The 72089-nt window shown below is 44.1% G+C and overlaps 1 long non-coding RNA gene across 1 annotated transcript; it reads right to left on the bottom strand.

The window, feature by feature from the left end:
* Positions 1 to 62459: 62459 nt before the first annotated feature.
* On the bottom strand, positions 62460 to 71242 carry LOC106732982 (uncharacterized). The gene is made up of 4 exons (XR_001369215.3): positions 71198 to 71242; positions 70737 to 70822; positions 64482 to 64616; positions 62460 to 63270 (listed from the first exon to the last, which is right to left on the bottom strand). It is a non-coding gene; the product is annotated as an uncharacterized LOC106732982 (long non-coding RNA).
* Between the last annotated feature and the right edge of the window lie 847 nt (positions 71243 to 72089).

Raw genomic sequence — 72089 nt, 5'->3', positions numbered from 1 at the left:
CAGCAGGATATAAACAGAGAGTGGCCAGATGCAATCTGCGGACTGGATCAAAGTGTTAGGTGGGCTGGATCTGGCTCCCGGGCTGCATCTTCCCCAGCCCTGTGCTAGCGCCTGCTGAAGTTTGTGTGGACACATCTACACTTCTGTGGCAGGTAAAAGTAGCTACCCATGCTACAATCATAGTGTCCTTGAATGGCTAAGTAGTATCTTCACGTACTAATAAAACTTCAAAGGGAGTAAATCTGTTCCTTTCCTAATATTATATGGAAATATATTGAGGCTGTGCAAAGCTCAATGAAGTTGGAACAGAAATACATGTAACATACGAATAACCATTATCAGAGGAGTAGTCAGGTTAGTCTGTGTCCACAAATTAGGACTCCTAATTATAACACTTGTAGACTTAGGAGTAGGTGGAGTTTCAAACTGATGTTGAGTTCTTGACTTTTTCAGCACTTTGCTACAATGTTTCTGCGCTAAAGTCAACTATATATTTGCCCATTAGCTTGAATGAGATGGTCCCTATCTCAAAGGGTACATCTACATAGCAACATTATATCTAATTAATTAGTATTATTTTGAAATAATTTAGTCCACTTCTACACAACAGGCAGCTATTTCGAAATACAGGCAGTGCCCGGGTTACATGGATCCGACTTACATCGGATCCCTACTTACAAACGGGGTGAGGCAACCCCGCACTAGCTGCTTCCCCCCAGCAGACCAGGGAGACGTGAAGCTAGCGCCCTCCCTCCCCCAACAGACCAGGGAGACGCGGAGCGACTTTTCTCAGCTTGAGAATAAAGGACTGAGGGAAATGAGGTGTGGGAGAATAAAACTGAGCTCTGGAGAAATGTTTGGCTAGAGTTTCCCCTACAATATGTACCAGTTCCGACTTACATACAAATTCAACTTAAGAACAAACCTACAGTCCCTATCTTGTACGTAACCCGGGGACTGCCTGTAATGTTGAAATACTGTCAAGCTGGAGGACATCTTACTCTGACTCCTGTAGCCCACATTGTACAAGGAGTAGGGCAAGTAGGAGAAAGAGGGCTCTATTTTGAAATAAGGGCTGTGTAGATGCTCCCAATTTCGAGATAAGCTACTTTGATATAAGCTATGGAATTGACATAGCTCAATTTGTGTAGCTTATTTTGAGTTAAGCCCTGCAGTGTAGGCACACCCAAAGAGTGCACACTCTGAGTACAAGACAAGAGACAACAGATAGATAGACGGACAGACATATGGGAAATACAAGCAAGCAATGAGACAGTGTTGGTCCACATGATAGACAGTGGTCTAATTAGTGTGATGCTTGTGTTTTGCTTAATGCTATGAACTCTGGTCAACAGTGAACTGGAGTGAAGTCACCTACTACCAAACAACTATTAGCTGGCCACCATGTTTGGTCAGTATTAACCTGAGATTAATTATTCCAGCTGATGGTGCTCTAGGTGAAAAATGGTTTCCTCTAAGTCAGGGGTGGGCAAAAGCCACCCAGCGAGTCGAATCCGGCCCACCTAGGGCTTTGATCCGGCCTTGAGGCTGTTTCAGGCCCCACCCCCTAGCTTGTTGCCTGGGAGATGGAGTTTCTATTTAAAGGGCTCATACCTTCCCCATGGCTGGCAGGCAACAGCCCCAGGGAACACATGAGCCCTTTAAACAGAAGCAGCTGAACAGGCTCATGTGTCCCCGGCTCCCAGGCAACGCCCTAGCAGCGAGGCTGGGAGCCGTGAGCCCTTTAAATAGCAGGAATTGCAAGGGCCCGCAGCTCCTGTCTCTGGCTAATGTGATGTCTGGAAGCCGCAGGGGAGGCGCGAACCCTTTCAACTCCTGCTATTTGAAGGCTCCACCCCTTCTGCCTGAGGCCCTGCCCCTTTTGGGGCAGCCTGCAACCACTTCAAAAGTTTTGCCCGCTCCAAAATTATTACCCCCAAAATTCATCTAATTCGTCAGCCCCCAAATTCATCTAATTCATCAGCCTTTCGAGTGACTAAGGTCCTGAAAGTTAACTGGCTTCTGGGCTGTTTATGGCTTTTCCAGCTCTGAAAGTCAAAGACATAAGGTTAGGGAAGATGCGCTATTGAGAAGCCAGCCTACACACCTCTCCTATAAAGGCCAGGGACAGATTCCCATTGACTTCAAGTCCCAAATGCACAGGCTATCTATTTATTTAATCTTGCAAAGCTAGTCAATGTGTTTGCTCTCTAGCCCTCCCAGCCTGTGGCATTGACAGAGCACGGGTCCCTGGTGCTGTTCAAAATGGAGGGACCTTCCCTCCCTCACCACCACCTACATCTGCTCCACATTTGCATTTGAGAAATTAGAGAACTTAGTTATGTGGAATTACACAGCAACTGGGTGAGGGCTGGTGTATGGAACTGATTGGGCATTCAACCTAAATAAGAAGAGTTTAAAGATCTTTCCAGGAAATTGAGTGGAACACCCTAACTGACATTCGGTATTAAATATTATATTTGTATAGTTGTTCTCTCTCGTCCTGTGGCATTTAACATCTGGGAGCACGATTTATAAATGTAGAAACTAAATACCTGCTCAGAATTATGCTCATCAGAGCTCAGAAATTAAAATATTACGCTGTACATGGCCAAGACAGCCCATTTTTAAAAGGTAGGGCTATTAAAATATAATTTGCTGAGCCATATCTGGTCTCAGAAATGTCATACACCATTAAAATTGAAAAGCCTTTGATGCAAATACTATTGGCAAAGCTTCCTGCTTGATCAGCAGCAATAGGCTAAGGAATGCCAATTGCAAATACATCCTCAAGCACCAGGAAAATCCCCTGAGCACCGGGTTGTACCATTTTATGTTGTTGTCCAGTTTTAGGATGTACAAATATAACAACAAACACTGTTTCTTGTACTGTTGGTTTCAGTCTCCCTCCTGGTACTGTAGTTCAGTGGTTTTTAAACTAGCAGTCGCGACCCAGGGCTGGGTGGTGGAATGTCGGGCATTGGGGCTGTTGCTGCAGGGGGATCAAGTAGTTAAGGCAGCTCCCTGTCTGTCCTGACACCACAGACTGTGCTGAGACCTAGAAACAGCCAGCAGCAGGCCAGGCAACTAGGTGGGAGGGGAGGGGAGGGGACAGGCAGGGCTCCACATACTGCTCCTGCCTTGAGCACTAGCTCCATGCTCCCACTGGCTGGAACCTACTGCTGGCTGCTTCTGGGGCACAGCATGGTCTGCGGTGCCAGGAGAGGCAGGAACACTGATGGGAAGCCACTCAAGGTAAACCCCACCTGCCCCAGTCCTGACCCATCAGAGCCCCTCAAAGCTCTCATCTTCAGCCCCACCCCAGAGCCCACAGTTCAGTCAAATTATGTTGGGTCAGGGGCATCAGCAATTTTCTTCCAGTGAATCATGAGGGGAAAAAAAAGTTGGAACACCACTGCTGTAGAACAACGCGCATATCACAGCTTTTACCTTCACTGAGGCAGCGCATAAAATGCTTGATTTTCGTTTCCAGGGGTTTTGTTATTTGTTGGGGGGGGGGGTATCTTTTGCTTGCTAACCAATCAAGACAATTTTAGGCAAGCGTGCCTGAGAAAACCTTACACAGCAAGCGGTAAGCTCTTGCCTTTCCCTTCTCCAATGGCCTGCTTTGCCCATCTCTCTCTGGCATCACCTGCTGACATGCCAGCCCCATTTTCCGTACGCCCCATAGGCCGGAGCGATCTTCGGCCAACGCAAGACTTTCCGGCTGTGGAAAACGATCAATAAAAGAGAGACCCCCTGAAAGCTGTTCCCTGAAAAGCAGACGGGTCACGTTTCCAAACTCCTCGTGAACTTCATGGGTGGTCGCCGATGCATTTTTTTCCCTTCTTCTACGGGCTAAACCGGGGGGGGGGATTGGACTCAGTAGAGATTATTTAAAAAAAAAACCGTAATTAAAAAATACAAACATCTGAGGGTCTCTCCTGATGAGGCGGGATTGCGCGTGAACTAATGTCAATATTTTGGGGATGAAACCGCGGGGGTAAATGCCTCCCAAACGAGGCAGGCCTGGAGGGGGGGGGGGGTTCCTTTCCTCTGTAGCTGTGGAAGGTTGGAATTTGGACGCTCACGGGTGGCCTTCGCATTAGGATCAGCGGTCCCTGCAGGACGAGAAAGCTGCTCCCGGTCAGCCCAAGCGCGTGGGAACGAATTTAGTTCCTCCCACCCTCAGTGTGGCTTGTGGGTGACGGAAGCCCCTCGCCCCCCGCAAATCAAGGCTGAAACTCAGCGCGGGCTTTCCGGGGGCACCCCAGAAAGCTTTGGCAGCCCCCTCTGAACGCCAGAGTTCGTACAGCAACCCCACAGCCTCCCGGGGACTGACACCCCCCAAATCTGGAGTGCAAAGCGCTAGGAGGCAACTGCAGCCAGCCTGGAAAACTAAGGCACCGCGCGCGCCAGGGAGTAGAGTTTCGCCTCCTAACTCAGATCAAATCCGGAGAGAGGGGTTTTTTTTGGGGGGGGGGGCTTCTTTGGGGGAGCGAGGAAGAGGGTGCTGCTGCTCTCAATCGCCAGCCCTTTGAGAGAGACCCCTCTGCAAACTCGCCTCAAAGCCCAGCCCCTTCACTGGCTACCTCCGAGGGCGCGACGAAGCCCCAGTAGAACAATATTTTTGTCCTTTTATTGCCATATTTACGGTCCGCATTAAGTCGCCTTATCCATATACCACGATACCAACCGCGCGTAAGGGGCTGAAAAAAACGCGCGGGTTTAGCGCGGCGCTTAGCCCGGCGGGCTGGGAAGCCGGGAGAAGCTAGTTTTCCAGCTTGCCCGCCCACCCACTTGTGTCTGAGCCATCCAGAAGAGACCAGCAGAGCGAAGGGGCTGGTTTCCTAAGGGCTTTGTCAGGCGATTACTTCGTGTTTTCACTCACATCCCCCAAGGTGTTGAAATCTCCTGAAAGGTTAATTAGTAATTTATTGCCCTGTTGTCAGTTTGAGGCTACTAATGGCTTCAAATTACCCCCAGGGGTTTCCTTAGTGAGTCTAACAGTGGCTTGGACGGTTCAGTTAATCAGTTGGCTGCCTATTATTTAATTCCCCAAGAAAGCAATAAGAAAAAAAAAAATTAGCGTCTCACACGCGTAGCAAGTATGTGTCCCAGCTACCTCGCTAAATCTGGCAGAGGCTGCAAAGAACGAACATCAGCTGCATTGTGCCCATTAGAAGCTCTGAATCGGACACATCCAGCCCACTTCGTTAGCCTCATTAACACGGGTCCACACTGGACAGGTGCTTCTTCTGCTGTAATCTTGTTTTCTGTTCTTTGCACTCCACTTCATTTGATGAAGTGGGCTTTGCCCACCAACGCTCATGCTTCTATTTTGTTAGTCCTTGAGAGAGATGCCTTGTAGAATAGTGATAGAGATGCAGCCGTGTTAGTCTGGTCTAGCTAAAACAAAAAAGACAGAACTATGTAGCACTTTAAATACTAAAAAGATGGTTTATTAGGTGATGCGCTTTCGTGGGCCAGACCCACTTCCTCAGATCAATTTGTGGAAGAAAATTGGCAAGACCATACATATATACACACACACACATATGGGGTCTTGCCAATTTTCTTCCACAAATTGATCTGAGGAAGTGGGTCTGGCCCACGAAAAGCTCATCACCTAAAAAAAATCTTGTTAGTCTTTAATGTGCTACATGGTTCTGTCTTTTGTTTTACAAAGACTCCTTGATTTTCAAGTTTTTCAGGCTAACACGCTCCCCCTTTTTAGCATGTTTAAATGTGTTTTCTCTTTCCCAGTTCGGAACCCGAAACGGTCTCCCTTCAGGAAGGACATGGTGCGAGTTAGCCGCTGATCTAGCAGGAACAAAGGCGAATCCGTGGTTCAAAATCTAGCGCAGTGTTTTAATGAAAATACGTGCTGCAAAGGGAGTGGTGACTTTTAATGTTGAAGCGTCGTGACTCTCGCATTCAGAGATGGATCCTCCCGTCCGAATAACCTCTTCCAGTAACAATCGCCGCTGGCTTCAACCTTTCCAAAACAGCCGCGCATGAGTTACTTGTGTTAACAGCCATGCGATTGGCTCGTCTTTGAATGGAAATGGGGCTAAATCCGATCGAGGGAAAGGTCGGATTTCCTCGAGAGCTTGCTCGCCGGAGCTGGGCAGAAAGACGGCGGTGTGCCCTTTGCATAACGAGAGATCCATTAACATGCTTCTCTGCTGAACACCCCTCCGCCTGGTCAAGCCGGGGCAGAAGAATGGTCCGCGAAGAAAATGATTTGCGATGCGAACCCTCCAATGTGGAGCAACGTTTTGCGAAGAAAGCCCGGGACTGAGACAGCGGAAACCGGGGAGGTTTTTCCCCCTGCTGCAAACTTGCTTCGTGAGCTGACCGCTGTGCCTCAGTTTCCCCACTTGTCCAATGGAGAAGCTTAAAAAGAGCTCGGGCCCAACAGCAAACCCGTATCTTAGCAAAGCAAAACGCGATCCCTTTAATGACGGCAGCTGGGTGATCAGAAAGACCCGCGGATCTCAGAAACAGGTCGATTTACAGACTGGGAGCTTCGGGTGCATTTTATCTTTATATAGTAAGAATACAGCCTGGAGGGGCCCTAAATCCCAGTCCTTATTGGACTTCAAGGGGAGTTTGGCTTCAGTAAGGATCTAATGTGTCTACACTGCACTGTTATTTCGAGATAAGGAGCGTTATTTCAAAATAACAATGTGAGCGTCCGCACAGCCATTCTGTTATTTCAAAATCATTTTAAAATAACGGCCGGTTTATTCCAAAATCTGTAAACCTCATTCTTTGAGGAATAATGCCTATTCCGAAATAGCTATTTCGGAATAAGGGGTGTGTAGACGCTCCACGGCTGCTATCTCAAAAGAGCCCCTCAACAGGACCATTCTAACGGTGTGTCTACACTGCACCATTTTTCTGGAATAACGGTCATTATTCTGGAAAAACAATACTAGCATCCACCCAGCAATTGCATTATTTCAAAAGAAAATCGAAATAACGAAGGGCTTTTTCCGAGGGTTGGTAAAGCTCTTCGGAATAAGGTCTCTTCCAAAAAAGCTCTTTTGGAAGAGTGTGTGTGGCTGCTGCACTGGTGCTATGTCGAAATAGCTCCTCCCCAGTACCTCCTGGGGCTCTAAATCAAGATAGCATATCTACATACGGGAAGCCTGCCTCTGACTAATTTTGAGGTTTCCCTACAGTGTAGATGTGCTATTTCGAAATAAGATATATTGGAATAACTATTCCGGAATAGCTTATTTTGAAATAAGTGCGCACTGTAGATGTACCCTAGCCAATTACCCAATCCATGTGGACTTCAATGGAAGTTGGAGCTGGCCTATTAAGAGAGCCACCTTCAGGATCAACTCCACAATTTTGTATCATGAGCTCTTGTGGGCAAAACCCACTTCCTCAGATGAGCAGAGTGGAGAGAGAAGGGGGGACCCTCACAATTAAGAATTGAATGCCCCTCCCACTCTAGGGATAGTGTCCACATTACCAAGCCTGTTATTTCAAAATAAGGGGCTGGTTATTTTGAAACAATAACTCCTGCTTGCCTCCAGGAATAACACTTATTTCAAAATAGTTTTTTCAAAATAGCAGTATCCTGGATGCACCAATGCTGCTATTTCAAAATAACTACTCCCCCGAGTCATTCAAAGTAATGACTTTTCAGTGCTCCCTGTGGCTCTAAGACAAGGCATCCACATTCCGGGAGCCTGCCTCAAACTAATTTCAAGGCTTCCCTGTAGCGTGGGCGCACTTTCGAAATAGTTCTTTGGGGAGTTATTCCTTTGAAATAACTTATTTCAAAATAATTTCCTAGTGTAGACATGCCCTAAGGTGTTACAGCACTACTCACTGTTAAAGGTACAGACTAACACGATGACCCCTTTGAAACTTTTCCACAATTTTGGACTTTCCAGGACTGGTAGGATATGGATTCTCAACCTTGGGATGGTGGCCACTTTGGTTTCCTTTATTTCTAGATAGGAAGGCTTGAAATTATAGGAGGAGTTTCCAAAGAGTTTTTTTCCCTGATGTATCATAGGGCAAGCTACAGAAAATGTTGAAACTCTCTGTTTTATAGTGAGGGCTTCTGGTATTTAGTTTTAACCCTATAAAATGAAATTGGTGTGTATCCAATAAACAGGAGTGATTACTTGTATCCAAGGGCTTGTTTACATGGAACATTCATGCAGACAGCATGATGTGATTTCCAAAGTGCAATAAGACATTGAGCCTTTTGGGGTCCTATAAACCCTTGTGGTACACATTAAAGGTTCCCTAGTGTGCTTTAACATGGCACTATTTAAAGCAGTGCTATGTGAAATAGCACAATGGAACATTACACAAAGCTTGCTCAGTATATAAAAAGGAAGAGACTCTTCCCTCCCTCCCCCCGCCCGCCCCATTTTTTGGACGTCTACATAAAGCTTAGAAATTGCTAGCATAAACCTTCCGAAATGAATCCCACCCACCACTACCCAGAAAACCCAGAAGCCTTAGTTACAATGAAGAACAATTCAGTTTTGGAACACAAATATTGGCACAGCATTGTTCCCCCAACAAACTTTTAGCTCTATCATCTTTTCATTCAGCTAATAAAGCCCATTCAATATTTCTCCTCCAATGGGAACAACCAACCAACCAGTCAGGTAGCACTGACCCTGAACATGCAAATATTCTAATCTTCCAATGTATTTTCTACTATTATGTGCTTGAGAAAAAGGCCCTATGGAAACACCCTACTCAGAGAAAATTTTCAGTATCTGATAAGTAGTGAAAGATAGATATGAGATTATCAGTGACAACCTCTTTTTGCCTGCACAGAGTTTCAGGGTTTTTTTAAAAATCAGAAGTAAAATCAATTTTTCAATATCCTTTCTCTACACGTTGAAAGTGACACCATCACTGGTCCTAGGCCTCACCCTGAGTGGCTTAAGTCATGGAATTTGGTTCCTTCTCCGTTAAGCCTTGCTTTTTTCAATGGAACATAGCTTACAAAACAGTTGTACATCAATTTCTGGAAAATAACCACGTTTCCTGTGTTTATACAGTCTGTTAGGTAAACTAGGGGAGGGAGAAGGGATGAAAATGGATGACTAGGTCTGGCAGATTCAGATTTTCAAGTCTACACATTTTGTCCAGGTCAGGAAAAGGTGAGAGAAAAGAAAGAAAAATTGTTCACCACCTTTCCCTCTAAATCGACTACTGCCGTGTGAGTTTGTGTCTGAGAAATATCTCCTCCCACTTCTCCACATGTATGGGCAATTTTAGTTAATATTCTGCCCCCACTAACCTCCTAAAGCGGCAGAATGCATGGGCAAACTTTTCCACTGTAGCTTCTTTTACATGTGTAGGGAACATTGAAAATGCCAAGGGAGTTAGACAAAGATAGCCAGTCTCAGAGAGGTAGCTGTGTTAGTTTGTAACTTTAAAAACCATGAGCAGTCCTGTATCTATCATAGAAAGATAGAATCCTAGGACTGGAAGAGACCTCAGGAGGTCATCGAGTCCAGCCTCCTCCCCGAAGCAGGACCAATCCCAACTCAATCATCCCAGCCAGGGCTGTGTCAAGCTGGGACTTAAAAACCTCTAGGGATGGAGATTCCACCCCCTCCCTAGGGAACCCATTCCAGTGCTTCCCCACCTTCCTAATTAAATAATTTTTCTTAATATTCAACCTAGACCTCCCCCACTGCAACTGGAGACCATTGCTCCTTGTTCTGTCATTTGTCACCACTGAGAACAGCCTTGGACTACTGGAACCTCCCTTCAAGTAGTTGAAGGCTGCTATCGAATCCCCCCTCACTCTTCTCTTCTGCAGGCTAAATAAGCCCAAATCCCTCAGCCTCTCCTCATCGGTCATGTGCTCCATCCCCCTAATCATTTTGGTTGCTCTCCGCTGGACTCTCTCCAATGCATCCACATCCTTTCTGTAGTGGGGGTCCAGAACTGGACACAATATTCCAGATGTGACCTCACCAGAGCCAAATATAGGGGAATAATCACTTCCCTAGATCTGCTGGCAATGCTCCTACTAGTGCACCCTAATATGCCATTAGCTTTCTTGGCCACCAGTGCACACTGTTTTCTCACATCCAGCTTCTTATCCACTGTATTTGTTAATCTCTAAGGTGACACCACACTGTTTGCTGTTTTTAAAGACATTTAGGTACATTAGGGGTTTTTTTCCTCCTAAAAATAAGCTATCAGGGACCTCGTCAATTTCTCTCTCCTTTTCCCTTGTACTGATGGGTGAGGGAGGAAGCCCCCCACCACTCCAGTTTAAATTCACAAACAGCTTGTCATCATCCTCCCCCCTCCCCCCTCCAAGCCTTCCTTGCCCCAGTCTGGGAACAGCTGCAGTGGAGAGGTGTGTATGAGACAGCACTTGCTCCTGGGTGGCAAAATAAACTGTTGGAAAGGCTGAGAAATCAGGGGGCGGTCCATGGTGGTGGAGGGAAATGAGGATGTCGTGCGTTAGGAATGGTGGCCTTTCAGAGAGCTGATAGGTGTATGAGCATGCAACCAGATGGGGTGCAAATACCTAACGTCCTCAACAAGCGAGCCAGGGCTGATCCTCCAGTTGTCCCCAATGGATGCAGGTTGTCTGTCCCTTTGTTCATGCAGGCGTGGTGCACCTCCCACAATTTTCTGAAACACTCCCGACAAAGGTCCTCCCCTGGAGATACTGTTTCAGCTACGCTGAGCATCAAACTCTTGCAAATGAATCTCCCTCTGCAGCCTTAATAAGCAACCCTAAAGGAATTGTTGATACTGTTCAAGAAATTGGAGCATTTGACTTCCTTCACCTTTAATTTTTTAAACAATTTCCACTCCAGGATTATTATTAGTAAGATACATTTGGCAAAGTCCAATCCAAGTGTGACATTTACCCATCCTGCATCTAGGAGCTGGTAGTGAAAAAACCCTCATAAAACTCTAAGGCTACATCTACACTGCAGGCTTCTTGCACAAGAACTGTTTTGCGCAAGAGTTCTTGTGCAAAAGGTGTTCCACAAGAGTGTGTCCACACTGCCATGTGCTTTTGAGCAAGAGATGTGCTTTTGTGCAAGAGAGTCCATGGCAGTGTAGACGCTCTCTTGCGCAAGAAAGCTCTGATGGCCATTTTAGCCATAGGGCTTTCTTGCACAAGAAATTCATGTTACCTGTCTACACTGCCTTCTTATGGAAGAGGTCTTGCACAAGCAGGCTTATTCCTGGTGGGGAGAGGAATAATTCTTTCAGAAGAAGCCCTGTTTTCCGACTCTGTACTGTAAATTTACTTGTGCAAGAACGCACGTGCAGTGTAGACACTCGGCAAGTTTTTGCACAAGAACAGCTGATCTCGCACAAAAAGCCTCCAGTGTAGATGTAGCCTAAGAGTTTTTTAAGGAAACGCACAAACAATTAGAGAAAACCAGTTTTCTGGGTCCTCACTATGTTGGGAGGAATTATTTATTGGAGAAGATTGAGTAATGGCCAGTAACATATACGCAGAATACTCCCTTTCACACCATCCTTGGCAAATCAGGCTAAGCAGCAAAAACTTACACACAGGCCTGGCTGCAATCGGAGCCTGCAGAGCAGATAAGACCTAAATTGACAAGATTCATGAGTGACCCCACAGCTGTCAGCTTTAATTTGCTTGGGCAGAGGAGAGCAATTAATAATTCTTTAATGAAGGATGGAAAGTGCCTGTCTTGGAACTGAAAACAACAAGGGAGGAAGGGATAAGATTGTGATCCATAAGGGACGAAGTCTTTTTGTTTTGTTTTGTTTTATAAATCTAGATTGAGCTTAATTTTTCAGACACAGCCCGTGGATTCCTGAAGTAACATCTGCTGTTCCCTTCCCCTGCTCAATTTATTGCCGTTAACTTTCGTGCGAAGGACAGTTTATGGAAAAAAACACCTGCTTTCCCTACTCCCCGAGCAATGATGGCATTTGCTCTGACTCTGGATTCTTCTGAGCGCAGTTTAAACCAGGAGATGATTCATAACGTGGCTCTTGCACACATGCATTATGTTAGGGGTCTTGTCAGTTGCTAGGACGGAGGCACACACTTTGAAGGAAGCCCATTTATACACTTCACTTGGTTTACACTATGCCAGCTTGAAATGCTAGGAGTGGGGCTTAGGCAAGGTTGAGTTAAGGGGCAGGCTGGGGGAAGGCATGACTGGTGCAAGCCATGTGAGCGAGAGATTAATGGAGAAGGGGATTAGTAACGTGCTCTGGGGGTAGTATCGTTTTATATATATCTTGCTATCCAATTAATAACAGCTCGTCAGTTACACACATGTTGCCCACCCTTGCTGTACCTAGGCCAAACCTTGCTACAGTCCCTTCCCTTACCCCCCCACACCTCAGCCCTCTTTGCTCTCTCTTTTTTTGGGGGGGGGGGAGAAGGGGTTTCTTTTTTAAGGCAATGCAGCACCTTGGCCCTCTCACATGGATTCCTGGCTCTGTTTCTGTCATTATAAAAGATTGTCTTTCCATGAGCAAGCTTCCACTCATGGCGGTTTGTCAAGAAAGTTAAAAAAAAAATCAAAATGGAAATTGTTGGCAATGCGCTGTAGATAAAACCTGGACGGTATTCTGAACTCATATTTGAAAACTGATAGCCGGCATGCAAGGACCTCACACGCTGCAAACAGGCCTTTGTAGATATCACCGAGTGTACCACTCCAGTTCAAATGCAGGTTTTCTCCCCTCTTTTAGCAGCCTTAAGATCACCTCTCTGACACGCACACACAAAATTACATCAGAGGGAAGAATATTTGTTAGCCCCTATGATTTTTTTTTTAAATGGGACTGGGAGAGAGGATGACTAATCCTGTAACCTTTCCTTTTAGTGTTTAATAGAACCTAAGTCTGTTTACAATAAAATGGAGTGATATTTTTCATCCTTCCAAATGGAACAAGGGTTATATAAACAAAGTAACCTCAGACACAGCAAACACCTGTTGAAGGAAACTGGCTTTCAAAGAAAAAAAAAATCGAGACCATTTGTTGACTCATGGTCAAGTTTGAGTTGATGTAGGTGGCATAGCTTGATCAAGGAAGGTGCTGATGGGTGTAAACCCTCACCCTAATCCTATCTTGGCATTGAAAAAAGTTCAAAAAAGGGCAGCTAAAAGGGTTAGGGGTTTGGAACTGCTGTCATATGAGAAATTAAAAAGACTGAGACTTTTCAACTTAGAAAAGAGGAGACTAAGGGGGGGGATATGACAGAGGACTATAAATTCATGATTAGGTATGGAGAAAGTGAATAAGGAAAAGTTATTTACTTGTTCCCATAACACAAGAACAAGGGGTCACCAAATGAAATTAATAGGTAGGAGGTTTAAACAAATAAAAAGAAGGACTTCCTCAAACAATGCGCAGTCAACCTGTGGAACTCCTTGCCAGAGGATGTTGTGAAGATGAGGACTTTAACAGGGTTCAAAAAGGAGCTAGAACAAAACATAGGGGATAGGTCCTTAAATGGCTATTAGCCAGGATGGGTAGGAATGGTATTGCTAGGCCCTGTTTGTCAGAAGCTGGGAATGAGTGACAGGGGGTGGAACACTTGATGGTTACCTGTTCTGTTCATTCCCTCTGGGACACCTGGCATTGGCTACCATCAGAGCACAGAATACTGAGCTAAGAGGACCTTTGGTCTGACTCAGTATGGTCATTCTTATGTTCTTAAAGTATTAGCAAAATGCCTATGTTTGCCTGGTGGTGAAGACAAACTGCCTATCCTGATTAATAGCGCAGGAATTCTATTCTCTATAGATTCTCATACCAATTTGCCACCAGTTACTTTTCTACTCCAATATTCTGGCTCCAAGAGTGACCAATGCCAGATGCCTCAAAGGAAGAGACTCTAGAAACCCTGAAGTGGGCAATTATGTAATAACTTAGCATAGAGGCATTTCTTCCTGACTCCTCAGCTAGAGTTTGGATTATGCCCTGAAACATGAAAGTTTATATTCTTTCCAAACTTTTGTGGTTTGGATTTGTTTTTGTAAAATAATCCCATGTTCTCATTATCCATAGAATAGTACAATCCACGCTTGAATCCCCTAAGATGTTTGGTCTCTATGATCTCTCATTCCACAGACTAATTTGCTTTTAAAATTAAAAAGATACATTTGATTAATTATTGATGTCTTGGCTTTCAGAAGTGCAGGGAACTCACAGATCCCTTTACATTTTAATAGGAGTTTTTTGCACAATTGCATCTTTAAGAATTGGAGCTTTAACAAAATCAAAGATGCTTTCTGGTGTAAACAACAATAGAAAGAGGGTCCAATATACAAAGCCAAGAGTGGGATGCAAAGGACCAGAGGGAATTTAAATTAAGGCTTGCAGTAGGGCAGGTCGAAAATTCTTTGTTGAAATCAATCTTCTTGTTTGCTTTCTGCAAAAACTCCAACTTGTCGTAGGAAACCAAAAATCCAAGAACCCACATTTTTGAGGCAAGGAAACCCCAAGTTTAACTTTTTAAAATACCCCCCCCCCCCAAAAAAACCTTTCTTCAGAATATTCTGATGCAAGTTATTTCCCCATTAAAACACCCCCACCTCCTTTCCCCCGTTTTCTAACCCACTCTCATTTACAGCAGGGGTTCTAGAACTGTCCGGTAATGGGAAAAAAATTACTGACATTTTTCCATCAACACTGGAAAATACTGTCAAATAAATTTCCCATGCAGCTCTAATGTGCATCATCATTTATTAATTAATTTATTTCCATTTCCATAGTGGAGCTCAAGTCCTGTGCCAGGACCCCATTGTGCTACATTCTGCACAAACAGAGAACAAAAAGATTGCCCTTCCCAAATTGCTTTGAACCTGGACCCAACGATTCTTATCCAGGCATGTCCAAAGGGACCCTTGGAACACACATTTGCCTGAATTCCCCCTTTCACGCAGGCAACAACCATCTCTGCCTCACTATCCCCTTTTTTGGAAGCCCCGTGGAGACCAGATCCATGTGTAGAATGAGCATTATCCCTCTTTCATGTCTGCTGGGGAATACCTAAGAGAGACCATGCAGCTTGCAGTTCTACTACCTTCCTCAAAGAGCCCTGGTCATGGTGCACAAGCATCCTTTGATACTCTATGGGAAATCCAGGGATAGTCACAGACCAGGGAGCCAGAAGACAATTTAAGGAGGCTCCCACAGTCAGTGCCAGGACAATGGGTTTCGACACAGCAGGTTTTTGGCAGGTCCTCCACATCCTCTTGGATCTTGAGAATCGGCTGGGTGCTGCCCAACTATCTAAGAACTGACATGTATTACATATATCTCGGCATGAAAACACACAAGGCACCTGGCAGTAGACGACCGATTCTTGCCAGCATTATTAGTCTTTAGCATGGTAGTGCCAAAGTCACTCAAGAAGAGGGTGAGGTGATTGGGGCTGAAAGATTGTTGTGTCAGGGTTTTCCAGGAATAATCATTAACTGGCAAAGATGCTGCTTTTCCACAGACCTCTCAATTTGCTAGTTCTGATCAAAAAGTGTTTAACAAAACCAAAACAATACAATGAAATACTGCCAGTAACAATAAAGGGCCTCTGGATACCGTTCTTACAGATCCTTGTGTGGAAGGTCCCAGGGTTTTGATCCCAGACCAACCCTCTGGGACTGACACATCTGAGAAGCCAAGCCCGTGATACAGCTGTGCTTCACTAGATGCATGAGCCACCTTCGCAGTTTTCTTGATCTTGGGGTCAACAGACAGTTGGTGCAGCCTAAGGGCTGTGCCAAGTTATACCTGGTCAAAACAGGTGGCACACAGGCAGTTCTGGCAGCTAGCGATTGCCTAAGCTGCAAAGCAGAACAGTGGAAGGCCAGCTATGCTAGCATTTGTCTAGTGGGAGATATTCCCCCTACATAAGGGGAATCCTCAGCTGGACACTTAGGGGATGTGTAGCCTACAGGAGAAGGTCAAATTAAGATACTCAAGTTCACCTATGTTAATTGCATAGCTGAAGTCGGAAGTACCTTACCTTGAATTTGGCGCTGTCTACACTGCAGGAAGTTGAAGGGAGAAAACTCTTCCTTCGACTTCCCTTACTCCTCGTGGAAGCAAGACTACCTGCATCGCCTGGAGTGCCCCTCTCAGTTCGAATTAGCTGTTTTCACTAGACCCGCTAATTTGAACCCTGGAAAATCAACAGCTGCAGCTTTGATTGTTCTCTGTAGTGTAGACGTACCCGTAGGGTCAAGCCAGAGCTGGTGCAAGCTACGGGCTGACCAGGCTACTGCCCGGGGTGCCCCATTGTAGGGGGCGCCGCATGAGGCTGCTGGACCAGGGCCGCGCATGCGCCGGGCACCCGAGGCCACACATGCGCCGCACTCCCAGGGGTGGTGCCATGCTCTCGGGGTCTGGGGTGCACGAATGGCTCGGGCCGGCCCTGGGTCCAGCATTTGTTCCCTCATGAGCTCATGCCCGAATATCTGCACCACCATTAAACAGGCCCATTGCCCAAATGCAGTCTGAGTCACCTGACATAGCTGTTTAATTACAGAAATGGGCAGGTTAGCTTGGCTGCTATATTCAGAATGCAAATAAGCATTTCTTCCTAGTTTTCCAGAAACATGTTTTTCCAGGAGCTTTAATGTCATTTTCATAGCTTGAATTGACTATAGAGAAATATTTGTGGGTATTTTAATTCTTCCAATGTCATTATCCCTGGGAAAAAATGGTTGTAGCAAAAATATGTTTCATATTCACAGCTCAAGTAAATCAGGATAGCTTCACTGAAATCCACTAACATCTCCAATTCACCTCAGCTGAGGATTTTGCCCTATATTTTTACAGCTCATGTTTTTGTTTACTGTGGGCCTCTTTTATGGAGAACTAGAGAGACTCTGGTATGGCATAAAATAGTAATTTATCGGATGACTGAGAAGAAAAAGACTTTATCCCAGCTGACACACTGACATCACAGAGGCTGTGCAAACTGGAAGCACTCTTGATAGCGCACAAAGGAAAACCTTGTCTTCTGATGCACGTGCAATTTTAATTCTTCTTAAAGGTTTGTTACAGATATTTTTTTCACCTGTAATTATAGAAGCCAGTTTGCTTTGGCGAACTCTCCTGGGTTCTGTAAGGCTGCTCTGACAGGCTGTGTCTAATGTCATGTTCCATATTTTAATCCAGGTTCCAAGTCTGGAAATCCAAAGAGGTGTGGGGGATGGAAATCTGTCTGGAGAAGTTCTTTTTTAGCTGTAATTGAATTGCTCTCCCATCTTTGCAGCTTGTCTCTCGAGCAGATATATGGGCTGACTTTCATTGTCCTTTGGCCTTTGTGGGAACAGCTGTTGCTCAAAACACTCTGATAATCAGTCCTCTGAAGCCCTTATTCAGAAGGGGCTCGCCATATAGAAACACACACGTAACATTAGTGTTAACATCAAGTACTACGGAATCACACATTGTACCTCAGGCTAGCAAAAGCCTATGATAAATTCCACATCATGCTACCCTAGCTGCTGCAGACATTATCGACTTATCGTCATATGACAAGTACCTGGGGTTTTGCTCTATAAATATAATAATTTACAAGGCTAGAATCGGTAATGTGCTCAACCTATGTAAGCCATACAAATGAGAGATGGAAGAGAGTTATTTGGCAAGAATCGGACCTACGTAAGAATGCCCCCTCTCTGCAAATGGAGACAGACTTTGACAGGAATTCGGACTGCCTGCTGAACTTCCTTCTTGCAAAGGAATGGGACGTGTTAACCCCTTGGGACCTAGGATCTGCAAAGCAAGGCGAACTCTTCTCAAGCCTCATCCATAACATGCTTGCTTTTTCATGGTGTTACCGGCCTGAAAGCCTCGCCGGGGATGAACACAGGACATTCCCAGTTGCAGCTGGGAATACCATGGGTAGCAAATTTTCCATGTCACCAGTGAATTCATAGGTCTTCAGAAATCCCTGAGGTGGAAGGTACAGCATCTATCTGAGTTTGTCTGTTCTCCAAGCAACAGCAGTTATTTGCATGTTGCTCTCCGGCTGGTGTCTAGTATCCCTGCGTGGGACATTGAACCCCATAGCCCTCCATTTCTGTACCTTTCTCTTTCCCAGTGTCTGTCTTCCTGAAGAGATTTTCTTGAAATCAAACTTTGGGCCTTTAAATCAGTGGTTCTCAAAGTGAGGTCCGTGACTGTCGTGCAGATGGGCCGTGGGCTCAGGGCTGCCCCCTCATATACAGCAGGGAGCCTATACTGGCGCTCCAGCCCCACAGCCCTCCCACTGAGGGGGGGGGGCTTCCCTCTGTAGGGGAGGGGATCCCCAAGCCTCGTGGGCTGAATCCAGCTTGTGGGGGGAGGAAAAGGCTCCATGCACCGCCACACCCTTTCCCCTCCCTGGCTGGGGAAACGGCAGCGCAGGAACCTACTCACCTAGAGGCTTTTTCCTGCTGCTCCCATTGGCCAGAATCCCAGCCAGACCCTCCTATCCCCAGCCCAGTCCTGCACCCAACCTCCCAGCCAGACCCACCCCTAGCCCACTGCTGCACCCAACCTCTCAGCCAGACTCACCCCAGCCCACTCCTGCACCCAACCTCCCAGCCAGACCCACCCCAGCCCGCTCCTGCACCCAACCTCCCAGCCAGACCCACCCCAGCCCGCTCCTGCACCCAACCTCCCAGCCAGACCCACCCCAGCCCGCTCCTGCACCCAACCCCCAGCCAGACCCCCCCACTCCTGCACCCAACCCCCCATACAGAACCCCCACCCCCAGCACATTCCTGCACCCAACTCCCGGCAAGATTCCCCCAACCTTCAGCCCATTCCTGCATCCATTTTGTCATCATGGGTGGTTGGCTGGTGGAAATGTTTGCATTGAGCAGGGTGGGTCGTGGGCCAAAAATCTGAGAACCACAGCTTTAAATCCTTAAGCCTTTGGCTGCTCATTCTTCAGAAACATTTTCAACTACTTCATAGAGTTCCAGTAATTGCTAAGCGGCACCTCTCCATAGTGACTCATCATCTTATCCAGAGCCACTCACATCCAGCACAACTACACCCGCCCAGGTCAGTACTCAATCAGTTGTCTCGTACCAAAAGTAGAGAGAGCCCTGAGATAAAAATCATCCGATTCGGAGCCCAGATGCACATCCAGGTTTGGATGTCAGTTTTCAGCCTGCACCTCTCTGGAATAGGCCAAAGCTAAACACCAGGTGCCTGATTCTTGGCTGTGTTCAGCCAGCTTTGTGCTATTCTTGCACGTGAAAAGCATCTGGAAAGCCAGTTTACCCACCCGCCTCAAGGATTCTTCTATTTCAGTGACAGGGTGCCAGCAGAGCAGGTTTTTGCCTTATGCTACAGGAAGTTCTCAAGAGAAATGTGGCATGACAAAACCTCCCTAAACCCCAGGAAGATCCTTGGGGTTATGTAGAGTACTATAGTTTGGATCTGGCTCTCAAAACACCAAGTTCAGTGATTTTTGGATCAATCAGTTATGGAGATACATGGCCAGATTCTGATCTAGCCGACTCTGTTCTTACAAATTGCAAATTCTACAGACATTAAGGGACATTTTAACCTACTTGGTCACTCAATCTTGGATTTAAAAGGAGCCATTCTTCCACATTCTTTCACAACCCATTTACAGAGAAAGCGCCACTACAGAACTTTAGAAATCAACTACAAATTTGATACTGTTACCCTGAGCTTGAATAAAGACATTAACTGGTTAATGCACTACAAAGCCAATTTCCCCTGCCTTTAACATCCACATCTTCATATCAAAAGCTATGAATGGGACACATCCAGCCCACTAAATGAGTTTCATTAACACAGGTTCTACAATTGACAGGAATTTCTTTTGCTGTTATACATATATATCTTGGATTCTGTTATTTCCACTCCAGCTCATCTGATGAAGTGGGTCTTACCCACGAAAGCTCATGATCCTATATATTTTTGTTTGTCTCTAAGGTGCCACAGGACTACTCATTCTTTTTAGACATCAAGGGAGTTGTTCCCAATTGATACTGGTACAAGAAAGATCAGAATCAAGCCCATGAATCTGGATTTGGATAAGGGAGGTCAGATCCAAGTTGCTGGATTGACCCTCCCTTTAATGAAGACCTAACACTGTCAGTATTAACATTTGGCTGCAATATCCATGCACTTTCTTCCCTTTCCCTGGTTTGGCTCAAAAGCATTCCACACCTGACACCTCTCCATTCTGCATGCACACACAATAAAGCTTGTCTCTAGAGTTCTTTGGCTGCTTCTTGTCTACATGTTGGCACAGAAGTCTAATCTCCAGCAGCTGTTTCCAGTTCTAACACATCCTCAGATTTCTAGACTCTCCAGATAACATGGGAGCTTTTTCACTATGTTGCAGCCTTATGTTTTAATACTTGCATTGTATTAGTGCAAATATCCTTAAGTGCCCCTTTATTAAGTCAGCAGGAACTAAGCGTGCCCTGGACCTCCCAGGCCTAGCTCTTGAGCATGTAAGCATTTACGTGCAATATTCCAGAGCTTTGAAAAGAATGCAAAGTTGGCTAAATGTACAATAGGCTCTAATTAGTAGCAAATGAGTAAGTATTTAAATCAACTTTTTCAAGCTGATGCACATCAGTCCAAGATTTGTATGAACCCCAGAGGGAAGTACTAAATTTTAATTGTTCAGAACCATACCAGATCATTCATTTTTAGTCTAGTGAATAAGGTAACACTCTTCCATGCTGCCTGTTGAAAATAAGCAGTGTACAGTTTGTTCACTGCTCTTTGGTTGAGTTTGATACCGTTAGCTGGGTTTCATTGACTTCAGTGGAGCTACCCATTATAGTAAGCTCCAAAGCTTTGTCATCCTTCTGTGGAAAATTGACTCTGCCACGATTGATCTTCCGAAGTTTGATTTAGTGAGTCTAGTTAAGACTCGCTAAATCAAATTCAGAAGGCGTTCCTCCTCCCCCCTGCCAGAATCCGATACTGCTGCTTTTGTGAGGAGTAAGGGAAGCCAACGGGAGCCATTTGCTCCCGTCAGCCTCCCGCTGTGGGAGCAAAGCTCATCTTAAGGTTAGCCAATTTCAGCTACGTATTTTACATAGCTAGGGTTGCGTACTGTAAACTGAGCTTCCAGGTCTAGTGTAGACCTGACCTAGGTTTTTCCACAATTATGTCCCCCAAATTAAGGACCGATGGTCCAATTCTGTAAATCATTACACAAGTGGCCCTGATGAGTAGTTTACTTCCTGGCTCCATGGTCAAATCCTCAGATGCCGCATACTGTCATAGCGCCATTGAATCATAGTGCCATAGAATACTATAACTCCTGTCAAGAGTAGAAGTGGAGCAAGTTAATAGTGTTCCATTGATGCATACCAGCTTGAAGGTCCAGCCAAGGAGTTCTTTGTCATAGAGATCAGTGGGAACAATGACTTTAGGTTGACCTCAAATTACTAAGGAACAAGCTGTTTTCATGTCATTTGTAACTTCAAACCGAGTGTTCATGGCAGTGAGGTCTACTCCCAGCAGTATTTGCAGGCGCAGGTCCTAGATGCTTTGAGTGTCTGACGATAATGCTATTGTAATTGTTAATTGTTTTTTTTTCCACAGTAATTTTTAACTTTTCATAATTCCACAGCTTGTCTGAGCAGCTGGATTCCTCTCTAATTAGAAACCAGCTGTAATGGAAAAATCAGGCATTTCCTGGAATTTAAATAAGCAGTTTTCTACCAATCAGAATCAAGAACCCATTCCCACAGCTTCAAAAAATAATACACTGGAGAAAATTGCAGAAATGTGCTGGACAACTATAAGAAGAAAGGTTTTCTGACAACTTGGCCCTGAAGCACTCAAATGCAAAGTTTCCTAGGCATTCACATGCATAGTTAGCAGTCAGTTTCTAGTTTTTTAATATGAATTATTACCCTCCATCGTTCACTGACTTATTTCAACTCAACATTTATAAAGGTAGCATCTTTTACGTGCATTGAGTATGGCATAAATGGCAGTTAGCGAATAGCATCTTGTTCTTGAATAGTGCTTTTCATCAATAGTCTCACAGGGCTCTAAAAGGAAAGTCAATATCATTATCTCCAAAGGGAGAAACCGAGGCAGAGGCAGGGCAGGTGACATTGAGCAAAATGAACCAGCAGCCCAATGGTACAGAACCCAGGTCTTCTGAGCTCCATCCAGTAGGCCACACAGCCTTAATGCCAAATTTCTCTTTCTACCTTTGGAAACCACCCATTTTGTTTTCAGTCTACTATATATTTGAGCAGGTTTGTTTGTCTGTGAATGAGCGAGTCTCTCTCTCCATCTATTTACTCAAGAATTCCTCCTAAATGGTAAGAGCTAGGACCAACAAATGTGGTAGGCAGCTTTCTCTCTTCATAACTTAAAGCAAGGTCAGGATTGGATTGTGTGGGGGAGGGGGCCTGAAACTCCCCCACTTCCTCTCATATATGGGGATGCATAAAACTATACAGAAGAGACACAACCACCAGGCAGGTGAAAGCGGCTGGTCAGGAGCACATCCTCCTATCCGGAACTTCCCCAGCCTCCCCTCAATCTCTCCCCCACACCCATTTCTGGCTGTGCCCCTTTGTCAAGGAGTGAGGGGAAAGTGCACAGTTTGCTCCATTCCTCACTCTGGCTGGGAAGTGCATGGAGCAGAAGAACATGGACCTGCCCCAGCCAGGGGACATGAGCTCTCCCCCAACTGTGCCTGCTGGAGCTACAGTAGCCATGGAAAGGTGCTTCTCACCTGGCCCCAAGCTGCTGCAGTGAGAGAGTGTTGGGGTTGTCCTCTCTCCCCAGGGTAGCCTGTATCCAGAACCCTTCCTTCCCAGCCCCACCCTAGAGCAAAGATTTTAAAAAAGAAAAACAAAAATTAATTGAGTTAAGGACCCAAGCAATGCTAAGTAAATATTCTAATTAATATATAATTAACACACATTAATAATTTCCTAATCGATTACTACAAGATGCATTATATTGGCCATGTATTTAAAAAGTGGCTATCATATTTTCGGGAATGAAGAACTCCAGTGCTGAGCTCGCATGGGCAAAGAATGTTTACATTCTCCTCCAATGCCCTCCACACAAAGGCAAATTAATAAATAGGCTTTGGGCCAGACCAAAATACTTTGGAAGGTGATTGAGTGCCCAGGAAACTATGAGGAGAATCCACACTGAGTTTTCTGCTAATTATCATTCTGGGACTCAAATTGGTGGTCTCTTCTGAGACACTATTGTTTACCCCAGAATCCAAACTTATTTTAAAAAAAATAAAATAAAAAAGAAGTCAGTCTCTAGCCCTTATGGTTGTGGGGGAAAGAACCCTTCAGAATGTGAACCGACTGTAGGTCATGCCATGGAGTCTGCAGAGAGACTCACACACTGACTCCAAGAAGTTTGCACTACTGATGTAAAGGGTTAATTCAGATGATAATTTAAATTCCACATTGTTAACTACTTCACTGATGGTCAAAACATCTAGAATAGAAAAGGGAGGATTGTATTCTGATGTTTAGGACAATCTATTATAATTAACACCTGGGCTGTGTCTAGACTGGCAAGTTTTTCTGGAAAATCAGCAGCTTTTCCGGAAAAACTTGCCAGCTGTCTACACTGGCCACTTGAATTTCCGGAAAAGCACTGACAATCTCATGTAAAATCATCAGTGCTTTTCCGGAAAAACTATGCTGCTCCCATTCGGGCAAAAGTCTTTTTCTGAAAGACTTTTGCCCGAAAGGGCCAGTGTAGAGAGTACAGTACTGTTTTCTGCAAAAAAGCCCCGATCGCGAAAATGGCGATTGGGGCTTTTTTGCGGAAAACCGCGTCTAGATTGGCCACGGATGCTTTTCCGCAAAAAGTGCTTTTGCGGAAAAGCATCCTGCCAATCTAGACGCGCTTTTCCGAAAATGCTTTTAACAGAAAACTTTTCCATTAAAAGCATTTTCGGAAATTCATGCCAGTGTAAACGTAGCCCTCATGTTGGATACAGCTACATTGCAAATCTCCCCCCCTCCCCACAAAACCCAGAGCACTGAGTCTCATGGACCAGTCTATTGACTTACTCTTCCCTGTCCTCCCCCGGTCCCCACCCCCTAAGTTATAAACTGTAGCGTAGGTGTTTGATCTCAGGGTGGAGCTGGACTCAGCAACCCTGCAGATCCAGCCCAAGCTGGAATGTCCACACTGCAATATTTGGCCCTGCAGCTCAACCTAACTGACGTAGGCCAGCCTCAGCCATGCTGTGGGTCTTTTACTGCAGTGTAGATGCAATGTGTAGTACCAGGAGTTGTTTGCACTTTAGAGAGAGAATCCACCACTGCTTATTTCTTATCCCCAGGCAAGCAGGTGTTCTACGTGTAACCCTTCTGCCAGGTAGTGTCAGCAGCAGCCAGGGCCGGGTTCAATATCTAGGGGTCCCTTTTCATCCATCTCACATAGAACCGGCTCGAGCCCCCACCCAGTAGCCTGGGAAATTCATACACCCCTGGGTGCTCTGAGAGGCGATGCTTCCCCACTTGCAAGCACAGAGTCTGAGTGTTGAAAAGAAACCTTTAATGAAAAAGGAGAGACGTTACATGGCATTAGCTCGGAAAAATACCACAAACATAGTTCCTAACCTCCCACGAGTAACCGTCCCAGCTCAAATGGATTCAGCAATGTCCATTGCCCTCAGGCTCAGTAGTCCAACAATGTAAGGGTGCCATTCACTTACCCAAACTTTCTCCGTACCCCACTTTAAACTCCCCACTTACAGCTCTAGTCCAGTCAGTGCAGACCCTGACACATCACCCTGATGTCTCCACTCATTGAACCTGAGACCATGCCACCTTTGTGCTGTACCTGTGGTCTGCTTGCACTGCCTGCCACCGCTCCTACCAGCCACCCACCAGTCGTTCCCACCAGCCATTCCGCTGACCGCCTATCGCTGCTCCTACCAGCCACCTGCCGGTTGCTCCCACCAGCAATCTTGCTGGCTGCAGTGGGTCTGGCTTCAGGCCAAGCCAGTGACTTTCACTCGGGGGCTACGTCTACATTGACAAGATTTTGCGCAAAAGCAGTTGCTTTTGTGCAAAATCTTGCCACTTGTCTACACTGGCCGCGAGTTCTTGCACAAGAACATGGACGTTCTAATGTATAAAATCAGTGCTTCTTGCGCAAATACTCTGATGCCCCTGCTCAGCGATAAGCCCTCTTGCGCAACTATTCTTGCGCAAGAGGCCAGTGTAGGCAGGCAACATCAATTTCTTGCGCAAGAAAGCCCAATGTTTAAAATGGTCAACGGAGCTTTCTTGCGCAAGAGAGCATCTACACTGGCACGGATGCTTTTGCGCAAAAGCACATCTCTTGCGCAAAAGCACATGCCAGTGTAGACTCTCTCTTGCGCAAATACTTTAACGCAAAAACTCTTGCGTTAAAAGTATTTGCACAAAATCTTGCCAATGTAGATGTAGCCTTAGTGATTTCAACTCTTTAGTCACCACCTAGGCTGGCAAAAGATTCCAGCTTCCACTGGACTAGCAAAAAGACTCCTGTTGGAGTCTGCTTTAGGTCTATCCTTAAAACAAGGGGGAAAGAGGCAGGTTGAACCAGTCTTACAGCTCACTCCTGGCAGGCATGAGCAGGCTGGCTCAAGCCCTTTCCCCCCCAACTCAGTTCACTCAACTCTGGAAGGGGGAGGCTTGTTCATCTGAGACCTCTTACAATGATGGTCTCTCTCCTGCAATCACTGGTGTCATGTTTAGGGGTAGCATGGTTTGTGACCCCACAACAGCCCAAATTAGTTACAGTACATCACATTCCATTCTAACAACCAATCCTTCATCAGCCCTGGCTGAATTGGATTTACATAACTACACCCTGGATTCCTTCCCCACCCCAGCATGAGCTGTATTTACATATCAACAGTTATTTATCTTGCAAGGCTAAACAATTTGAGTGAGCATACCCACCTCCAAGGCTGCTGGCTGATTGCAAGCAGTAGTTCAGCCCCTGCTTACATCTGCAAGAAGTCTAGCAAAGTCCAGAAGATCATCTAAGCTCCACTGACAAGAAGCCAAGCCTAAGGACCTAAGTCAATTATTATTTTTAATATTTACATGTATTGCAGTAGCAGGGAGGGATACCAATCAGGGATCAGTTTTGCTAGGCCCTATACCAGAACATATTAAAGAGCCCTAAAGAACTTTTCGTATTAAAAAGTTTTTAACCACATTGATTTTAAAGAAGAAAAAGAAAAATAATATATAGTGAATTCTGGTGAGCCTGTGCAGAAACTTTCCATGTGATTTAAAAAAGACTTTTCAAGTCATTTAAATAGAAACATTATTCCTAATATTTATTTCAAGATGTGTAAATTTGGACACATCTCACCCATAAAACCATAGCAAATGAAGACTGAGTAAAAGCCCCTAGAGTAAACAAACAAAAATGAGCAAGACACAAATTCATTTTAAAATCACAAGTAGCACATTTTAACCCAGGATAGAGGAAAACACTTTTCAGAGGTGGCTTTGAATAGCGCAGAATCTTTTTTCATTCAGGGTATGTCTACGCTACACAGTTTTTTTCGGAAAAACCTCAGTTTTTCTGAAAAAACTTCAATTATGTCCACTGTAGTTGTGTTCTTCCAAAAGAAAATAGAAAGAACAGAGGGGGTTTTCCGACATTAGTAATCCTCATTCTACGAAGGAGCCTTTTTGCAAAAGACCTCTTTCAGAAGAAGGCATGTGTGGACAGGGAAGAGGGAGTTCTTTTGAAAGAAGAGGAAAGAGGAAAAAGCACAGGTGCCCTGGTGGCCACTCCGTCCATAGTAATCACAGCTAAAATGCGAGATAGCGTTCACACTGAATGGACGCTATCTTTCGAAAAAGCAGATCGCTTTTTCGATGCATTTTTGCAGTGTAGACGCTCTCTTTCAGAAGAAGTTTTTCCGGAAGATTTCTTCTGGAAAAGCTTCTTCCGAAAGAAGCCTGCAATCTAGACATAACCTCTGTCTGCTAGCTAGCAGTTTTATATGGTGCACAGGAGAACATATTTCAGCTGGTTCCATTTTATGTAGCAGAACATATTGAAATGTATTTATGAAAATCTGCCATTCTGAGCTAAGTCAAAACTAAGTTATTAGCTCTTAAAGGGCACAAAGATTTTTAATAAAAAAGGAAGGTTAACCAGAGATGTCTGTTTTTCATAATTGCACAGTGCTCCCAAGACAGCCGTTCAGCCATCTTGAAAATCAATGTTTTTATGACCTTTGAACCCTCTTTTCCTGTTGAGTGTCTCTCCTACAGGTTGCTCCCCAGGATGAAAACAATAAAAGCAAATATATAACAGTAAAGGCCTGAGGTTAATGTCTGTAACAAGATAATGTTACTTAAGGGAACTGTAAACCAAATCATTCCTAAATTCCATTTGTTCGGGGTATATTATGAAACCATATGTGTGTATGGGTAGCCTGAATTTTTTATGGTGATATGACTGAGTTTACATGTGGAGCATTCTGATATTTGCGTATTGGAGTGTTAATCTGCTATTGCCATTATTTAAGGCTGTTAATAGTTATATTGAATAGTTATATTGTTATGGCCATTGCCAGTAGCATATAATCACTTAAAAGTTCCCCCACTGAATTATTAACAGAATTATCACTGCATGAATTATAACAAAATTAAGTAATTGAAATTATTTCTGTCAAGTTGAATTTTTTTACAGTTATCAAAAAAGCAATTAATTTGAACCAAAACCTGGGCTATAACTCCATGATATTTCCTAAATTTTAACTTCATAAAATTATTGTAAGCTATTATTTCTTAAACACACAGGAATTTTAGAAAAAAAAAATCTGAGGAAACAAATATCTTCTTTTCATGTAAATGCGTCCATTTACACTTGCAAAGAATTTGACCCAACAATTTATAGATAATTAACATTTCTGCACATATGTTACTTTTACTCTACAACAGGTATTCCACTGAAATTCCATTACACTCAGATTTGCTTTGGTGTGAGAGCAGAATTTGACCTCAAGTATGTACTTTGCTTGATCTTTCTGTAATTGCTAGGCATAAATGGCTACAGACTGAAGAGAAAATTAGTTTATATGAACTACAATTCCTAGCAAAATGCATAGCTGGATTTGGCTTACCTTAAGATGCACTGCCACAGCGTCTATATTGCAGGAGGTCAACAGAAGCGCATGCTCCCATCGGCTTCCCTTACTCCTCATAGAATGAGGACTACAGCACGCCCACAGGGGCTGCACTCAGAGTTCAATTTGGGCGTCTACACTAGACCTGCTAAGTGGAATGCTAGAAGATCGATCTCTGTAGTGTAGACATACCCTCAGATGCACAGAACCCTGGCATGTTTGATGAAGAAGAATATCAGACCTGAAGCCTATCACGATTATTGAGTAGGAGGTTGTTAATCAGCAACCTGAGCTAAATTATAAATACGGGAAATAGAAGGTTCTCAGACAATTCCTTATTAAAATAAATGTTAGAATAGGATTTCGATATCTACTGTAATGAGAGACCAGGTCTAGTCACCCTTGTGTGAGCCAGGATGACTCTTTAAAAGTCATCCCTCATACTAGTATTACAGTAGCACCTAAGGTCTTTAGTTTACAGACACATTGTGAGAGACAATCTCTTCCTCAAACTATTTACACTCTGAATAGACTAGGGGTAGGAGTGGAAACAGAGGCCAAAACAGCCTGCCCAGGGTCACACAGCACATGAGTGACCAAGAAACATATAGGACCCAGAAGACATCTTGTGGACTAGCCTGGGGCACTAACTACTGAGCCACACTACCACTCCTGTAGTTCAAAAGAGTTCCACAGTTGTTCTCCACATCTACTCTTGATGGGAGCTCAGCTGTTTTAGACCTTTTATATTCCATAAACTTTATAGGGCATAAATATCTCCTCCAACTTTATCCCCATCCTGGGAGTTTCCACAGCTAATCTCGTTTTCCTGTTGCTATCTCATTGTGCCTTATAAGGTATGCCAGTAGAGTCAAGCTGCCTGGAAGAAGCTTCGTCCTGAAATGGCAGGAAATCCTACACGTTCAAGAATGTTTTTGACGTGAACCACCTGTAGAATGCCATTGAGCACGGTATCCTCTTTGCCACGGGGCGATATACATCCTTTCCTACACAATAAAACACTGGGTCTCTGACAGTGCAGATTTTAGTGTTGCTCCATGAAATAGTTTTAAGAAATGGAAACACTCCTCCTTTCTTCATGCGTTGTTAAACATTGTCACACCAAGATATATTTTCAGATAAATAACCAACATTTGACATTCTCTCTTGGTATTAACTGGAAGCTTACCCGAAGGGGCCCAGTAATGGCTGATGCAAGTATGTGTTTTGTAGATGTGAATATTTAATAATTACTCACTGTCAAGATAGCTCTTTCATTTTCTTCCCTTAATAAATATCCACCACAAGATCCTTTGTGGAAAAGCTAAATTAGGTCCAATCAACAAGTTTCAGCCATCAATTAAAATGACCAGAACTGCACTTTCTAGCTCAGAGAGAAGACCATTACTGTCTCTTATTAGTTGAATACCTTTTCAGGGGTCCCAGGTATCGTCTGGGGGCAGGTCTACACTACAGGGAAGATCGATGCTGCCGCGATTGATCTTCCGGGTTCCAATTTAGCAGGTCTAGTGATGATGCGCTTAAATTGAACTCAGAGGGAGCTGTTGTCAGTGCCAGTATTCCTACTCCTGGGCTACGTCTACATTGGCCCCTTTTCCGGAAGGGGCATGTTAATTTCAGCGATCGTAATAGGGAAATCCGCGGGGGATTTAAATATCCCCCGCGGCATTTAAATAAAAATGTCCGCTGCTTTTTTCCGGCTTTTAGAAAAGCCGGAAAAGAGCGTCTACACTGGCCCCGATCCTCCGGAAAAAGCGCCCTTTTCCGGAGGATCTTATTCCTACTTCTTGGCCTCCTACTACGTGGACAGCAATTTAAGAGACGTCAACTCCAGCTACTCAATTAATGTAGCTGGAGTTGAGTATCTTAGGTCCACCTTCCGCTCCAGCATATACCAGGCCTAAGAGTTCAAGATACTCCCATATGTTCAGAACAGGTGACACTTGAAACAATCCCTTTTGGATGGAGTTATATGACCCTCCAGTTCCCCCCCCCCCACTATTCTGTATAGATGATGAGAGGAAATCCAGTCATTTAATTCCATCCTAGGCCCAAAAGGGGAAGACTGTCCACTTTAGCTAACTGCCAACTTTCTTCTTTACATTTTTTCTAAGACCCAGGAAGTAATCATAATTACCTACAATTCCAATCCATTTGCACGAGTAGAAATAGGACAGTCAATAGGACCAATGTGACACAGATGTTTTCTGTGGTTCTCTCCTGCCACTTGAATTTGGAGAAGTAGTAAGGTCAACCTCTTGAGTATTAAGATGTTCTAATCTAAGGTAAATGTTATATGGAATGCTGCTGGAGAGAGCTGCTGGAGACAATTGGAAGGAAAACGCCTCTCTCCATTCTCTCACTTCATCTTCCAATATTACTGGCATCTAACAGTACACCTCTCACCCAATACCAGTATTCCCGTAAGCTGAGCACTTGGGCAGCCACCCTGGAGAGATTCAACTGCCGCCAAGCTGATTAGCAGAGCACCCACAACCTCAGCAAGCAGTAGCATGGTTTCTACTGGTGGTGCACATTTGCACTTGCCTTGGTGCAAGTAACAACATTTATTCTGCGCATGAATGGGGAGAAATTATGTATTTTTTAGAATATAACATTTTTGAGTACTTTACATGTTTGAAGTATTCTACAAAAGCATCAGTGATTCATCTTTACTTCCTTCTTTAATTAGGGTGTGGCAGCTATTAGTACCTTCATTTTACAGATGGGAAAATGGGGGAGAGGCCTCTTGCCCAAAGCCAGCAAATCAAACCAAGGTATCTGAACCCTGAATTCTTGTGTGTAAGTTACTCAAATGTGCTTTCTGATTGGACAGAAATTGTGAAAAAAAACTGATGCATATCTCGTGGGACAAACTACTAACCTACTATGAAATTCACATGTGCATAAGCCAATGTAACAGCACATATTAGTGTTCTCTACAATATCTCTCAAAGAAGAACACACTGTCATAAAACAGAACTACTCAGGTAAAATACCATTCAGGATATAAAAGTGCCACGTTCAATTAAATTAATTCTCTCTCACACACGTGGAAAAACCTGTTATCCTTTATTGATTCATGCTATGTATGTAGTTCCTTAAACTACTAAGAATTGTTTGGTAGGTGATTTTTTAAAGTAATATATATAGCTTCATTTTTCAGTACATCTTGATCAGTCTCAATTTTTCATTCCATCCTTAGCAATCGCAGGATCTCCATTGGTTGAAGAACATATATTTTGAAAGATAAAAAATATTCTGTAGGAATAAGGACATTCTGAAGCAACGTGATCTGCAATTAACACCTTATAACATTACCTCCCACAGACAGATTATTTTTAGGTTTCTGTATATAAAAAAAAGCCTTTTTAATCTCATCTTGGCTATATTTTCCCCTCCTGTGCCTGAGGGATATAAGATAATTTATAACAGGAAACCTTTGATTTCTGAGCTTTTATGTTTTCATGGTGTCCCAATTTGAACTTACAAAAATAAGCGCACAAATCTTTGACCAAAAAAAAAAAAAAAAAGTAGTCTGAAATCCCAGTTCTGCAAATATTTACTCAGTACGGAACTACTCATGGCAGTAAAGCTACATGTTTGAGCGGATACATGCAGGATCAAGGCCCTGGTGCAGGGTCTAAAGAAACACTCAGAATTGGCTTCACCCTTCTCGTCTGTAGATTAAATAAGCATCTGTGCATGTTTCTCACTCCTGGCTGGTGAAAGGAGGGGGCAGGGGAATCATTCATAAAATCCGTGTACTTTCTCCTTGCTCCCTGAGAACAGGAAGAAAAGCAACCCGCGTCGTGGAACGTACGGCTGCTGGCCTCTCGAAATGGGACCGTTGGATCAGGCCCATGGCAACGAGGGCTGCAGGATCAGATTTTGAGCCCTGGTGCACCTCAGTCCCTCTCTACCTGTCTCGGCATGTGGCAATTGTTCGGTCTCCGGCAGGCTGTCATACTTGGACCCATTTTGGTGGTAGGGTTATGCATGTGGTGCTGCATGCGGGCGGTGGATATCGACAGCTAGAGGAGGTGAAGCCATCCTGAACCAAGGCTGTGGCCCCACCCTGGATCCCCTCTCTTCTCTGAAGCTGGCAGGGGCTCTGCCGCAGCTGGCAGACGGAAGCTGGAAGGTCAGGCAAGTGGTCCAAGGCTGGGGTGACCCGGAACAGCTTGGGCTGACTTGGAAGTCAGGCAGTAGCCCCAGGGCACCTTTCGGGAAGGGCACCCACAGAGGGAAGAGTGGCCTTCAGGACTTTGGTGGAGTGGGGCCTCAGGCAAAAGGAGTGGGCCGGAGTGGACTAGCCTCCTTCAGGGAGAGATTCACTCACTGCCCATGGGTGAGGGTGGATGTTGGTGCCCTGTGACCAAAGCTGTCCTAGTACGAATAACGGTGCCCCCCCCCTTAGGCCTTGTGGGCCCCGTGGCAGCTGCCCCAACAGTCCTGTGGATGACAAGGACTGGGGGATTATGGGTGGGTCACTTCCCCACCCCTGTATGTGTGCATGTGCGCACGTGCGCACGTGCGCACACACACACACACACACACACACACACACACACACACACACACACATCCACCCCAGCAGGAGCTGGAGCAGCCTGGCAGCCTTCTCCTCTCTGCCCTCCCGGTCTGCTGCGCTTGGCTTCTCCGTGGTGGTGGGAAGCAGAGTACCCTGGCTCCTGGGGACTCTGGTTCCCACCGCCGCAGAGAAGCGGGGCACAGTGGGCTGGGAGAGGTCTGCACAGTGGGGCAGAGCAGGCTGCCAGGCTCCTGTGGGTCCTGCTGCCCGCATGGTGAGTGAGGGTGGTGGGTGATCCCTGCCACTGCCACACCAGCCCAGACCCCCACCCTGTAGTCCCTTCGGTGGCTTTGCTTGAGGGAGTGGGCAAGTGGGCAGAATGGGGATGCAGCAGGGGCAGAGTTTGGAGAAGGGGTGGAGTGGGGGTGGGTGCTGGGTGTGCAATGGGGGGTTGCCCTGGGCCCCACATCTGGGGCACTGGGGTGGGTTGCCCCAGGGCCTGCACCCCCCTTGGGATGGCTCTGGCCGTGACACAGAAGATTTCAGAGTAGAAGAACCTTCTGACCCTCAACTCTGTAACTTCTGTCTTCTTTCAGTGTGTAATGTAAAACGCCACTGACTCTTTCCCTAGAGTTTAGGATATTAGTGCTTTTACTGTAAGAGCTTAATTATTTTTCTTGGAAATTTCTGCCCCAATCCCTTTAAGGACCGCAAGCTCAGTGAGCTTTTTACAAAAACTAAAGCAAGCCAAGAAGTTGCTCCGGTGGCTGAGTTATTGACAGCTCCCATCATCCCGCCCCTTCCAACTTGCAATTCCTTCCTGATGGTATCAAAGCACATTGCGTGACGTTTCCTAGTGCAGGTTGGTGCAAAGGAGCGAGGAGAGGCACTGGCACTGGCAGACGGGGAAGTGAAAGAAAAAAAAAGTCTTATGTAGTGATACATTTCCTGAAAGCTTCAATGCCCAGAAAAACAGGAAAGATTTTTCATAGGTATTTTCATTTAAAAAAAAAATTGATTTTTGCAGATGGTGAATTGAACACAGGAGAATATGAGATAAGAAAAATATAATTTTAGATGCAAAAGAAAGAGCCTTTTGTATCCAAATTAAAAGTGTATTCCATAAATAGGTTTAATTAGCCCAGTGGGAAGGAAGGAATCGCCCCATGCTGGTTCCACTACCAACACTTTCAGATTTACTCCATTTTTAGCCTGACTTAATGAGTAGCATGTAACATTAACATCCTGCATCCAGAGGGATGGAATTCTACCCTCAGCTCTACCAGGGACATTCTGGGGCTGATTCACTGAGAGTTGTGTCAAAAGGTGCAAAGCCTTTTACACCAGTGCAAGGAGTCTGGGTAACAAGTTAAGGAAGCTAGAACTGCTAGGGCAGAAAGTGAAATCAGGTATGATAGGGAAAACGGAAACATGGGGGAACACTAGTCATGATTGCAGTATGGGCACAGGTTGAGCCGTTCTGATCCAGTCCAGATGTTGCTGGACCAGACAGCCCCGGTAGCTGGGTGCCGGGGCCAGACGGGAGTCAGAAAGCGTAGGGATAAAGTGAAAGCTGTCGAAAGACCAGCAGAATTGGACTTTACAAAGGAAGTTAAACCCAATAGTAAAAGATGCTGCGGTCATACAAATAAAAAGAAAACAGGCATGGCCCAATACCTAAAGTAACGACCTGCCTCAGCTTTTAATAAGGGTAATGATGAGCTTAGGAGCAGTGGCAGGGTGACTAAGGAAAGAGAGGCTGTGGAAGCAGAAATTTCCACATTCAAGCTGTACGCCAAACTCAAACAGCTCCCTGGGATCAAATCTGAGGAGCCAAGATAATCTCCACCCAAGAATGTCAAAGGAACTGGCACATGAACGTGCAAGCCCAATAGCAAAGAATTTTAACGAATCCCCCAAAATCAGGGGTGAGGCCTGGAGGATTGTTAATATGGTACAGGTTGAACCTCTAAAATCCAGGAGTCTCTGATCCAGCAACAACCATGCTCCAGCATGACCACAGATGTTCCAGGATCAGAAAGTCCCAGTAAGCTGCAGGGGAGCAGGAGCCCAGGAGCTGGTGCGCAGCTCAGTTGGGCTGTGAGGGGGGAGCCAGGAGCTGGTGCAGCTCAGTTGGGCTGCAGGGGGAGGGGGAGACAAGGAGCTGAGTGCAGCTCAACTGAGCAGTGGGAGAAGGGGAGACAGGAGACTGTACATGGCTCATCTGGGCTGCAGGGGGGCGGGGAGAAGGGAGCTAGTGCACAGCTCAGCTGGGCTGGGGAGGAGCTGGAGCCAGCACACAGCTCAGCTGGGTTGCAGAGGGAGCCAAAGAGCTCGGCAGGGGAAGGGCGTGGCAGCAGCGGGCCTAAGATGACTTACCTGAGACTGGAAAAAAATCCCTCATTTGGGACCAGTCAGGTACTAAGGATGCTGGACCAGGGAGGTCCAACCTGTACTTCTTTTTAAGACAGGGAAAAAAGTGATCCAGGAAAATACAGGCTGTTAGTTTGACCTTCACTGTAGGCAAGGTCTTGGAAAGAATTTTAAAAGAGAAAGTAGTTAAGGAGATACGGCTAAATGGTAATTGGCATAAAATGCAACGCAATTTTATAAAAGGTCAGATCATGCCAAACCAACCTGATCTCTTTCTTTGACAAGGGAACTGATTTTTAAGACAAAGGAAATGCGGGCGTTTTATTCTACCCAGATTTCAGTGAGGTATTTGATAGACTCCACAGAAGGAATTATTAGTTATATTGGAGAACGGGGGGAGGGAGGTAGCAGATACGAGAACAGAAAGGTGGAAAGATGGCTAAAGAAGAAACCATAATAGGTCATAATGGAAGGTGGAGGTAGGTTACTAGTGGAGCTCCTCAAGGATTTGGGAAGTACAGTAAATACAAGGAGGACAGGAATATCATACAAAAAGGTCTGGATGACCTTAAAAGTTGTAGTAATAGAAATAGTGTAAAATCTTCCAGTTAGAGAGCAACAAGAATTTTTCTGTAAGTTGAGGAGGACATATCAGTTGGAAGAGAAGGAGACACACCTGGGTGCATTGTTTGGTCACTGGAAGACTATGAGCCACTGATGTGCTGTGGCCATGAAAAAGGTTAATGCAATCCTAGAATGCATCAGGCAACATATTTCCAATAGAGATAGGGAAGTGTTATTTCCATTATACAAAGCAGTGGAGAGATCTCATCTGGAGTATCATGTGCATTTCTAGTCTCCCATGTGTAAGATAGATGAATTCAAACTGGAATAGGTGCAGAGAAGGGATTCTAGGAAGGTTAAAGGAATGGAAAAGCTACCTTACAAGAGGAAGCTTTCGGAGAGTGACTTGTTTAGCCTAACCAAATGAAGGCTGAGCAGAGACATGATTGCTCTCCATAAAGGGATAAATACCAGGGAAGAAGAAAACCCATTTAACTTAAGCACCAATCTTGCCACAAGAACAATTGGATATAACCTGGACCTCAACAAGTGTCAGACTGAAACTAGATGGAGGATTCTAACCATCGGAGGAGTAAGGTTCTGGGGCAGCCTTCTAAGGAGAGCAACGGGGGACAAAAAAACCGGACTTATTTTAAGACTGAGATTGAGTTTATGGAGGAGATAGTACGATGAGATTGCCTATGGCACGTAGCTGATCTGCCACTGCTAGTAGCAAATATCCCTCCTACATATCCCCCCTGAGTTACAATAGAGAATTCTTTCCCAGCTGTCTGGCTGGTGGGTCTGGCTCACATGTTCAGGTTGCAACCAATTGCCACATTTGTTGTCAGGAAGGAATTTTCTCCCAGGTCAGATTGGCAGACTGTTGCTCAGAAGGTCATAATGGTCTCTTCTAGCCTTAGAGTCTGAGTCCCTTGCATTCCTGGTCTTCTCAGGAAGATAAACAGGGACCGCTGCCATCCATCTCACTTCTCCTAAAAGGGAAAACACCTTGCCAGAAGAGGGAATTGAGATGATGTAGCATATCAGTGTCTGCCGGATTCTCCTAGCCAGGATCCCTCCCAGTTTAGTACCACACCTTGTTTTGAGTAACACTGGCCCCTTTCTTCCTCTCTCTAACCAAGAGAAGCTGATGGCTTCTTTCACCCCTCCCCCACCACACACACACACACACACACGTATTTTCTGTTGTAAGGCTCTTCATGGGGGGTTATACCAGGAAAACTCTGTTTCTTCTTTCCCTGCAGTAAGCTGGTGAAAATCCCATTGATAACAATGAAAGTTACATAGGGTACGTCTAGACTACAGGGTTTTGTCAACGGAAGTTTTGTCGACAGATACTGTCGACAAAACTTCTGTCGACATAGAGCGTCTAGACACATTCAGTTTTGTCGACAAAGCAAGCTGCTTTGTCGACAAAACTCTGTAGTCTAGACGCAACCCTACAGGCAATAACACCTTCTGTCGACAGAACTCTGTCGACAGAAGGTGTTATGCCTCATAAAATGAGGTTTACCAGCGTCGACAAAACTGCTGAGTTCTGTCGATGTTATGTCGACAGAACTCAGCAGTAGTGTAGACGCAGGTATAGTTTTGTCTACAAAAGACCACTTTTGACGACAAAACTCAGTAGTCTAGACACACCCATAGTGTCATTCCACGCAAAGCCAGCTGACCTAACATATGTCTGATTTAGTGCTGACCATGCAACTAATACTGCATGCACAGATAAGCAGCATAACAGCAGCAGGCAATGAACTGTACAAAAGATTAAGTCAGTATCAGTGGGGACTTCCTTCATGTTGGTAGTTCCATTGATGGAAAGCAGCTCACCAAGGGAATGGGTCTCTCAGGATCTCCTCCCTCCTTCCCCAGAGGCCTGGCTAAAGCAAGAGTCCCTACCCTATCCCCCCCCCCCCCCTCCCCCAAGTCATTTTCTAGCAAGCAGCTGAGGCACTGAGTGTTGTCAGTATGGTAGGAAACATTACCGAAGCCACCACTGGCTTCTACAGCCTTTTAGCCTCTGAGTTCTGGGATGGCAGTATCTGCCTTAGCAATACTTTCCTCTCTCTTGTCTAAATAAGCGTCCTTTCTTCCACATCCTTGTTTACACAAAAGACAATTTTTGGCTGTTCCTCTTTTCATTTGGGAATATGGGCCTAACTCCAAAACAGGTCACTTCTCCCAAATAGAATCCCAGAACTGGAAGGAATCTCAAGAAGTCATCAAGTTTAGTCCCCTGCCCTCATGGCAGGACCAAGCATCCTATAGACTCACCTTGCTCTTAAAAATTTTCCATGATGGAGATTCTACAGCCTCCCTAGGCAATTTATTCCACTGCTTAACTACTCTGACAATTAGGAATTGTTCTGATGTTCAACCTAAACCTCCCTTGCTGCAATTTAAGCTCATTGTTTCTTGTCCTATTATCAGAGGTTAAGAAGAAGAATTTTCTCCCTCCTCCTTGTATCAACCTTTTAGGTACTTGAAAGATGCTATCATGTCCTTTCTCAATCTTCTCTTTTCTAACCTAAACAAACCCAATTCTTTCTGTCTTCCCTCATAGCTCATGTTTTCTAGACCTTTAATCAATTTTGTTGCTCTTCTCTGGTATTTCTCCAATTTATTGATATCTTTCCTGAAATGTGGTGCCCAGAATTGAATACAATACTCCAGTTGAGGCTTAATCAGTGCAAAGTAGAGCAGACGAATTACTTCTCAGGTCTTGCTTACAACTCTTCTGTTAATACAATCTAGAATGTTTTATTTTTCAACAAGGTCTTCCTGCAGTTGTATGTAACATTGCTCCTTTTTCTCCTGATCAATGTTGTCGGGACCCAGTATACCCAGGCCTTTGTATTCCTAAAGAATAGTAGTTTTCTAGAAATTAAAATCTGAACTCCAATGATTACAAATTTCAAAGGGCACAAACTGGCACCACAGTTTTGTTTTCACTAGGGCTACGTCTAGACTGGCATGATTTTCCGGAAATGCTTTTCACAGAAAAGTTTTCCGTGAAAAGCATTTTCGGAAAACCACGTCTAGATTGGCATGGATACTTTTCCGCAAAAGCACTTTTTGCGGAAAAGCATCCGTGGCCAATCTAGATGCGCTTTTGCGCAAAAAAAGCCCCGATCGCCATTTTTGTGATCAGAGCTTTTTTGCGGAAAACAAATCTCAGCTGTCTACACTCGCCCTTTTGTGCAAAAGTTTTGCGCAAAAGGGACTTTTGCCCAAACGGGAGCAGCATAGTATTTCCGCAAAAAGCACTGATTTCTTACAGTAGGAAGTCAATGCTTTTGCGGAAATGCAAGCGGCCAGTGTAGACACAGCCTAGATGTAAATATCTTCATGGAAACATTTTTCAACAGAGCAGCTACCTAAAGTTACATCATTATGTACTATTTATATTATGGGAGCCGTGTCTTTTCACATAAGACACTGACCATCAGTAAGATGACAGAGCCATTATGACTGATTTTCAAACTGGTTTCGCCAATGCAGTTTGGTGCCCCCGAAAATTACATCCACCATTTTGTAATGAAGTGAATTTGGAAGGTACATACTTGCAGTTAGGTATCTAGTGACCTGTTTGTACCTTCAAATTAGAAATCTACTGCAGGAAAAAAAACCAACACAAGGGCACTTAGTATTTATGTGCACTGATCAGGACCAGGGCTCTGTTGCGCTAGATGCTGGACAAGCACAGAAGTAGACATAACCCATGCCCTGAAGATCTTAGTGGTGTGTACCAAACATAGTGGACCTGATTGTGACACTGAAATATGGCCCCTTTGCTTTACTCAGGTGGCATAAAGGATCTGTAATACAACTGAAAATCCTATCAGAGAATTCTCACAGCCAAGGGGGACTCCTGGTTAGTATATCTTCACTACAACCAGGGTCTGTACCCTTCATCCCATACACCAGCACAGAGGACTTGTTGGGGAGGGGAAGTGGCAGAGAACAACTTCACCATGACAACCTCTATTGGCATAGGCTCCTGCATTAGCAATACAAGTTAGGGCTTGTTTACACTGGAACATTTTGTTGCCAAAAACTGCCTTTTGGCAACAAAATAGTGAGACTGTTTACACTGCATTGCGACTTTTGTCAGGAAAAATGCCCAGCTTTGGTGACAAAAAACTTTCAACCCCCGTGAGAGACATTTGTCTTTTCCCCTCCATTTATTGTCAACAAAGAGCCAGTGTGGACTCTGCTGTTTGTTTTGTTGAGAGAACTGGCTTCCACCAACATCCCACAGGGCCTTCCCTGATGGCTGCTCTCAGTGTTTTGTGATCTCTGCTGCCCTGCACCTCTCTCCTTTCAGTGCTCTGGGAAATATCTGCTGTCTGCCTGTTGCTGTGTTCCTAGTACAGGGCAGAACAGGATCATTCCAATGATTTGTTCTTTGTTTGTTCCCCAAATGGAGTAGAGAGGAAGAATGACTTCTTGTGTCTTGCTCACAGTACACCTGTTAATGCATCCCAGAATCATGTTTGCTTTTTTTGCAACAGCATCACACTGTTGACTCATATTTAGCTTGTGGTCCACTATAACCCCTAGATTCCTTTCACAGTACTCCTTCCTAGACAGTCGTTTCCCATTCTGTGTGTATAAAACTGATTGTTCCTTCCTAAGTTGAATACTTTGCATTTGCTTTTATTAAACTTCATCCTATTTACCTCAGACCATTTCTCCAGTTTGTCCAGATCATTTTGAATTATGACCCTATCCTCCAAACCACTTGCAACCCCTCCCAGCTTTGTATCATCTGCAAAGTTAATAAGCGTACTCTCTATGCCAATATCTAAATCGTTGACAAAGATATTGAACAGAACCAGTCCCAAAACAGACCCCTACAGAACCCAACTTTTTATGCCTTTCCAGCAGGATTGTGAACCATTAATAATTACTCTCTGAGAACAGTTATCTGGCCAGTTATGCACCCACCTTATAGTAGCCCCATCTAAGTTGTATTTGCCTAATTTATTGATGAGAATATCATGTGAGCCCATATCAAATGCCTTACTAAAGTCTAGGTAAAGGAGGCAAAAAAATTGGTTTGACTGTTTTTCACTTTTGCATGTCAATAGCACTTCTGTTGCCAAACTTTCCAAGTGTAGACACAGCCTTAGAGTTGCTTAGAATCCCCTCTACCTTGGATTCTGTAAGATTCTTTCATGCAAAGCAGAATTCCAGCTCAGAGAATCACACCCATAGTATTTTTAATTGATTCTTCCTCATTAAATATGATTGTTTTGCCTTTCCCTTTTCATTTAAACCTGGAAATGTTGCAATTCTTTAGCTAGGTACTTCCTATCTCTTCTCATTCACAATCATACTGCAGTGTCAATGAATGGGAACATTTTTCTTGCTTCCAGAGGCATCGCAAATGGTTTCAAAGTAAATTCTCTGGAAGTCCAACTAGACCCTGAGCTTCCCCCCCATAGCGTAATGACGGTGAGGAACATAGCAGGGAGCAAGCACCATGACCCCATCCCAGGATTGAAAAATAAATACATTTTCTTCCCCACAAGGTGTACTTCTGTGTGGAGCGATATGAACATTTCCCATTGCCTACAGGGACTGAGGTACGTAATTGAAATCTCAAGGCAAAAGTAAACAAACAAAAATGGGAGCTGGGGATTTTCACAGGTAGAAAGAACTAAAACAATTTTGGCTGCACACCGACTTTGTTTTGAATATGGTTTTTACTGGCTCATTAACTACCTAGCTAAGCATTGGGGGAGGGCCTTAGAAGAGACGGGACTGGGGAATGATGAATTCTATTTATCCATACAACGGATACATGTCTGGAAAAGCTTCTGTCCACCATCGACATACCTCAGCCCTGACCATGCAAGGAACACTTCTAGGAATGAGAAAAAACTTTGTCTTCTATGGATCATTCAGTGCTTTGCCCTGCTGTTCAGACCAACAGAGAAAAGGTTGTTGGTGCCAATTTTACCAGGTTTTTTGATGTGCATTCATGTCCATTAGGACCTGGACTGATATTCCCAAAGTGTTTTAAGTAAGACACTGAAGATCAGTATGACGACAGAAAGCCATTATGCCTGATTTTCAAACCAGTTTCCACAGTGCAGTTTGATGTCCTCAATAATTACATCCACATTTTTGTGATGACAGTGAATTTGGGAGGCAAATATTTGAATTGGGTATCTAGTGACTTGTTTGTACCTTCAAATTAGAAATCTACTGCAGCAAATTATTTTCAACTCTAGGGGAACAGGTATGTATGCTCAAGTGCATAAAATGACCCTGGAACTAGCCCCAACCAGAGAACAGAGACATGAGAAGATGACTGGCTAGACAAAGACCAGGCTTGACAAAGCCCTGGCTGGGATGATTTAGTTGGGATTGGTCCTGCTTTGGGCAGGGGGCTGGACTCGATAAGTCCTGAGGTCTCTTTCAGCCCTAGGATTCTATGATTGTGTGACTGGCTTCCTCTGAGAAACCAGGTAGGAGGAGTTAGGAGGCAACTAAGCCTCACTCCCATATGATGACTGAAATGACACAGGGGACCGAGCATGTTGAGGAAGTTGGACTGGGCTTCCCAAAATTATTATTGGTTTTGCAACAAAACAAACAAAACCCCCCTCACTGAGGTTTCCTTTCCCATTTGTGTGCAGTCTTTCTGGCCCAATGGGTTAAAGTCCCATTAAAGTCTCTGACTTAGACCTATCTTGCTCAACACATTGGTCAAGGTGACCTTTAGTTTAGGAGTGGGAAACATTCCAATAATAAGTACCAGAAAGAAAAGATCACAGTGCAGTTATAAAACACAGTATCACTGGAAACTTGGAAAAAAAGGCATAGTATTATGAATAACGGAGGGATGATTTTGAAACCCCACCAATCTAGTCCAGCTCTAATGAAACGTGATTCTATTTAATTTTAATTTTTTTTTTTTTTGGTTCTTGCACTGTATCTGACCTTGAAAGTACTTGATGCTATCTTCTAAAAGACGGCAGTCCTGCAGCACTGTCATATTTTACCATGATGAGCACTTAAACAAATGTAAATAAAAACAGCTTTCCTCTCCAGACTCATCCTAACAAGGTTTAGCTGGGCCTCCACATAATCCAAGGGATTTCTGAAGCTTTTAGTTTTAACTAAGTAATTTGTAAGGCTGCCTGAGATGCTGCCAAATATGTGGTAACTCCATTTTGGTAAATTCCCAACCATCTAATTAAAAACATGGACTGGAATCATTCAATTTAGGTGTATTTTTTTTTAAACACAAAAATCAAAAGAAATCTTTTTAATCACATAGCTCAAAAATTGCTTTAAATGGCTCTTTGGAAAGGCCATACACCAGAGCTTAAAAAAAAAAAAAAAAAAAAAAAAAAAGAATGTGATGGTGTATAGTTGTCATGCATGCTTACAGAAAGCATGAATTCTGAGCAAAAACCATGCAAAACACAAAAAAGTCAAATCATTTTAAGATCTAATATCTCTGGAAGGAAGAGCAAACATGTCATGTCCTGGAGATTTCTGGTCCAGAATTTTGGATCAATGGATAAAGATACTGCCCTAAAAGAATCCAGTCCAGATTTTCAGGAGCAGAATTTTGGTAATTTAATGAGTGTCCCATAGGTGGTCATACAGGATGAAACCTACCCATGGGAAACAAGCCTGTACAAGGCCTTGTGTGGATTTTGTGAACAGGAATAAACTTCACCCTTATAGCAGAGAAGAACATGCAAGCTCATCCTTCTATACCACATTATTGAGTTTTCATGTCTTGATTTAAGGAGCTGCCAGAAATGGAAATGACACCATTAAGCGAAGATGTAGGGATAAGCTTGCATTCATTATTCAGAGTGAGTAACTGGAGGAAAGCAACTTTCTCTTCACAGACAGAATCTGTAAACAGCAGCATGAAGACTAAATGGCTTTTCTTTCTCCCTTTTCAAGATAGCCTCAAATCAAAATGTTGTGCCTTCATTGTGATTGTTCAGCACAACCACACACACACACACAGAGTGGAGTTTTGTTTCAGTGGCATCTGGCAAGGCATGTGAAACGAATGTGGATCAAAGACAATATGGTAGAATTAAACAAATATAATCAAAGTAATATGATTCATTCTTGTCCTGCTGCACAGATGTTTAAACAGATGTCAGGTAAAAAAAATGTGATGGGAGTTAACACATTACTTTAAATAATTGCATTTAAGAGAAGGGAGTATCTTTGTTAAAACGTTGAAAGTGAAAGAAGCATTTACGACTTCAATTGCCGGGAATCTTATCTTCCATGTGCCTTTTAGTAGAGAGCAATCACTAGCTCTCATATCAGGAATGCTTCAGTTTCTAGTCTACTTATAATCCTTGTCCATCTTTCCACTCTGTCTGAATCTTCTACTTCTAAAGAAGCATGAGTATGCTACTTAATGTTTAATATGGTAATTAAATTAGCAGAGCAGGTTAAAGACTCTGGCTTACCTATTGGCCTGCCATTTGGGGAAAACCTAATGAGGTATGTGCATTACATTATAAAAGTGACTTTATTGGTATTCCCATTGGCAGCCTGGTGCCATTGTGGATCATAGGCAAATAATTATGTTCTGTGCATGCTTTCCTCTCTAGGGGCACGTCTATACTTACTGGAAAATTGACACTCCGGAGGCCAATCTTCTGGTGTTCAATTTAGCAGGTCTAGTATAGACCTGCAAAGTGAACGCTGAGGGCAGCTCTCACCGGCATCTAGTACGCCTACTTTTGCAAGGAGTAAGAGAAGCCGAAAGGAGCATTTGCTCCCATTGGCCTCCTGCAGTGTGGATGCCGCCAAGTCTCAACTTAAGGTATGTCAACTCCAGCTATGCATTTTATGTAGCTGGAGTTGCATACCTTAAGCTGACCTTCCTTGTCTAGTATAGTCCAGGCCTAGATGTTGTAACATTTCATGAGCCAGACTACACTTTGAGAGCACACTTACATGTCTAGTTTGTGCACACAACAATAGCAACTGGATGCAAGTTGGGTAATTAGATGAATGACTGTAATTAGATATTGGTACCCACATTCACCTGAAGTATGTTTGCAGTTATCATAACTGCATATCAATTAGGGGCCTGATCCAAATCCCAGTCAAGTCAATGGGAGTCTTTCCATTAATGTCAGTGGGCTTCATTGGATCAGCCCCTTACCGTGTACATTTTGCATAGGCAACTCTGTATAATGGTTGAAAAGTTGGCTCTGCTTGGTTAGCCAAAAGCTACATTAGTCACAGAAGTAATGGTTAGCCATGAAAGATGATGAGTTACTGTATAATTAACACCATCTAAGATTACATGTATTTAGGAGGCGGCCTCTTAGCTCTCAGTTTGGAAAGGGACACTGGAGAGAAAGGGTAGGTATAATATTTATCGTTTCTCTGTAATACTTGTGCATTTACCCCAAATAATAATCAGTCATAATAGGATTCTGTTCTGTCTTTCTCCTGCTAATAGTGTGAGCTTTAGGATCAATGTACTTCAATGGCTTCCTTACAAAAAAAAAAGTGTAAGGGGTTTCTCCTCTTCCATATGTTTGTTTACCAGAGAGGAACACAGAGCCCGGAATGTCTTGGAGGATAATTATTTTATAATTAGAGATCTTGGGTGGCTTCCCCATAAATCTCTATGGAAATTATTCTGTTTTATAACCATATCATACATGTCATTGGGGAAGGCTTTTGTATGCAGTGCATTTACTTACCCACCAATGCTGTTTGACATCGGCCCTGTGATGTGGCTTTGTTAACTTTGTCTGGCTATGCTACGGCAACCGCATCAGTTCATTCTTTGCAATAACAAGCACTTCCCAAGTGGGGCCCACAAATTCAAGCCATATTATCCCAGAGCATCCATACTTTGAAACAGTTCCCTGCAGCAAAGCAATTGCTTTATTTGGAAATCCGTTCACATTTCTTTAATTTGCAGAACTATTTTTCACTGGTTTTGGTTGTTACATTGGAGTTCCCACTAGACCACATTGCACACCCTTTTCCACCCTACCCAAAATGAGAATAAGCCCCGATTTGATAGAACCCTTTTAACTGGTAAATAGGCTAGAGATGGGCCTGAAACAGAATCCAGAACCTGTTATCACAGGTGTATGATTCTAGCTTTCGGTGTGAGAGGTGCAGGTGCCGGTCTCTGGACAAGCGCGTATACAAAGGCAATTGTAGTCCGATGGATAGCGCATCAGACTAAAACCCAAACGAGTAGCTGAGAAAGAAGTGCCCCTCCTTCAGCCAAGCAGCTCCGAGAGTGACAGCCCTGAGCCCCTGACTGGGTGGGGCTCATTAAGCAGCTGCAGGGTCGTGCTACCGTGCAGATTAGAGGGAAGCTTGGTATTCTGCATTGCCATTCTTCTGCTGTGTGACCGGAGACAAATCCCTTTACCTCTGTTTTCCCTCCCACCCTTGGCCTCAGGAATTCCTGTGAAGTTCTGTGCTCTATATGAAGTCAGGCTGCCTAATCCCAGTAGCCCCTTCTGCCCTTAAAAACTATGAAATGCCGGGACGTTGGCTCCAAATCCAGACTTTGCCTTTCCAGCTCAGTTCCACGGTTTTCTGTTGATCTGAGCAGGCTTGGCTAAAGATTTTACTGTAGATAGATTTCAACGAAGGCCTCGCGGGTGAGATGTCATTTACTCACTGTATTTCAGGGCGGACTTAAGCTATTGCGTTAGGTTGCTCTTGGAGCTCTGTACAACACCGCTTGCGATCAATTTCTGTTTTGATTTTGCACAGCAAGTACACCGCAACTTTACGGGTGGATGTAGACCACACTGATTATTAAAAAAAAAAAAAAAAAAAAAAAAGCTCAAGGCAAAATTCTTGCATATGAAGTACTCTAGCCCTAAAGGTGCGATGAAAGCATAATCCTGCACATAACCCTTAGTTCTGCTGCCTAAAATAATACTCCAGGATGCTGGCAGGGGAATAGTGCACTTCCTGTGAGTGTTTCAATTCACATTCTCCCAAAAATAACACAGAGACTGTTAACACCTGCACTTTTCAGCGTTTCCTTGCTAACAAGGAGATTAATGGGTTCCATTCAGAATGGACCTTTTTGACCTCATTTATGATGTTGGGAAACTCAGGAAATTGCTTGCTAATCCAAATCTTGATAATCCCAGGATCTTTAAAAAAAAAAAAAAACCCAAACAAAAAAATCCCCCAAACAACATGTAACAAAACATACAGGCAGAAGTTCCATTTTCCAAAGATCCAGGACAAATAATTATTCACAAAAGAATATTTTAAAAAAAACAGTGAATCTTGCATTAACATTTAAGCAGAACAGTGAAGTAGTAATTCAGTAAATTATAGAGCTAACTGGTTATTCCCTGTAGATGGTATCATTTAATACAGGACACCAGTAGCAATTTCTAGCCTATCCTCTGTATTCTTAATAAACAGTCTGGTTTTCCATTCATTTATTTTGAATTGGGTAAGGAGATGTATTTGGTTATGAAAGTAGAAGGACTGAATCCCAATAATGAAATTAAAGGGTTTGATTTTCAGAATATAGCATGTTTGGGTGTGAGAGAGAAAAATTGCACATGCATATACCTGTACAAATAATTGCAGCTAATGAAACATATTACCCAGCCACCAAATGGCATTTACACATAAAATGTCTATCAAGTGCACCGAGGTGTGTGGGTCCATGGAAAAAAAAAAAAAAAAAAAAACACAGGCAGGTGTGTGCTTGTGTAACAAACTTCATGAGCACAACAAGAACCTGGGATGAGGAAACACCACTTCCTCCACAATAAGGGATAGAAAACATCACAAAAATGAAGAATGCTTCTGAGCTGGAAGGGAGAGAGATGCAACAAGAAGCAATGACTTACACAATGGCAATTTTAGGACTGACCTTGCCTGCCTCTGCCAAATTTAAAGAGCCAGCCTCCAGAAAGACATACGGGGGGTAGCTCCCTTTAAAGGAGCAACCCTGTACCAGGAAGTTTGTACAGACAACATGGTCACAAAAGGAAGATACTGCTTCTATATTTTGTATGCTGCCACCAGTGTTCCCTGTAAGATGAGCACTTGGGCAGCCACCTTCTAGGAGAGGTTCAAATGCCACCTGCCTAGCCAGCAGCATGTGTTTCTATTGGTGGTGCACATCCACACATGTCCTGATGCACATAACAAAATTTATTCCACACACAAATGGAAAAAAACTTAGAGGGATCATTAACTTCCATTGTCCTGTAAGTCCTCTTGTTGAGCAATATAAGTAACTAATCAAATCAATAGGAGTTACAGATATTCATCCCGTTAAAAAAAAAAACAATAGTTCTTACATAGTTTATGGCTGGCAACATTCCCTAGTGGACAGATCAGTAGATCAGGAGTTAGGAAACCTGTTTTTTTTTTTTTTTAAATTTCCAGCTCAGTCACTGCACCACCTGATGATGGTGGGAAAACTCCTCCTCCTCGAGCCTCAGTTTTCTCATCCATACAATGGGAATAATGATACTGACCTGCTTTGTAAAGCTCTTTAAGATCTAACGATGACGAGTGCTCTGTGAAAGCTAGACACTACAGCTGCTCCCCGATTTACGGCCACCTCCACTTATGACCATCCACACTTATGACCAAAGCGGTCGTAAATGCGGATCCGAGTTACGAATGGCGATCCGCACTTATGAACAGCGTAGTCACAATGTAACTCTATGGGATCCGAGTTACGAACAGTTCGAGTTATGGACCAAGTGTTGGTCTAACTGGTTCGTAACTCGGAGAGCGGCTGTATATGGATTTAGAAGTCTGTCTTTAGGCACTTTAGAATTTCACTCAATACATTTATTATAGTTTTTAATGTTTTCCCCCTATAGCATCACCTTTTCCTGCCTCGTCTCACTCAGCAGCCCTTTTACGGGATACATTCTTTACCCAAATCACTTCTCAGAATTCAATGTGGGACTCAGTAGGGGTTGGAGTCCTATTTGACTGAACATAACATACAGACATAGTGCCAGACCCAAAGAATTTACAATCTAATCTAGACAAGACAAAAGAAATAGTAAAAAACTAAAGGTCAGCAAAATGACAAAGGAATATCCTTGCAGACTACATTTTGGGGGTGTTTTTATTTTGCTGCCCCAAAGTATTCCTCTGCCACCCTGCTCAAAACCATCCATATATTTATTTTATATTTCACACGTCTTATGAACACTTCAGCATTACCCGGTCTTAGTTTTACTCCTACTGTCTCCCTCCATATTCCTGTAAGGTTGATGGATCCAATCTTTAATTGCTATCCAGAAGCTCCCTTCCTCTTCCTCCCTCCAGCCTTTCCTTACTTCAGCCCCGCCAACAGTCTAGGGAAATACTACTTGTTTTTAAAACACATATAAAATATTTCAGACAAGCTGCTAATCGGACACAGAAGTTTAAGAGTCCTGCCACTATATTTATCTCTCCACAGTGATTTGTCCTTTTCATATGTGTTCACTTTTTTTTAATTGTACCCTTTGGTATATATGGTTGTGACTATTTTCTTCCACTATTTGATCTGAGGAAGTGGGTCTGGCCCACGAAAGCTCATCATTTAATAAACCATCTTGTTAGTCTTTAAAGTGCTACATAGTCCTGTATTTTGTATCTCTCCACACACACAAAAAAATTCAGTGTTCCTTGTAACACAGGCTGCTTCCAGAGAATCAGAGAACACTTGTCAAGGGGCATCATGGATCCTGAGGACAGGAGAAACTTTAATTCAAAACTAAACGCCTCCAAGGCCATTGAATTATTATCTTTTTTGTATAATGGCAGGGCCCAGAATAGGTTAGACTTCGAACATCTGAAGATAAACTCCCTGACACTAACTGCCCAGGGAGCTGGAACATTTATAATGTGTGTGTGTAGGGGGGTGATGCTGATGAAGACAACTATTTATTTGGAGATAGTTACACTATTTCAAGACAGCAGACGTGGAAGTGCCACCAACACCCCCCGTTTCAGCATCACTGCTAAGAGCAGACCTTACTACCTAGGGGCACATCTAGACTTGCTTTCACTTTTAAAGGAAGCTATGCAAACTCAGTGCAAATTTGCATATCTTTTCCGATCGCCTTTTTGAAAGAAAGTTGTGTAGACACGCACGGTTCTTTTGAGAAAAAAAAACCCTTTTTTGAAAGAACCATGTAAACCTCTTTTTTTTTTTTTAGAAAGAACGGTTCTTTCGAAAAAGGGTTTTTTTTCCCTTGAAAGAACAGCGTCTAGACGACTTTCTTTTTAGAAAGAACCTCTTCAAAAAAGCATCAGAAGAAGGTATGAAAATTCGTGCCGAATTTGCATAGCTTCTTTCGAAAGTGAAAGCAAGTCTAGACATGCCGTAAGAATTTCAGGATGGTATTATGGCCAAGTGGGGTGTTTGTGAGGGCTTCAAAGGAGTTGCATGCAGAGGGGGTGGAATTCAGTGTATCTGGGTGATACTGGGTTAACAAGTTGAGCGGAAGGGACTATTGGAGGCTCGGCTGGAAGGACGGGGTTCCTGGACTGGGCAGAGAGAGATCAGGCAGAGATCTCTGAGCGGCTTATCGTGAGGGACCAGCATCTAGAGGCTCAGAGAAGTGTAGTCCCAGGAGGCGGAGAAGCTTAACCTCCAAGAGAGAGCAGACTCCCAAGAAGGGGCTGTCAAACTGAAGGAGGCTCCCCCCCAGCACTGTAGAGGCCAAGTGTGGGAGTCTGTGACAGGTGTCTCTCAAATACTCCACTAAACATGAAGATATTATGTGTTATACCTGCTATCAGTGCTCACGAAAGCGGTGCAGGTGACCAAGCAATTATGTGCCAGGATTTGAGCAATTTTGCTTCCGTTCATAACTGATGTGGGAAGCCAGAGATGCCGTGGCTATCAACCGCAAACAGAAGATTAGGAATCATTTTAAAAAGGGAGAGAGAATAAAGGTACAGAAAAGGTACAGAAAAGAGCAACAAAAATGATTAGGGGTTTGGAACAGCTGCCATATGAAAAGAGATTAAAAAGACTGGGACTTTTGAGCTTAGAAAAGAGGAGACTTAGGGGGGATTTGATATAAGGTCTATAAAATCATGATTGGTGTAGAGAATGTGAATGAGGAAATTATTTACTTGTTCCCATAACATAAGAACAAGGTGTCATCAAATGAAATTAATAGGTAGCAGGTTTAAAACAAACAAAGGAAAATATTTCTCCACACAATGCACAACCTGTGGAACTCCTTGCCAAAGGATGTTGTGAAGCCCAGGCCTTTAACAGGGTTCAAAAAAGAACTAGATACATTCATGGAGGATAGGTCCATCAACAGCTATTAACCAGGATGGGTAGGAATGGTGTCCCTCGTCTCTGTCAGAGGCTGGGAATGGGTGACAGGAGAGGGATCACTTGATGATTCCCTGTTCTATTGCCCTGTTGGGCATCTGATATTGGCCACTGTCAGAAGACAGGATACTGGGCTAGATGGAGCTTTGGTCTGACCCAGAATGGCCATTCTTATGCAAAGACTAGAAGTGCTGGCAGGCACAAATTAAGCACTGTCTGCTATATTTACTGTAAGGGAAGAAGCCCATATTCAGCAGTTCTCACTAGGACCCCAAAACAGTAAATCTCTTCAGCACATGAAAACACTAACTATGTTGGTTGCTGCCCAGATATTACAGTACTGTGGGTGGCATAAGAACATGAATAGAATAGAACATACTTAAAGTGTGATCAACTACTTAAGTCAAAACCCTGCACAACAACCTTTCACTGAGTTACCTCTGTACACAGCAAGGCATTTTGTCACAGCGATATGCTAACAGACTCCTAGTAACACCACAGGAAACAACAATAATTACGTGGTCTTGCTCATTTTTGGTGCTGTGTTATTTCCTGATAACGTGGTAAATAACACAGGCCACCATTGTAGCCATTTTCGCTAGCTGTAATAATTGCACCAGCTCAAGTTGTTTTGCTGCTGTGGAGCAAGGGAGGGGGAGAAAAGCAATTATCATTTTAACCCATTTGCTTAATAGGAAGTTTTCCACAATTGGGCTGGGAAAGCACAGTCCGTCTTGTGGGTACACACAGCAAGCTGAAGCAGAAACTGGAAAGGTCATGCCACTGAGGGCTAATAGATGGAGTCTATTGTTTAGAAAGCCCAGGTTCTACAGTTAGACTTGCAGGAAGTACATTGCAAGGTGAAGGTTGCTCTTGCCAAAAAGTCAGCAAACAGCTTCCCATGCCAAACTGGGTGTGCGACTCGCAAAATGGCAGAGGAAACAAAAGCCCACCTGGGCAGAACTCCTCTTAAGGAGTGAGAGGAGATACGGACTTGCAGATTTGCAGTGGCCTGGAGTCTGACTCCCTTATAAGGGTATCTACATTGCACGTTTATTTCAGAATAAGCTATTCCGGAAGATATATTCCGAAACAAAGTGTCCACACTACAGAGAAGCCTCAAAATGAGTCCGAGGCAGGCTCCCCCTAATGTGGACGTGCTGTCTCGATTTAGAGCCCCAGGAAGCACTGGGGAGAAATTACTTAGAATGGCCCTGGGGAGGAGCTATTTCAAAACAGCAGCAGTGGAGCGTCCACATTGCAGCTATTTTGAAATATCTATTTCAGAAGAGGAGCTATTCCTTGTGGAATGAGGTGTACAGAAGTTGGAATAAGCTGCCCGCTATTTCAATATTCTTTCAAAATAACGGAATTGCTGTGTAGATGCTCTCATTGTTATTCCGAAATAATGGTGCAGTGTAGACGCACCCGTACTTTGGCAACAAATTCCTTTGACTTCATGGAAATTTTCGCTTAGAAAGGCTGCAGTCTTGATCCTGGTGTCCAGAAAGGGGGACTCCAGTACCCAGGACCACCAATGGAAGGGGGCATGAGGGGGGAAAAAAGGAGGCAGTAGCCCTGGAGTTCTACATGGGAGCAGGGGTTTGCCTGTGCAGATCAGCATATACTGAAGTCATCAAACCAAAAAGCTCTGCCCTACACCGGTTAATGGAATTAATGCCTGTTGCAAAGTGAGGGGAGTTTCCTTACAATATGCTACTACAATTATAACACTGCCCTTCCTTCTCCTATGACTCACACTGTTCAGGATTTCTTGGAGAACCAGCTGCTGAGATTTCAGTGGTGATAAACTTTAATTCCACACAGCCCATTTTGGTCCCCTGAATGCTACCAAATTGTGCTCCAGAAGCTGGTATTTAGTAGAGCTAATCCACCCTGTATATGCAGGCCCTGCAACATTAGAGACAGCGACATCCTGAAGCTCACCAGGTAGGCAAGATACTCACCCCATACAGCTGCAGATGTAGTCATGCTTTTATTATTATTGGAAATAAGACTTTGAGGGGAAGGGCCCCTTGGGGAACGGCTTGGCACGATTCAATGGCAGTGGAATGTGATAAATACAGTTCCCAAGCTAGGAATGTGATAAATACAATCTTTTGGAAACAATATATCTGGAATTTCAATGATTGGGCAACCCTTTGTAGGACAAGTATTCAAAGGTATCCACCACGAAGGGAATTAAGATTTGCCAATCAGTTTGTCACCTGTATTTAAAGAGCCGATTTAAAGCTAGCTTCTGCAGCCTGAAATGAATTCTGCACACACATGTGCACCCAGCAATCATATTTTCTCCCTCTCTATCTGTGGGTGCAAAATGTTGGGCACAATCCACTTTTCTAAAAAGGTTCCAAAAAGGGCAACAAAAATGATGAGGGGTTTGGAACGGGTCCCATATGAAGAGAGATTAAAAAGACTTGGACTTTTCAGCTTAGAAAAGAGGAGACCAAGGGGGGGATAGGATAGAGGTCTATAAAATCAGGACTGGTATGGGAAAAGTGCATAAGGAAAAATTATTTACTCATTCCCACAATATAAGAGCTAGGAGTCACCAAATGAAATTAATAGGCAGCAGGTTTAAAACAAACAAAAGGAAGTGTTTCTTCACTCAGCCAGGATGGATAGGAATGGTGTCTCTAGCCTCTGTTTGTCTGGAAATGAGTGACAGGAGGGGGATCACGTGAGGATTACTTGTTATGTTCCCTCAGGGGCATCTGGTATTGGCCACTGTCAGCAGACAGGACAGTAGGCTAGATGGACCTTTGGTCTGACCCAGTATGGCCGTTCTTATGTTCCTAACAATAGCAACCATTTGGGCCAGGGTCGCCATGTATCTTCTATTATGTTGCATGATTATTTCACCTAATCTTCCCAAGTATGCATAAACGATCCTGTCAAGACTGGGAAACCATTGAACTCCAAAACGTTTTTTTATGTGAGTCGAGAAACGGGCTTTGTTTTGGCTAAACTGGTATGCAATCTGTAGCTAGTTCACAGATTGTGAAAAATAGAAGGACTCTTCATCCAAGCAAAAATGTGAAGCACCCTGCACAAGCGTGAACTATAGTGCCACCACCACCATCAGTATCCTCCAACATTTGTTTGGCCTGCCTCTCAAAAGGAAAGTTGAAGAAACATCCCTCTAATGCTTGCCCTCAAGTTGCAGACTTCTGGTGCCTTTTCTTATTCTCCATTGTCATTCCATTTCTTTTCCAGTGGCTCAGTTCACTTTTGTCTAGTCCAGTGGTTCTCAACTCGTTTCAGTCCACGGACCACCAGCCCAATCAAAAAATTTTCGTGGACCACCTCCTTTTTGAAACATGATCAAAAAGAGCAGACAACGAATATTTTGGTTTGAAATTCATTTCTTACTAACAGATTTTTGGATTGTCTTCTCACTAACAAGCTTTTCAATGTTTGGCGTGGTACTTGTTAATGCACAACGAATATCACCTTCCACTGCAAGCCAATTCCTCTGTTTGGACTTAACGTGCAACAAACATGAAAATCCAGTCTCTCACATATAAGTTGATGCAAATGGCAAAAGAAATCTGACTGTGTGTGCTGACAGATTTGGGTAACTCCTGGTCACGCTGGCCCAAAATTTCTCTATGGTAGACTGCTGGTACACATCTTGAGCTGCAAAATCATTTTTCAGATCTAAGAATTCCTCCTGCAGATCCTTTGGAACACTATTAACATCTGTTGTAAATGGATTCCTGATGAAAGATAACCCATCCCTTGTCCTGTCCACCTCCAGAAAGTATCGCTGGAATTCGTCTCATAGCTTCCGTAAATGATCGAGAATTTGCGTCCGAATGGCTTCCTTTTCCCCAAGCATGGCATCCACCTATGGAAATTGAACCAAATTATTGCCTTCGACTCTCATGATCCAGAGTTCCAATTTGTCAAGAAAAGCCTTGATGATGCTTTGGTGAAAAAACAGATTTGCACCTTTCCCTTGCAGCTGAAGATTCAGTTTATTCAAGATTTCAAAAATATCGACAAGAAACGCAAGTTCTAAATTTGACTGCGTCAGCACATTTCAGAATTCCTCTTTCCCTTGAGCCTGGGGAAATAAATCCAATTCCTCTCTCAGTTGAAAAACTCTGTTGGGTACGTTCCCTGCTGACAACCACCACACAGAAGTCTAGAACAGCAACACATCAAAGTCGGAACCCACGTCCAGGCAAAATCTTTTGAGCATCCTGGTGGTAAGAGGTGATGATTTGATGTGATTCAACACTTTCACCAACCTTTGAAAACGGCATTCAGTTGATCAGGCAATGTTTTTGATGCCAAAGCTTCCCTATGAATGAAGCAATGAACTCTGGTTACCATTGGAGCGCACTGTTTCACCAGCATTTGGAAGCCCGATCTTGAGCCCAGCATGGCAGGTGCATCATCAGTGATGACACCCATAAGATTTACCCAATCCAGACTATGTACTTCAAAGGAATTGTTAACAATTTCCATCACACCCTGAGCCTTTGTGATGGTATCAAGAGTCTTACAAAAAAGAAACTCGTCTTTGAAGTCTCCCTCAACCATGTATCATGTGAACACCAAGGGTGTGTCTAAACTACATGCCTCCGTCGACGGAGGCATGTAGATTAGACAGATCGGCAGAGGGAAATGAAGCCGCGATTAAAATAATCGCGGCTTCATTTAAATTTAAATGGCTGCCCCGCTCTGCCGATCAGCTGTTTGTCGGCAGATCGGGGCAGTCTCGACGTGCCGCGTCGACAAAGAAGCCTTCCTTGATCGGCACAGGTAAACCTGGTTTCACGAGGCATACCTGTGCCGATCAAGAAAGGCTTCTTTGTCGACGTGGCACGTCCAGACTGCCCCGATCTGCAGACAAACAGCTGATCGGCAGAGCGGGGCAGCCATTTAAATTTAAATGAAGCCGCGATTATTTTAATCGCGGCTTCATTTCCCTCTGCCGATCTGTCTAATCTACATGCCTCCGTCGACGGAGGCATGTAGTTTAGATGTACCCCAATAGCTGAGAGCACAATGCGACGTTGGTTGATTCATCCAATTGTATGGCAAACAATGGAGACGTCTTTATTTCATCCACAACTTGTTCACTGATATTCTGTGATATCTTATTTATCCGTCTCAATACTGTGTCGTTAGAGACAGAGATATCATTCAGCTTCCTTGCTGCTTCCTAGCCAAGAACAAGCCGCACCATCTCTTTTGCACAGGGGAGCACAAGTTGCTCTACAATAGTATGAGGCTTCTTGGCCTGTGCAACTTTGTATGCAACAGTGTAGGAAGCATGCACTGCATTGCTTGTCTTATTGTAGAATGCACTTGTTGAGTCGAGAGACTGCAGTTTCAGACCTGATAACCGCCACTCAAAATAATCTTCATCCTTTTGCAACAAGTTGGGGTGACACTTTGAGATGGAGTTTCAGCTGAGCCGGCTTCATTGAGTCATTCTCCAAGACGTTCAAACAAATAACACGTTGTGGCAAAACCACACCTTCTTTTTCTTGACAAGTAAAGCCGAATTTAATGTAGTCCTCCGAATACTTGTGCTTGACATTTCTTCCTGTCGTTGCCATTATAAACAAACTACACCATACCTGTAAAACAGCACATGTAGCACAGGACGAATGACACAGCAACTGCTCAGCATGACGGCGACAGCTACACTGATGCTCAGAGCCTCAGATGGAAGATACTGGCAACACAACACGGTTGCGTCCTAGGTGACGCGATGGATGATGCTCCGCGTGCTTGTGAACACAGCGTAAACCAGCCTAACAGTGGCGCCTGCTCATGCCGTGTGACTTTGGACAATGTTCCTGTGGACCACCAAAAAAGTCACCATGGACCACCAGTTGAGAACCACAGGTCTAGTCTGTTTACTTTTGCACAAACACAAATTTGAGAGGCGGTGAGCAACATTTTTTTTACAAGCCTACAGTTGTAAATTTGTGATTGACTGCCATGCCAGTGCTCTAAAGGTTTAATTAAAACCAAAACAAAGCACAAGCTACACAGCTGTGTCTCTGAGCCACACCTAAGATGCGCCGAAAGCCTGAGATGATCCCAAACGGCAAAGCGTTCTTGAAGATCTTCTAATGCCCTAATGGGAGAACACCATAAGCCATTTTTACTGCGGATTAGCCTAAGCAGTAACAGCTCCCATTTAATCACAAGTGGCCTTTAAGCAGGTTAGTATTTGTGACTGAGTTCATTCTCACAGCTAGAAGCAAATCATGCATGCATGAAACATCGGGAAAACACGGGGACCATGAGCACGGGAAATTCAGGAGTTAATGCAGGAGAGATGGAAACTCAGTTATTTTGAGCAGAAGAGAGGAGCAGAAGAGAGGAGCAGAAGAGAGGAGAGAAGGTTTTGCTGCCTTAAAGGAATATCCAGGTCTAGCGATGGGGTGGGAGGAGGCAAAAGGGACAGTTGCCCCGAAGACTGATGATTCAAAGGGGCCTGGGATTGCTGCCCACAGTGGCGGCAGCAGTGGCGAGTTAAATAGCCTGGGTCTCTGGCCATGGGGGCACCGCGTCATGCACTCTGGGCAGTTCTGAGAGCCGGCTCCCACCACCACCTTACCCAGAGGCCCGCAGAGGCTGTCAATGCCCCTGTGAATATTAAAGTAAACCGCAATAGAAAACGTTCCTCAGTTCTATGAGATCCTAAGGATGGCAAATTGCTGGAAGTCAGGAGGAGACAGTTATCAGATAGCATCAAGAAACCCTGGAACATAACTCCTTCCCTCACAGAAGCAGCAACGGGCTTGGTGAAAGGCAGGGAGCTGCAATGAGGGCAGAGCCGGCCCAAGTCATGGGCTGACTGGGTTACTGCCTGGGGCACCCCATTGTAGGGAGTGCCACGCGGGGCTGCTGGACCGGGCAGGGCCGAGCATGCGCCACACTCCTGGGGGTAGCGCTACGCTCTCGAGGCCTGGGGAGCACGAATGGCTCAGGCCGGCCATGAATGAGGGGTTGTATATTTGGCAAAGTAAAGAGTGGAGTATAGTCATAATGACCTCAGGTCTCACACCAAGGCCTCCATTCAGCAAAGCAGGTAAGTACTTCGCTGAATAGGGAACTATCATGAATAACGTTCCCTTCCAAGTAGGCAGACAGGCCCCTGACACAAGCGGGTGGTTTTTAGAGAACCAGGTAGAAGAAGGAGTGAGTGAATGGAAGATGTTTCCTGCCTTCAAAGACCATGAGAAATAGAACTGAAACAAGAATTATGGGCAAGAATGATTCACCCATGTTCTAATTCCATTTTGATTTCAATGGTGTTAGCCCAACATAAACCTGGAGTAACACAATGGTGAATTAGGACTCAGGGGTTAACCAAACAATAGTCAGAGAACAACATTCAAAGTCAACAAAAATTTTCATGATTATACTGCTGCAGCTCTAATTTTACCTACCCAGGTGAAATCCCATTGATTTAAATGGACTTATAGTGGCCTTTTTTCAAAAAAAAGTCACCTGTGTCTAGACTACTGCAGTGTTCGTTTGAAATTAAATCAAAAGAACGCAGCAGTTTTTTCGACCGTGGAAAACCTCATTTTATGAGGAATAATGCCTTTTTTTGAAAGTGCTTTTTCGAAAAAAGGCGTTATTGAATGTAAACTGTGCTTTTTCAAAAGAGAGCATCCAGACTGCCTGGGTGCTGTCTTTCAAAAAAGCGGCTCTCTTTTTCGAAAATACTGGCTGCTGTCTAGACGCTCTCTTTCGAAAGAGGCTTGTAGTCTAGACATAGCCATAGTGGCGTTGCAAAGGTGTAAGAGCAGAATCAGACGGAGCTGAAGAACAGCTCAGTAATTCACATCAGAAGCGTCTGAAAAAGTTTCAGGCATTGTTGGAAAGTGGGAAGAGTTGGACTGAAATGGATGTTCAACTGGGATCAAGTTCCTGATCCTAATATAAGTAATTAGATATTTCTTAATTATTATGAGAATGTGATGGCTGATTCAGACATTATGTTAGACTCGAAGGGCCTATTCTGCAAAGGGAAAGCCAACTACCGCTGAGTTATTCCAATCATGTTCACTGGCTTCCTAGTTTCTTTACTTGCCAGCATGCCAAGCTAAACATATAGGTATTTAAAAACAAAAAGCCAACCAATCAGAAGTTGCAAAACCTACTTTGCTTTCAGGCTGAATAACTGTTTCTAGACACGCAAGGCTAAAGTTGTGCTAATCAGGGAGAGCCGACTCCAGCGTGAAACAAAAGTCATTGGTCTAAGTGTCAGCCAATTGCAGCAATATTTTCTTAACTTTCAGATAAACAGTCACACAGTATCTGCATAAGATAGGCTCTCCACTTCCCCAGCATTAATGTAATTTCACACTTTACCAAATAAAAGGCCCAGAGGTTCCAACACAAGATGCAGCTGTTGTGCTGTTACCACTGAAAAAGAGCAGCAAATTAAAACGTGTAGTGAGGCAGTTTCAGCTGAACTGCTCTGGTCTTTGTTTCAATTCTTTTGGCCAATTTGATCTGAGCTACTGAAATTAGAAACAGTGGGCTTGGAAGGGGGGATAGTCGTACAGTTTTAGTGGCTTGCTAGGGAAGTGGGAAAGAAAGAGGCCCAACAAGGTCAAAGGAAGGAGAAGGAAAGCTTGTGTGCCTACATGAAAATGAATTTGAATGGGTGTAAATTATACTCAGCACCAAATTAAGTTAAGCAATTACACACTTGCATCACACATTAATCAACAGGATTACTCACATGCTTAAAGTTAGGCATAGAATCATAGAATACTAGGACTGGAAGGGACCTCGAGAGGTCATCGACTCCAGTCCCCTGCCCTCATCGCAGGACCAAATACTGTCTAGACCATCCCTGATAGACATTTATCTAACCTACTCTTAAATATCTCCAGAGATGGGGATTCCACAACGTCCCTGGGCAATTTATTCCAGTGTTTGACTACCCTGACAGTTAGGAACTTTTTCCTAATGTCCAACCTAAACCTCCCTTGCTGCAGTTTAAGCCCATTGCTTCTTGTTCTATCCTCAGAGGCCAAGATGAACAAGTTTTCTCCCTCCTCCTTATGACACCCTTTTAGATACCTGAAAATGGCTATCATGTCCCCCCTCAGTCTTCTCTTTTCTAAACTAAACAAACCCAAAAATAAACATGCCCAATTTAGGCATGTGCTTAAATACTTCGCTGAATGAAGGCCCATGCATGCGAACAGAAGGCAGGAAAATATGTCCAATGATTGTGGTGAACAAAGGAAAAATGACCAAGGAAAGGCCATTCGGGTTGAAAAAATAAGCTGGAAGGATGAAGCAAGATCCCAGGGAAGGGGTGGGGAGGAGGAAGAAAGGAAAGAATTGGAGGTGCCAGAGAAGAGAGGAGAAAAGTCCTGATGGGCCAAGAGAAAAATATAGACATGCAGGAGCAAAGGAAGAACTGAGTATGCAGGAGGTGGAAGACAGTGGAGTTTGATTATAGACTTGCCTTGGGAGTTGCGATGCACACAGCACAGGGGACAGACACATGGGACTGTCTGTCCAGACTCATTCTGGGGCTATTCCAGCCACTGACATGCTGGCTGACCCTGCACTAACTTCTCTGAGCCCCCATTTTTCCAGCTCTAAAACTGGGCTGAAGTCACTCATCAACCTGATGCAATATACAAATGCCACAGTTGAGCTAGGCAGTCCAAGAGTTGCCCAACTGTGTAACCAGGCTATTTTTCTGATGCTAGGATTGCCTTTATGGATATGCTATATCAGTGCTAAGATGTATTTATGACATTCACCACCATACCATTGGAGTATCTCAGAATAGTCAACATGTTCTATGCTCACTACACTCCTGTGAGGTAGGGAAAAGCCTAAATTAAGTGATTTTCCCAAGGTCACACAGGAAGTCTGTGGCAGGGACTGGTCCCTGTCTTCTGAATCCCAGTCCCTTGCATTATGCACTTAACCAACCTAGGAGGAGTTACGTCAGGGCCAATCAAATAACCCTTTTTTTGCAGTGGTGGTGAGCAAGGCTCATGGACCACCACTTAAGTCTCATGTGGTTCTCAAAACAGGCTGTATTAGAGCTGACGTACTGCATAGGCATCGAGCTGGTCTTCTATAGAGGGATGAATGTCTCCCTCCATGCATAGGAGTGCTTGGTATGATTTCTAGTACTGTGCAATAGTAATGCAATCAAGGTGACTTCAGCTTACAGCAATTTTCTTTTTTTGTGAAAGAAAGAGCGTGATCTGGTAGCTAGCCAGCTGTCTAGAAGAGAGAAAAGGCTATACTGTGGCAGCAGGAACTGTACCAGGGATGGAGCTGAGATTTCACTTAAAAAAATAAATAAAAAAAAAAAGCAAGACTCTTCCTTTTAATTAGCTCCTTCCCCGCCACACACTCAGGATGACACACAAAGCGGGATGGAAAAGTTGACATTGGTGCCCATGAGACTTGCAGTAACAAATCTGCTAGGGCATTAGAAGACTCTGCCACAGAGTTTATTCTGAGCAGCTTGCATGGAGATGACAGGTGCCCCCAAAGTCCATATACAATCTGAACTCCCCCAAAGTTTGTTCCCAGATCAGAACTCTCCAAATTTCAGGACTGCTTCAGTCAGAGCTTTTAGTTCTGACTCATCTTTACCTGAAATAGAAAATTTTCCAAGACACACATTCCATGTTCTGATTGAACATCAACCCTTAGCCTATTTGTCTTCCTTGAACGCTGAATCATATATAGCAGATATCAGCATCTTATTTGATCACCATACCATTTGGCTTCACCAGTGGGGCTCAGACAAGGTCTGAAGTAAGGAGACATGTCTAAAGGCATTTATTCACTAAGGGCTGGATGGATGGGCAGTGATCGATCCAGCAGAGGCTGATTTATCAAATCTAGTATAGAGGTGATAAATCAACCGCTGAGTGATCTCCACCAGAATGAGAAGAGTAAATGGAGTCGATGGGAGAGTGTCAGCTGTCGATGTATCACCGTGAAGATAAAGCAGTGAGCAGACCTAAGTACGTCAACTTCAGGTACATTATTCATGTAGCTGAAGTTGCTTAACTTAGTATAGACAAGGCCTAAGTTACTCTGCTGTTCTAAAAAGTCCATAGTCTGGTGTTCAAAATAAAACTGGAATTGGCTGGAGGAAGGTGCCATTTTTCTCTGAGACAGCTGAAGGAAGCGTGCTAACTGCTGTCCAGGATATCCGGATCTTGGCAGATTCCTTTCTCCTCCCTGAGTTTGCTCACTGAAGGTTTTCTGTTTATCTTACAAAAGTCTGTTCCTCTTTGACAGGTGTCCTGAGTGTAGCAAATATGTTCTGGCTAAGGACACTCTATAGGGAGTAAGTTTCTGGGTTTCTTCTGAGGAGGAATGGGAGTTTCTCTGCAAAAGGTAAAGCACTGCAAGGATTATGTATATTGGTAACAATGTTCCTTTCTATATTTAGCCATCTTACAATGTGTATTTCATTTTAGAAGCAGATTTGAGAGGCCGCATGAAAAAAAGAGAGAGATCTAATAGAGCTACATTGCCTGAGAGCTTTTGGATTTTAAATCAATGTAGGCAAAGAAAACTCAGTTTGGGTCTCCAATAGTTTGTCAGCCATGGGCTTGGGTTTGCAAAATCAAAACTACGGTGCTAGTTTAGTGCAGTTTTGATCTGGGTTTCACTGAATCTGAATCACTAAGTGCAAGGGAGTTGAATCAAAAGGCTCCTGTTTTCACTGGGGTTAACACAGGATTTTGGTTTGTTGGGCGATTGTAAAAATTCCTTTAAAACCTTTATTTTAGCTCCTGTGCACTTCACCAGTAGCAAAATGAGGCAGGAAGAAAGATCTAGTGGTTAAAGCAGGGCACAGTGAGCCTGGGTACTCTCTATGTACCCTTACAAGTGGTCCTTATATGTAAATGACTTCCCAGCAAGGTGGTGAATTTCAGCATTTGATGCATTTAGCTGAAAAGGGCTAGAAAAAAAAACCTGCTCTAGAGCCCAAACAGGTCATCTTGAGCTCCATTCAGCAAAATGATTAGTGAGCTGAGGAATACCTGCAATCCACAAGAAAGGAGATTGAATAACCATATCAGTACTGAAAGCGTTCTTGCATCTGTCACATCTGGTAGGATAACTCCATCCAAGATGTGCTATAATTATCCAGAAATCCAATGTCTCACTGCTGACTTGATGGATGATCCATTGGGATGGGACTGTGCATATTTGTTGCTATGTTGCTTATGGACAGGAAAAGGCAATGAACTTGAGATGGGGGCTTTTTTTTCAGCGTGAACACTACAAGACAAAGACAAGGGAATAAGTCAACAAGTGCAGGGCAGAAAGGAATTTCACTAATAATGTAAGCCAGAGGAGGACAAAAAGCAGCTATTTACACAGTATGCCTGTCCACAATGCACTGCCCACACTAGCTTTTGAGGCCCAAATTCACAGCATATTGGTCCAGGTTGAACTTGAGCACGTGCTCCAGTTCCATGAACACAATAGGATTCAAGCACAAGCTTAATTACTTTGATGAGCAGGATCAGTTTTGAATCCATGTTTAAGCGCTTTGCTGAACTGGGACACACCATCACAGCTCACCCCACCGCCGGAGCCAGAAACCAATATCCCTAGCCCAACAGACCTCTTTATACCACCGCAGCTCAGGTTCAACCAGCATTGTGCAAGGAGGCCGGTCTCTTGGACATAAATACATAGTTCCAGAGATTCCTTTCCCACATGTCTGGCTGGTGGCTCTTGCCCGTATGCACAGGGTCTAACTGATCAGCGTATTTGGGGTTAGGAAGACATTTTCTCCCAGGCAGAGTCCCTGAGGGATTTTGCCTTCCTGGACAACACTAGGCATGGGTAACTTTCAGGTTTGAACAAGTGGAAATAGTGAATTCCCTGCAATGTGAAGTCTCTGAAGCATGATTTGAGAACTTCAGTCACAGAAACTCTGAGTGGGTATGTGAAGTTCTGTGGCCTACAACCGGGCCCATTGACAGGGGAGGGCAAAGGGAGCAATTCAAAGAGCTTTTGGTACTGCTACTGAGGTAGTGGCGGTAGCTGGAGCCCTTGGCCCCTCTGAATTGCTGCCAGAATGCTCAAGTGCCGTTCTGGGCACTCTGTGAGCTTCTGAGGGCTGGCTGGGTGGTGCACCACAGCTTGGGTGGCACTAAAGGCTGACTGTCCTTGGCCCCACCCCTTCCAGGCTCATGGAGCTGGCCCCTCCCACACGCCTCACCCTAGGGCCCACGGTGGCTGTCAGCCCCCTGCTGGCAACATGCAGGAGGCCAGACTAGATGATCACGATGGTCCCTTCTGGCCTTGAAGTCTGTGAACCTGGTCTAAAACTTTACATATAAAGACTCCCTGGAAGTTTTTATTTTTATATAAACTGATGAATTTGTTTTGGAAAGGAAACGTGCACTCAAACACATGCTATTGATTTCACAAACTGGAGAACTCCATGGGCAACCCAGAACACACAATGTTGGTCTCACCCTGCTTTTACAGCCTGTGTTTCGTTAGGTCACTGCTGCAGAGCTGTCAGAGGAAAGAACAAAGCCCTTCACGAGCCGCACAGAAATAACCGCCATTGGCTGTGTGATATTCTGCCAGTGATGTCTTCTTTACTTCTGAAAACATAACCCAAGCCAGATCATCACTCCGTGGTAATTGACCTTACTCTACTAAAGTCAATGCAATTGTGGCCAATTTACATAATCTGGCAACAGATTATAACAGTATGAAACCAAGTCACATTTGAGCCTGAAGAACTGTGCAGAGTTCTCTTTATCGCAGGGGAGGAAAGCTTTAAAGACAGATGGTAGAAGTGATCTTCCAAAGCCTGGCCAATCTACTTGGCATATTTCAGTAACAACAGCTCACATGCCATCCTCTAGGCCTGGCGAAGATCCAGTTTGACACTTTCTTTACTTCTTTTATTTTAAAGAAGCGTCATGGCAAGTCTCCAGTTAATATGAATATACATCACTAATAAAGCCATTCCCGTTATGGACCTGGGCCTGCTACACAAAAAGAGTTCGCTCCCCCTCCCCCGGAGAATGCATAGTGCTAGTGACTTCTATTTCTGGGACAAAGGGCACACTTAAAAAGCACGATTTCCTAAATCTGTACTTTCTCTGCATTTCTAGATTGTGAGCCCGAGAACTCCCACACGAGATAGTAAGACATACGTAACTGCAAGCCCATGATCCTCAGTCAAATGACAGTATTTACTGCACACACTGAGGAAAGAGGCTGTGTTTGGTCCTGAAGGGAGACAGTAAAACTCCTATTTAAGCACACTTGTCATTTGGTTCAAAATGACAGAAAAAACGATTTTCCTCTCAGTATATATTAAAAAAATGTTTTCCTGCAGGACGACAGAGTGACCATCACGTCACTCTGCGTCCCACCTGCTTCCTCCCTCCCTTCTCCTCCCAGCTCGAGCCCAACCTCGCTGCTTCTTCTCGCCACTTCGAATTGCTCTATTAAACCAAGAAACATGGCACAGTAGCTGGCAGCCCCCACATCGCAGCCGTGACAGCCCCGGGGCGGGAGGAGGGGTATGGTGCTCAGGACAGCAGCCTGAGGACAGGCGCTAGGAGCGGGGCTCCCAGTCGGGCTTATGTGCCAGCAGAGGGGTCTTGGGGGCTCCCCCACCAGGCTCTTGTGGAGCTGGAGTGCAGTGCCTGACCGCCCGGAGTCTAGTTCCCGTGTGGCCATTCACTCCCTCCCCATGGCTGTACTTAAGGAGGCTGCCGAAGCATCCCCGAGCCACCTGGGAGAGCCATCGCACCGACCTGTCTGCGGGCAGACGGGTGACTCTGGGCTCTGTGGGCAGGGCTGGGGCCGTGAGCAGTGCCAGCAGAACTGCATGGGGGAAAGATCGGGAACTGCAGCCCCCCGGGCTGCTGCTTCTCCCACCTCAGCAGGCTGCAATGCCTCGGAGGGCGCGTGCACACGGCACTACCTGCGCCTCACTGTGCCCCACACGAGGCAAGCAGGCACCTCTGCACCTCCCAGGCTGCCAGGGCAGGGAGTGGAAGAAGGGACCATGGCTTGTAGGGAGGAGGGTGAAGGGGGCCCAGGCTGGCATGGCATGGGGTGGGAGAAGGGACCCAGGCTGGTGGGTGGGTGGGGGAGGGAGAAGAGGCCCAGGCTGGCATGGCTACAGCCCACCCCTCCCCAGTGGCGGCAGGGGGGAGAGCTGGGGTTGCCCACCCTATGTGAGAGAGTAAAGCATCCAGGTCCTCCACATGTTGCTGTTCTCTTGCATATCCAGGCTATGATAGGAGCATGTGTAAAAGGAGATATTCAAAAGTGCATTCTAAACTCAGATTTTCAAGTCTCTGAGGGGCCGCCATGTTAATCTGTATATGCAAAAACAATGATGAGTCCTGGGGCACGTTAAAGACGAACAGATTTACTTGGGCATCAGTTTCTGTGGGTAAAAAGCACTTTGGCAGATGCATGGACTGGAAACCATAGTCACAGTCTAGGAATATAGTAGGGATTTTCAAAGCGTTTTAAGCAGGCAAGACACCCAATTTCCATTGAATTGGACTCCTTTCTCCCTTAGGCACTTCGAAAATTGCAGCCCTGATGCTTTATAAATAAAGACCTGCTTACCACAAGGGGCTGGAGTAATAGATACATTCCTACCATATGGAGTTTCACATTTTGCATATAAAGGTTCTTTTGGAGTAGGGGTTAGAATATCTTGAAACTATTCCAAATTTGTGGAATAAATTCCATTGCCAGATAAAAGTGGCAATACATACATTTTGGTGCCATTCTGATTCAGTGGGAGGGAACACCAAAATGGCACAAGGAGGGTGGTGGGGACTTTGGGGTAGGGATAGTGAAAGTAGCAATACAGAAAGAAGAATAGGAACAGAGAGAGGAGAACCTTCCCAATCTGCTGAAATCAGTGGGGGCAGGAATGGTCAACATTTGCAGGATTAAAATCCTAACCATGAACATAGAGGCTACGTCTACACTGGCCCCTTCTCCGGAAGAGGCATGCTAATTTAGAACTTTGGAATAGGGAAATCCGCGGGGGATTTAAATATCCCCGCGGGATTTAAATAAACATGGCCGCCGCTTTTTTTCCGGCTTGGGGAAAAGCCGGAAAAAAGCGTCTAGACTGGTGCGATCCTCCGGAATAAAGCCCTTTTCCGGAGGATCTCTTATTCCTACTTGCAAGGGCTTTATTCCGGAGGATCGCGCCAGTCTAGATGCTTTTTCTCCGGCTTTTCCCCAAGCCGGAAAAAAAGCAGCAGCCATGTTTATTTAAATCCCGCGGGGGGGTATTTAAATCCCCCGCGGATTTCCCTATTCCAAAGTTCTAAATTAGCATGCCTCTTCCGGAGAAGGGGCCAGTGTAGACGTAGCCAGAATGTTTACTGAGGAGACTTTCCCTACCTCTCCTTAGTAGATCAGAAAGTATTCACACAAAGTGAGAGGGAAGGTACTTTTTACTTAGTCCTACTGACTTTATTATTCACCTGTTTTCTCTAATTTCCAATGCAATGAGTATATGCCTGGTTCTACTGCTTCATTAGCTACAATAAATTCTCAGAAGCTTCAGGGGGTAGCCGAGTTTGTTGTTTTTTCCTGTACAGACTATTTATAGGCTAACAAAACATGTAGCTGATATCATGAGCTTTCGTGGGCCCAGCCCACTTCTCTGACAATTAGCTGTTATGCTCCTCTCCTCTGTTTTATTTAAACTAGCTAATTCTTTGAAAGAAGATAATGAACCAGATCCTCATCGAGAGTAAATTGGCATAACTCCATTGGTTTGGAGCTACAGTGACTTTCACCAGTTGGGGATCTATCTGTCTCTCTCTAAATTTGAAATAATTAAAATGTTGCTTCACTCTGATAACTGCAATTACCAGTGTTCTTTCAGCAACTCCTTGTAAACACAGAAAGTTCACTGGCTTATGTGCTTTGCTCTGCTAACATGCTCATCTCCTTCCCAGGGCTTCCAATTTGGCAATAGGCTCCCCCTTCTGAATCACTATCCAGCTCTTACTTCATCCGTAGACTCTGATGGTCTGAGAGCATTTATTCAGGGCTATAAGTCCTACAAACTGAGATGACACATTTTAAACACAATCTCAACCAAGAATGCATCTTAACGTTATTATTTAGAACCGCTTGGGAAATGAACTTTCTGTTCCATAGGAACGTCTGATGTTTCGAAATTTCCATTCATGCTGAACAAAAAGTTGGCATTTCAAAATTTCCCATAAAATTAAAATGAAAAGTTAGAAATACTTTGTTTTTTGAAATATAGAAGTTCTCAAAATCCTGAATTTATCATTTAGATATGTTATATATAAACTACTAAAAAATACAGATCAGAATGAAGTGCTTTGATAATTTCCCACCAAAAAAATTCTGCAAAATTGATACATTCCCACAAAATGTTTTGATTCTTGTCAAATCAGCATTTTCTGATAGAAAAACATTTGCACTGGAAATTTTCCAGCCCATTTTACTGCTATTATATTTGTAGATACCTTTTTCACTGGTTTTCAATTTTATAGCTTCTACAGAATTTCCACAGATTAATTCTTAAAGGGGGGGGGAAGGATGGTATTGTGGATAAGAGACAATCCCAGGGTTCTATTCTTGACTATGTTACAGACTTGGTGTGTTGCTTTGTATGTGTCATGTAAAGGCATGATATTGAAAAGCTATGCAATTGCTCCTGCATTTGCATATTTTATACACAATGGTTCGATTTCACATGCAGCCATGATAATTACACACACCTCAGATTAGTTAGAAATCTAACAGGTTAGCTGCATGCACAATCATAACAGCAGACATTTTTACCTCAAACTCTAAAAAAATTATGTCCTCTTTGTGGCATCATTTTGTCACTGAAGAAAATGGGGACCATAGTACTCAACAGTATGGCATTAGGTTTCATTCACCATAGTTTGTGAAGTACTTCAAGATTCACAATGAGAAGACACTAGAGAAGAGAGTAGCGACCTTATCATGGTCCTTCTTTGAGAAATCAACACTTCTTCAGTACTGTCCCAAGGGAAACAAAGCTTGGGAGTTTGGATATGCCCTTTGACTACTTGCATTACAGAACTTTCCTAGAAATAGTCTCTGATAACAGAATGCCCAGGCTTTGAGTCATAAAGGTCACAATCTGGTATTGAGATCTATCTTTTCTTCACACGGTGCACAGTCAACCTGTGGAACTCCTTGCCAGAGGATGCTGTGAAGGCTAGGACTTTAACAGGGTTCAAAAATGGGCTAGATAAATTTATGGAAGTTAGGTCTATCAATGGCTGTTAGCCAGGATGGGTAGGAATGGTGTCCCTAGCCTCTGTCTGTCTGAAAATGGATGATAGGAGAGGGATCATGTGAGGATTACCTGTTCTGTTTACTCCCTCTGGGGCATCTGGCATTGGCCACTGTCAGTAGACAGGATACTGGGCTAGATGGACCTTTGGTCTGATCTAGTATGGTTGTTCTTATGTTGTTCCTGAGCTGAAGATATTAAGAAGACTTATCTTATTTTATCTTAATTAGGTTAATAGCTTGCTTCACATAACTGAGGTGCCTTTCTCATTCAGGAGTTGGGTCAGCAAAATCCCTTTTTTCTTGGTCCAAAGCAAAAGAGGCGCTATGAACCTTTCAAGGAAGCAAGGTGTCCAATTATCATACCACATTTCTTAAGAAATTGGGACAAAAGAAAACAGGAGGTTTTGTCCCTACCCTCTTTTCTCAAGAACCACCGTAAGAAAAATACGAACAACAAATGCTTGTTGATAGAGTAATTCTAGTTCATAGTTTCCTGCTACTTTCTTTTTACTCTTGACATGGTATTAACTCTCTCATTTCCCCACTGCAGTAACTCCTCCCTGCTATGGCGGATAAGCATATTTCCCCCACTATTGAGTATTTTTGGATTTTTGCACCTAAATTATCAATGGGGGTAAGCGGTCACAGGCTGCCAAGACCCGACACAGAACTAGGATTCCCCACAGAATAGCTGGCTTTTGTAACATTTTGAATGTAGGCCATCTAAGCTCAAGTGAGATGTTGGATCAGGATCTGAACCGGCGTGCAGGCTAGCACTGAAACAGCTATAGAGAGAGCCTGACTATAAATACTCAGTTTATACAGTGCAGCAATTACATTTAACTCCAGGAAAAAAAATTGCACAGGATATTCTCCATCATGTAGCTTTAAGAGTTCCCCCAGAGCAATATATGTGTTCCCTTGTGATTAGTGAATAAAAATAGCTATTCAAGCCAGGTGATGCTCCCAAACTTTGAAGAACTTAACCCAGTGAGGGGTAACCTAGCTCAGTAAACGGGCCGCATGAATGGCCCTTTCTTCATCTCAGTGGGTTGCAAGATTGTTCTAACCTTGCTCTCCCTGGATAGGGTAGTTTTGCCAACTGCACTAGTGTACCTGGAATTTGCAGTGGGTGCCAATTGAACTATAGCAGCGCACTGATTGGATGCAGAGGGAGCACATAGCTCTCACAATGTTGTATACAGTCAATACACACCTCACTTCATGTGCCCCTGCGTTACACGCAGGGAACTTTTGAAATACCAGTAGGAAAACTACTATGTGGACAAAAACCAGCAGAATCTGGCAACCCTGCACAGATGGCAAACAGGCAATGGTAAACAAAATATATTGTGGGGCCACAGGTTTCCCACCACTGATTAATCCATCTAAAGACAAAGGTAAAGAATACTTACAGAGCCTTGCTCTTTTCTTCAGCAATAGAAAAACTTGACTTTGAAGGTTTGGACTTTCACACACAGCAGTGAAGGCAGCTAAGAGACTGGGTATATAAAAACATGGATATTAAAAGCATAATTCCTAGCTTATATGTCCAAAAGGACTCTTCTTTCACAACTTTTAAAGATTGCTCTGCTATTAGTGAATTGCCTCTACAAAAAGGCATCTCTTATTTAATAACTAAAGTGATTTCAGGTTTCTTGAAATTCGCTAAAGCAACACATGGGCTAGAGAAGATCGTTGCAATTATGTTCACAACCCCTTTTGACTCCAGTTATGGAGCAAACCCAGTGAAGCTTCAGGGGGACTTGGCCAAGTTAATTAGTAGGTGAGCCAGTTTCATAGGCTTCTGCAGGCTGAAAGTAGACTTCACAGTTAGAAAAGAAGCCCAATTAGAACAGAGTCCTCATTGTGATACCTGTGTTTGCCCAAGCTCGAGTTACTTCTGAGTCAGAGACTCCACAAGTTTAATGAGTCATCCCCCAAGCCAGAGAGCGTGATAAGTCATCAGAAGTAATTACTCACCCATTCACTCAGGGTTCAACCAATCCACAGGCAAGGGCCAACCCAGCTGACCCCAAGACAAGTATATAGATTCCTAAGCGAGCCTGCCTCTTCAGTTTGCTTAGAGTCACTACCCAGTTAGGAATGTGCTTACTGCTAGTTGTTTCAGCAGAATGCCTTTGCTCCCACTTAAACCATAGAAATGGAAGGCTCCTTAAGAGGTCACCAAATCTAGTCTCCTGCTTTCATGCCAGGACCAAGCACCATCTAGTTCATTTCTGTTAGATGTTTGTCTAACCTGCTCTTAAATATCTTCAGTGGTGGAGATTCCACAGCAATTTATTCCAGTGTTTGACCACCCTGACAGTTAGGAACTTTTTCCTAATGTCCAACCTAAACCTCCCTTGCTGCAGTTTAAGCCCATTACTTCTTGCTCTATCCTCAGAGGCCAAGATGAACAAGTTTTCTCCCTCCTCCTAACTTAAAAGTTACTATTATGTCCCTTCTCAGTCTTCTCTTTTCCAAACTAAACAAACCCAATTCCTTCAGTCTTCCTTCATAGGTCATGTTTTCCTGACCTTTAATAATTTTTGTTGCTCTTCTCTGGACCCTCTTCAATTTCCCCACATCTTTCCTAAAAGATATCCATGCTTGTTTCCATACTAGCTAGTCCTTATGCCTATCTGTGTCTGCCCTTACTACTTGCCTGGTGACTGAGATATCAATTCATCAAAGCAAAAAGGCATATGCTTAAAGCTCAGCAAAAGCTTTAAATATTTTGTTGAACTGGGACCTAAAGTTATCAA

This window comes from Pelodiscus sinensis, chromosome 12 (assembly GCF_049634645.1).
Source record: "Pelodiscus sinensis isolate JC-2024 chromosome 12, ASM4963464v1, whole genome shotgun sequence".
Lineage (NCBI taxonomy): Eukaryota > Metazoa > Chordata > Testudines > Trionychidae > Pelodiscus > Pelodiscus sinensis.
Note: the sequence above shows the minus strand (reverse complement) of the source record. Positions and strands in the feature narration are given on the sequence as shown.